At 46.4% G+C, this 71,706-nt stretch overlaps 2 protein-coding genes across 4 annotated transcripts; one reads left to right on the forward strand and one right to left on the reverse strand.

Annotated features, from left to right (window-relative positions):
* Positions 1-3,092: 3,092 nt before the first annotated feature.
* On the reverse strand, positions 3,093-45,270 carry pold3 (DNA polymerase delta 3, accessory subunit). Of its 2 annotated transcripts, none has more exons than XM_033022162.1 (12): positions 45,110-45,270; positions 43,152-43,207; positions 41,617-41,719; positions 39,900-39,939; positions 36,574-36,706; positions 33,546-33,819; positions 22,717-22,780; positions 19,164-19,422; positions 17,325-17,434; positions 9,777-9,922; positions 6,929-7,004; positions 3,093-4,439 (listed from the first exon to the last, which is right to left on the reverse strand). In XM_033022162.1, the coding sequence occupies exons 1-12, from the start codon at positions 45,179-45,181 to the stop codon at positions 4,234-4,236; spliced, it is 1,539 nt and encodes a 512-aa protein (XP_032878053.1). In that variant the 5' UTR covers positions 45,182-45,270; the 3' UTR covers positions 3,093-4,233. The 2 variants fall into 2 exon arrangements, with proteins under 2 accessions (XP_032878053.1, XP_032878052.1); XM_033022161.1 differs by having other exon boundaries at positions 6,929-7,007; positions 45,110-45,267.
* A 2-nt stretch (positions 45,271-45,272) lies between these two features.
* lipt2 (lipoyl(octanoyl) transferase 2) lies at positions 45,273-59,350 on the forward strand. 2 transcript variants are annotated; one of them, XM_033022164.1, is made up of 4 exons: positions 45,273-45,470; positions 48,971-49,245; positions 55,930-56,466; positions 58,973-59,350. In XM_033022164.1, the coding sequence occupies exons 3-4, from the start codon at positions 56,004-56,006 to the stop codon at positions 59,185-59,187; spliced, it is 678 nt and encodes a 225-aa protein (XP_032878055.1). In that variant the 5' UTR covers positions 45,273-45,470; positions 48,971-49,245; positions 55,930-56,003; the 3' UTR covers positions 59,188-59,350. The 2 variants fall into 2 exon arrangements, with proteins under 2 accessions (XP_032878055.1, XP_032878054.1); XM_033022163.1 differs by lacking the exon at positions 48,971-49,245.
* The last annotated feature ends 12,356 nt before the right edge of the window (positions 59,351-71,706 follow it).

Genomic DNA, 71,706 nt, shown 5'->3' on the forward strand with positions numbered 1-71,706 from the left:
AACTGGGCCACAGTTTAAGAATAAGGGATAAGCCATTTAGAACGGAGATGAGGAATCGCTTTTTCTCACAGAGAGTTGTGAGTCTGTGGAATTCTCTGCCTCAGAGGGCGGTGGAGGCCTGTTCTCTGGATACTTTCAGGAGAGAGCTAGATAGGGCTCTTAAAGATAGCGGAGTCGGGATATGGGGAGAAGGCAGGAACGGGGTACTGATTGGGGATGATCAGCCATGATCACAGTGAATGGTGATGTTGGCTCGAAGGGCTGAATGGCCTACTCCTGCACCTATTGTCTATTGTGTCTACAGAGCACAGGGGAGTTTTGTTAAATTGACAAAAAGCCAATGAACTACCCTGAAACTACAACACATTGACATCGAGGGAAAGATGGGGTGATGATTGAGAGCAGGGATTAAGTGGAGGCCCAGCATATACCTCTCTCTCTCTCTCTCTCTCTCTCGACAGATGTGTACCTTGAATGGCAAAGTATGGAACAAAACTACACAAGGTCTTTAAGACACTCACACAAGTTTCCGTGCCATATCCTCAGATATCTTCTCCTAAGCCTCTTTTTGGGAGACACGAGAAATTGCAGAAGCTGGAATCTCAAGGAAAAAAAAACAAAGTGCTGGAGGAACTCAGCAGGTCAGGCAGCATCTGTGGAGGCAATCTGTGGGCAGATGATATTGCAGGTTGTGACGCTTCTTTAATGTTCCTGCATGGTAGGCAAGATTGTGTGTTGGTCCAGAGAGAACTGACTTCATGAAAGGCCTGTGCCTTGTGGTGTGCCTCATGGTTTGGTACTGGGCTCATTCCTGTTTGTGGTATATAGCAATGGGGGATAATATACGACATGATTAGCAAATAGAAACATAAAAACATAGAAAATAGGTGCAGGAGGAGGCCATTCGAGCCAGCATCACCATTCGAGCCAGCATCACCATTCAATATGATCATGGCTTTCCTACTTTCCCCCCCATATCCCTTGATTCTGTTAGCCCTAAGAGCTAAATCTAACTCTCTCTTGAAACCATCCAGTGAATTGGCCTCCACTGCCTTCTGTGGCAGAGAATTCCAGACAAATGTCGCTAGAGTAGGTGGTATCGTAAATAATAAAGATAGTTATCAAAAATTACCACAGGATATAGACAATAGGTGCAGGAGTAGGTCATTCGGCTCTTCAGCGCCATTCAATATGTTCATGGCTGATCATCCCCAATCAGTACCCCGTTCCTGCCTTCTCACCATATCCCCTGACTCCGCTATCTTTAAGAGCCCTATCTAACTCTCTCTTAAAAGCATCCAGTGAACCGGCCTCCACCGCCCTCTGAGGCAGAGAATTCCAGACTCCCAACTCTCTGTGAGAAAAAGTGTTTCCTCGTCTCCATTCTAAATGGCTTACCCTGAGTGGGGGCACCGTCGAGTATGGCTGCCCAGCCTACAGCTGTCCGTCCTTTCACCCTTTAAAAAAAATGTTAGTATGTTAAAAAGTGTTGTTTTGGAGGTTTTCTAGTCTTTTTATGTTGGGGGGGAAAACTTTTTTATCAGTCCCTACCTGGTCGGAGATGCGGTTTTCCTCCGAGCCGCATCTTTCTAGCCCCTTCCTTGCGGCCTACCATCGGGACTGGAGCGGCATTTCCTGCCGGGACTGGCCAGAACTTCAGCTTCGGCGGCGGCGCAGCGCTGAAGTACCAGCGCGGAGCGGGCGATGCCTTACCGAGGGTCGCCGTGTGGTAAGCTCCGGAGTGCTGTGGCCGCCGACTCCAACGTCGCGGAGCTGTGGTCGCGGAGTGTCCAGCTGCGGGGCGGCGCTGAGTTTAAACACTGCGGAGCCTGGGATCTCTCGCCGAGATCGCCAGTGTCGGAGCTCCGACCAGCGCGGTTTGTGGACTTCGGGAGCCGCGGTCTCGGGTAGGAAGCGGCCGTTCCAGACACTCCAGGCCACGGAGAGTGTTCTCCCGACGCCGGAGCTCCATCATCCGGCGAGAGGGCCTGTAACATCGGGCCGCCGTCGTGGCGACTGCGGAGGCCTCAATAGGCCCGACCATGGGTGAACAAGGGGAAGAGGACTGGACTTTGCTGCCTTCCCTCATAGTGGGAACCATTGTGAGGGGATGTTTTTATGTTTGGTGTTGAATTCTTCTTTAATGTTGTGTCTTATTTTTATTGGTGTACTGCAAATGGCAACTCAAATTTCACTTCACCAATTGGTGTACGTGACAATAAATGTCCTTTGTCCTTACTCCTTATTCTTAAACTGTGGCCCCTGGTTCTGGACTCCCCAACATCGGGAACATGTTTCCTGCCTCTAGCGTATCATGACCAGTGGGGCAAATAAGTGCAAGGTGTTGCATTTTGGGAAGTGAAACTAGGGCAGGACGTTCACAGTGAATGGCAGGGCCCTGGGTAGTGTCGTGGAGCAGAGGGATCTAGGAGTACAGGTGCATGGTTCCATGAAAGTGGTGTCACAGGACGATGGGGTGCCAGAGAAGGTTATAAGTACATTGGCCTTCATCAGTCAAAGTATTGAGTATAAAAGTCGGGACATTATGTTACAGTTGTACAAGACGTTGGCGAGGCCGCATTTGGAGTATTGTGTTCATTTTTGGTCACTGCTGTAGGAAGGATGTTATTAAGCTGGAAAGGATGCAGTGAAGATTTACGAGGATGCTGCCAGGACTCCAAGGCCTGAGGTATAGGGAGAGGTTGGCGGTTTAAGTTTAGTTTAGTTTAGAGATACAGTACGGAAACAGGGCCTTCAGCCCACACCGACCTGCGATCCACGCATATTAACACTATCCTAAACACACTAGGAACAATTTACACTTATACCAATCCAATTAACCTACTAACCTGCACGTCTTTGGAGCGTGGGTGGAAACCGAAGATCTCAGAAAAAACGTACACAGTCACGGGGAGAACGTGCAAACTCCGTACCAACAAGCACCCGTAGTCAGGATCGATCCCGCGTCTCTGGCGCTGCAAGGCAGCAAATCTACCGCTGGGCAACCCCTATTCATCTCTAGATCTGTCTATCGGTGAATTAATCTCCAGAAAGAGATGCGTTATAAAAAACCACACTCACGAGATAATTTATTTATTTTCCTAAAAAAAACTTTATTCACAGCATTCAGCAAATGGCTGATGGAAGTATGAGGACTTTTCATCAGCAGAATATCCCACACCACCACCCTGCACAGGTGTCAGAGGTCTGCACAGGTGTCAGAGGTCTGCACAAAGTCCATAGTTCGCGTCACTCATAGATGATCAGAACACCACAAAACCTTAATCACCCACAGACAACCTTCCCTCCAAAGTGCGCAAATAATGAGACACAGACTGCAGATGCTGCATTAAGCATCATTGAATGAATTACATTGATTTACAACAACAAAAAGACACAAAGTGCTGGAGTAACTCAGCTGGCCAGGCAGCATCTGTGGAGAACATGGATAGGTGACGTTTCACAGAGTGCTGGAGTAACTCAGCGGGTCAGGCAGCATCTGTGGAGAACATGGATAGGTGACGTTTCACAGAGTGCTGGAGTAACTCAGCGGGCCAGGTAGCATCTGTGGAGAACATGGATAGGTGATGATTTCAAGTCACTACCCATCACCAGAGGTGGGTTCAATCTTAAAACGTCACCTATCCATGCTGAGTTACTCCAGCACTCTGTGACTTTTTTTTGTAAACTAGCATCTGCCGTTTCTTGTTTCGAAGCTTATCCATTCGACTGACATGCACTTTCCTTGTCAAAAAAGATTCCCTTCGAATCTAAAAAGTAAACACAGAAATTGACCTGGCCAGCGAGAGGGCTGAAGTTTGCCATCTGCTGGCTATCACTTGTATACAGACAGGCATGTGTTGAAAACATGTGTTACCAACAACTGCCGCAATGAAGTTTGAAGATAGTCTCATGGATAGGCTTACCAAAAGTTCACTGAAAACCAGAGGGGAAGAAAGTACTGACAGAAATGCAAGGCAGCACGATGAACAATGTTTAAACATGCACAAGAGAACCTACTCCGACTGCGGGCCACGTTACAGTCAAGGTTTTTGAAGTGCCCCTCTTGTCCAAGTTGCCCTTTCTCAACACACAATGCGCCCAGATTCACATCTCCTAGAGTAGAGCTTCTGCTGTTATGTTTGGAAGCGTGACGATGGCTCGGTTAGCTTTCCGAGCTCCGGTTCGTGGTGCCACCGTTCACCATGAAGCCGGCTGCCAGGAGTGTTGGCGCTAGATTGCCTTCTTGAAGAATCCCATGATGGATGCCTGCTTGCCAGCTCGGACGGAGCCCGGTGACTTCTTCTCCTTCTGCCCCTTCCGTTCCTCTTTCACCCCCCCCGTGCTCTTGGCCTGGGCTGGCTTCTGCACTTGTGGTTTGGCGGCCAACTCGCCCTCGCTGTCGGTGCACGACTCGTTCTGGTAAACCTTCTCCGTCACTGTAGAGGGCAAGAAGAGATGCGTAATCTTTACTTTAGACTGTACTTCAGAGAAACAGCGCGGAAACAGGCCCTTCGGCCCACCGAATCCACGCCAACCAGCGATAACCCCGTACACTGGCACTATCCTACACAATTTACACGTAACAATGAACAATGAAACCTTTGGAAAGTGGGAGGAAACTGGAGAACCCAGAGAAAACCCACGCGGTCACAGGGAGAACGTATAAACTACATACAGACAGCACCCATAGACAATAGACAATAGGTGCAGGAGTAGGCCATTCGGCCCTTCGAGCCAGCACCGCCATTCAATGTGATCATGGCTGATCATCCCCAATCAGTACCCCGTTCCTGCCTTCTCCCCATATCCCGACTCCGTTAACTTTAAGAGCCCTATCTAGCTCTCTCTTGAAAGTATTCAGAGAACCGGCCTCCACCGCCCTCTGAGGCGGAGAATTCCACAGACTCACAACTCTCTGTGAGAAAAAGTGTTTCCTCCTTTCCGTTCTAAATGGCTTACCCCTTATTCTTAAACTGTGGCCCCTGGTTCTAGCCTCCCCCAACATCGGGAACATTTTTCCTGCCTCTAGCTGGTCCAAACCCTTGATAATCATATGTGTTTCTATAAGATCCCCTCTCATCCTTCTAAACTCCAGAGTATACAAGCCCAGGCGCTCCATTCTCTCAGCATATGACAGTCCCGCCATACCGGGAAGTAACCTTGTAAACCTACGCTGCACTCCCTCAATAGCAAGAATGTCCTTCCTCAAATTAGGGGACCAAAACTGCACACAATACTCCAGGTGTGGTCTCACTAGGATCCTATACACCTGCAGAAGGACCTCTGTTTATATACTCAACTCCCCTTGTTATAAAGGCCAATATGCCCTTCGGCCCATCGAATCCGTGCCAACCAGCAATAACCCCGTACACTAGCACTATCCTACACAATTTACAGGTAACAATTAACTTACAAACCTGTACATCTTTGGAAAGTGGGAGGAAACCGGAGAACCCGGAGAAAACCCACACAGTCACAGGGAGAATGTACAAACTACATGTACAATGTACAAACTACATACAGACAGCACCCACAGTTGGGATCGAACCCCGGTCTCTGGCACTGTAAAGCAGCAACTCTACCGCTGCGCTACCCAACATAAGATCAGTCTGAAGAAGGATCTCGACCTGAAACGTCACACATTTCTCCGCCCCAAAGATGCTGCCTCACCCGCTGAGTTTCTCCAGCTTTTTGTCTACCCCAACATAAGATATATTCTTATTATAGGGTTCACATTATGCATTGCAGTGTGACTGGCTGATCTTATAGAGATGTATTAAATGATGAGGGCAAATTAAGGGTTTGGACACGCTAGAGATGGGAAACATGTTCCCGATGTTGGGGGAGTCCAGAACCAGGAGCCAGTTTAAGAATAAGGGGTCAGCCATTTAGAACGGAGATGAGGAAACACTTTTTCACACAGAGAGTTGTCAGTCTGTGGAATTCTCTGCCTCAGAGAGCGGTGGAGGCCGGTTCTCTGGATACTTTCAAGAGAGAGCTAGATAGAGCTCTTAAAGATAGCAGAGTCAGGGGATATGAGGAGAAGGCAGGAATGGGGTACTGATTGTGGATGATCAGCCATGATCACATTGAATGGCGGTGATGGCTCGAGGGGCCGAATGGCCTAGTCCTGCACCTATTGTCTATTGAATAGATAGGGTAAATGCATAGACTTTTACCCATAGTAGGGGAATCAAGAACCAGAGGGCATGGGTTGAAGGTGAGAGGGGCAAGATTTAATAGCAATCCGAGGGGCAACATTTTCCACACAGAGGGTGGTGGGTGTATGGAACGAGCTGCCGGAGGAGGTAGTTGGGGCAGGGACTATAACAGCATTTAAAAGTCATTTGGATAGATCCATGCATAAGGAAAGTTAAGTGGGATAAGGGCCAAATGCGGGAAAGTGGGACTATCTTTTACAGAGGCCAATTAACCTTCAAAGCTGCACGTCTTTGGGATGTGGGAGGAAATCGGAACACCCGGAGGAAACCCACGCACAGGGAGAACATGCAATCTCCACACACAGTCAGCACCCGAGGTTAGGATCGAACCTGTGAGTCTGTGGAATTCTCTGACTCGGAGGGCGGTGGAGGCCGGTTCTCTGGATACTTTCGAGAGAGAGCTAGATAGGGCTCTTAAAGATAGCGGAGTCCGAGGATATGGGGAGAAGGCAGGAACGGGGTACAGATTGGGGATGATCAGCCACGATCACATTGAATTTGCGGTGCAGGCTCGAGGGGCCGAATGGCCTACTTCAGCACCTATTGTCTATGGAACCCGAGCCTCTGGCGCTGTGAGGCAGCAGGTCCAACAGCTGTGCCACCAAGTGCCTGACCCGCCAAGTTCCTCCAGCACTTTGCGCTTTGGTGAAGATTCCAATCTCGGCCGTTCCTCGTGTCTCCGCGCGCTGCGAGTTGAATCTTACCAAATTCACCCTCCTCATTCAGAAAGGTCTTGTTTTTGAGAACCCGGCGCTGCTTTCTGCTCTTCACTCCTCCTGCCTTCTAGGAGAGGTCAAAGAAAGGTGACAAAGCGAATCAGTGAACACTCCTGGCTCAAGCTCCCGTCAGGTGAAGAACAGGAAGGTAGGCAAAAATGCTGGAGAAACTCAGCAGGTGAGGCAGCATCTATGGAGTGAAGGAATAGGGTCGAGACCTGAAACGTCACCTATTCCTTCGCTCCATAGATGCTGCCTCACTCGCTGTGTTTCTGCAGCATTTATGTCTACCTTCGATTTTTCCAGCATCTGCAGTTCCTTCTTAAACAGTTGAAGAACAGCTTCAGTTTAAAACATCGAAAAATAGGTGCAGGAGTGGCCGTTCGGCCCTCCGAGCCAGCACCGCCATTCAATACGATCATGGCTGATCATCCAAAATCAGTAACGGGGGTTCCTGCTTTTCACAGACAGCCATAAGTCGACTTTGTCCAGGAAGGAACTGCAGATGCTGGTTTAAACCCAAGATAGACACACAGTGCTGGAGTAACTCAGCGGTTCAGGCTGCACCTCTGGAGAAACGAATAGGGTTTCAGTTCTAGACCCTTCTTCAGTGTCTGACGAGGGGTCTCGACCATTAATGTCGCCTATTACTTTTCTCCAGAGATGCAACCTGACCTGCTGAGTTACATCAGCTTTTTGTGTCTACATACGATTTTGTCCGCAAGCCGTAAAATACGCACACCAAAAAAAAACTTGATATGGTAACCATACCTCCAGTAACGTAATGAATTTAGAACCATTTAGACAGGAACGTGGATAGGAGAGTTTTCATTGACTCTATGAATCGCATCAAAAGCATGAGGGATATGGGCCAAATGCAAGCAGGTGGGACTAATGTAGATGGGGCATGTTGACCAGTGTGGGCAAGTTGGGCCGAAGGGCCTTTTTTCACACTGTATGACTCTATGAATGGCATCAAAAGCATGCGACGGATAAAAAAGAGAACAATTAGAAAAAGTGGACTAGGGAAACTAGTCAGAGTTGTACAACACGGAAGCAGGCCCTTTGGCCCACCTGGTCCATGCCAACCAAGTTGGCTTACTGGGCTAGTCCCATTTGGTTTAGGTTTATCATTGTCACCTGTACAGAGGTTCAGTGAAACGTTTTATTCTGCATGCGACCCAAACAGATCAGATCATTCTATACAGAAATACAACCAACTCAATCTCAAGTACAACAGGTAGAGCAAAGGGGAAGATACAGAGTGCAGAATATAGTTCTCAGCATTGTAGTGCATCAGTTCCAGAGACAAAGTCCAATGTCCGCAATGGGGTAGAGGTGAATCGGACAGGACCCTGGCTTATGGAAGGACCGTTCAGCAGCCTGATAACAGAGGGAGAGAAGCTTGCACTTGGCCCATATCCCTGTAAACAGGGGTGGGCAACCTTGTTCTGCATAGGGGCCAGGACGCATGTCTGTGAGGGGATGGCGGGCCACATCTATCACTTGTACACATGGATCCCGCCCCCAACCCGTGTTCACAGAAGGTGCGCAGCCGTGCCGGCGGCTTTGCACAGGATGCGGTACAGCCAGAGCTCGGCGCTCCGCTGTGCTTGGCGGGCCGTATTATTATGGGGAAAGAAAATCTGCCTACGGCCCGGGGTCCATAGGTTGGCGACCCCTGCTGCAAACCATCCACGTATATATCTGTTCAAATGTCTTATGAAAGTCGTAGTTGTATCCACTTCTACAACTTCCTCTGGCAGCTCATTTCAGATACGGACTACCCTCTGAGTGAATAGGTTGCCCCCCAGCTCCCTCTTAACTCTCTCCCCTCTCACTTTAAGCCTGCGCCCTCTAGTTTTAGAATCCTCCACAATGGGAAAAATATTGTGAGCGTTTACTTTATGCATGGCCTTCATGATTGATCATAAGTTCATGTCATAAGAGCAGAATTGGAACATTTGGCCCATCGAATCAACTCATGGCTGATCTATCTTTCCCTCTAAAACCCCATGCTCCTGCCTTCTCCCCATATCCCTCGACACCCTTACTGATCAAAAATTTGTCAATCACCTGTTAGACACTTTGCAACTAACCCGAGGGATGCTGCCTGACCTGCTGAGTTACTCCAGCAATCTGTGAAACGTCACCTATCCATCTTCTCCACAGATGCTGACTGACCCGCTGAGTTACCCCAGCACTCTGTGAAACGTCACCTATCCACGTTCTCCACAGATGCTGCCTGACCCGCTGAGTTACTCCAGCACTCTGTGAAACGTCACCTATCCACGTTCTCCACAGATGCTGCCTGACCCGCTGAGTTACTCCAGCACTTTGTGTCGATCTTAGGAATCTGTCAATCTCCGCTTAAAAATACTCAATAACTTGGACTTCATCTAGTTAAATAAATTCTCTCTCTCTCTCTCTCTTCCTCTCGCTCCTACAAGGTTAGTTCTGTTTGCGTTTATTTGCTTCAGTTTTGAACAAGCAGTTTGATTTCAGTTTTTTTTTTGCATTGTCAATAAACTTGCGAAAAAAAGTAAGTTATTTTTTGATTAAACCAGTTATCAGAAAAATATATTATGTTTGCCTTATGAACTTTCATTTTATGAAAGAGAAGGAAAGAGATTAATAAATATATATAATAATTTTTATGTTGGGGTTCCCCAGGACATGAAAATTATTTCAAGGGTCCCGCAAGGGTCAAAAGGTTGAGAAACGTTGTCTCAATCTCTCCTGCTACTGGAAACTTCTTCTCTGCAGGCCTGATCAAGCTGAATAATAGAGATGAAGTCTGCAAGGGGGAGGCAGAGGGGGAGCCCATTACCATTACCTCAGTGTCCTCTGCACTCTGCCAACGGCCTGGCTTAGCCGCCACCTCGGAGAAGCTTGGTGGTGATGCTTCCTCCTCACCGACTGGGGCTTCACCCTTTGGCGACGGCGTTTTCACATCAAAGGCTCCAGGAGAGTCCGCCACCACTACAGCACAAGCACAACACACCGAGTGACTTGATGGGTAATCATTTACTACTTAACACAAGTATTTAACGTTGAGACAAACGTTAATCCAAGTGGAGGCGTGGGTTCGAATCCCACATCTGACACCATGTTGGTTTGGAGTCCTTGTAATAATAAAGACCTCACACCGTGTCAGGTTATACACTGTTTATTTAGAATAAACAACTACAAGCTCTCACTCGAGAGTTCACTTCAGACTGCGGAGTGCAGTAAACCGCGACGCTAATAAGCGTAACTACAAAAGCATGACATAACATGAGCCACTAATCTACTCGTTACGCTACTAAACTCAAAGGACATCAATGGTTGCTGGGAAAAGGCAGGCGAATGGAGCTGAGAGGTGCAGATAGATCTGCCATGACTAAATGGCAGAGTAGGGTCGACAGTATCGAATGGCCTAATAATATGTCTCATTCCTATGTCTTATGAACCCATATGAGTCAAGGAAAGAGCGTTCATGTCGCGGCCCTGTTTCCACCAATCTTTCAACCACCATGTACAAGAAGCGCAAGACAGACACCATTGTATGCTGTAGATTTGGGAGCAACAACAGCAGGAGCTTAGCAAGAGATACGACTGATTGGCTCTAGCCCGAGTGGGAGGAGAGAAGTGAGTCAGAGGGGTGAAAACAGTTGAAAAGTAGAAGCCAAGCACAGGCAGACTTTACTCAGAACTGCTGTAGATTTGGGAGCAACAGCAGCAGGAGATTAGCAAGAGATACGACTGATTGGCTCTAGCCCGAGTGGGAGGAGAGAAGTGAGTCAGTGCCGGGAAAAGTTGAAAACTGAGGAATTTGTAAACTGAGGTTTGTAAATTGGTAAATCAGGCAATTTATCAGTCAATTTAAGCAAGACGGCTCTTAGCGAGCGGCAGTGAGTGAGCGGCCTTGTGAGGGAAGTGTGAGTCTTTAGCTCGAGAGTCTTCGGCGAGGAGACCACGTAATACGCTTGAGAGGTAGAGACGAAAGAAGGAGATGTCAGGCAAGCTGATTCAGTGCGATGCTTGCAGTATGTGGGAGGTTAAGGACACCGCTGGTGCCTCTGGCTGCTACAAATGCGAGAAGTGCATCCAGGTAGAGCTCCTGAAGGACCGTGTTGGGGAACTGGAGAAGCAAGTGGATGACCTCCGGTTCGTCCGAGAAACTGAGTCGTTCCTCGACAAGTCCTACAGTACGATTGTTACACCTAAGGTACTGGAAGAGAGAAGGTGGGAGACAGTGAGAAAGGGAGGGAAGCATGGAATGCCAACGTCCCCGGGTGTTGTACCTCTTGTGAACAGGTTCACCCACTTAGAAGCTGTCGGGACAGAAGACGTGTTTACACTGAGCGGCGGACTGGCTTGCGAATGCGAATAGGGCTGTTGAGCCAAACCAAAAAGGCCTAAGGCAGGCAACGCCATTGTAGTGGGAGACTCCATTATGAGAGGTACGGACAGGGGTTTCTGCGGCAACAGACGGGATGCGAGGATGGTGTGCTGCCTTCCTGGTGCCAGGATCCAGGATGTCACGGACAGAGTGCAGAAAATCCTCAAGGGCGAAGGTGAACATCCAGAAGTGGTAGTGCATGTCGGCACAAACCATGTCGGAAAGAAGGGGACGAATATTCTGCAGCGTGACTTTAGAGAGCTCGGAAAAATGCTGAAAAGCAGGACCTCCAGGGTTGTTATCTCCGGTTTGCTTCCAGTTCCTCGTGCTGGCGAGAGCAGGAACAGGGAGATACGGGACCTGAACGTGTGGCTGAGGAACTGGTGCACGGGGCAGGGATTTAGATTCTTAGATCACTGGGATCTGTTTTGGGGTAAGGGGGAACTGTACAAAAGGGACGGATTGCATCTTAACAGGTGTGGGACCAGCATTCTGGCAGGCAGGTTTGCCATTGCTACACGGGTGGTTTTAAACTGAATATGGGGGGTGGGGTGTCGAATGGGATAGTGGAGAATGGAGTTAAAGGGAAAGAGTTTCTTAAATGTGTGAGCGTAGAGACAGAGGGGTGTAAAATGAGGGTAGAAGCAATAGGTAGCAAGGTGAAAAGTAAAAGTGGCAGGCCGGCAAATCCAGGGCAAAAATCAAAAAGGGCCACTTTTTAGCATAATAGTATAAGGGGTAAGAGTGTTGTAAAAACAAGCCTGAAGGCTTTGTGTCTCAATGCAAGGAGCATTCGTAATAAGGTGGATGAGTTGAATGTGCAGATAGCTATTAACGACTATGATATAGTTGGGATCACGGAGACATGGCTCCAGGGTGACCAAGGCTGGGAGCTCAACATCCAGGGATATTCAATATTCAGGAGGGATAGACAGAAAGGGAAAGGAGGTGGGGTAGCGTTGCTGGTTAGAGAGCAGATTAATGCAATAGAAAGGAAGGACATTAGCTTTGAGGATGTGGAATCGATATGGGTAGAGCTGCGAAACACTAAGGGGCAGAAAACACTAGTGGGAGTTGTGTACAGGCCACCTAACAGTAGTAGTGGAGTTGGGGATGGCATCAAACAGGAAATTAGAAATGCGTGCAACAAAGGTAAAACAGTTATAATGGGTGACTTCAATCTACATATAGATTGGGTGAATCAAATTGGCAAGGGTGCTGAGGAAGAGGATTTCTTGGAATGTATGCGGGATAGTTTTCTAAACCAACATGTAGAGGAACCAACGAGAGAGCAGGCTATTCTAGACTGGGTATTGAGTAATGAGGAAGGGTTAGTTAGCAGTCTTGTTGTGCGTGGCCCCTTGGGCAAGAGTGACCATAATATGGTTGAGTTCTTCATTAGGATGGAGAGTGACATCGTTAATTCAGAAACAAGGGTCCTGAACTTAAAGAAAGGTAACTTTGAGGGTATGAGACGTGAATTGGCCAAGATAGACTGGCGATTGATTCTTAATGGGTTGACGGTGGATATGCAATGGAAGGCATTTAAAGACTGCATGGATGAACTACAACAATTGTTCATCCCAGTTTGGCAAAAAAATAAATCAGGGAAGGTAGTGCATCCGTGGATAACAAGGGAAATCAGGGATAGTATCAAAACAAAAGATGAAGCGTACAAATTAGCCAGAAAAAGCAGCCTACCAGAGGACTGGGAGAAATTCAGAGACCAGCAGAGGAGGACAAAGGGCTTAATTAGGAAAGGGAAAATAGATTATGAAAGAAAACTGGCAGGGAACATAAAAACTGACTGCAAAAGCTTTTATAGATATGTGAAGAGAAAAAGATTAGTTAAAACAAATGTAGGTCCCTTGCAGTCAGAAACGGGTGAATTGATCATGGGGAACAAGGACATGGCAGACCAATTGAATAACTACTTTGGTTCTGTCTTCACTAAGGAAGACATAAATAATCTGCCGGAAATAGCAGGGGACCGGGGGTCAAATGAGATGGAGGAACTGAGTGAAATCCAGGTTAGCCGGGAAGTGGTGTTAGGTAAATTGAATGGATTAAAGGCCGATAAATCCCCAGGGCCAGATAGGCTGCATCCTAGAGTACTTAAGGAAGTAGCCCCAGAAATAGTGGATGCATTAGTGATAATTTTTCAAAACTCTTTAGATTCTGGAGTAGTTCCTGAGGATTGGAGGGTAGCTAATGTAACACCACTTTTTAAAAAGGGAGGGAGAGAGAAAACGGGGAATTACAGACCAGTTAGTCTAACGTCGGTAGTGGGGAAACTGCTAGAATCAGTTATTAAAGATGGGATAGCAGCACATTTCGAAAGTGGTGAAATCATTGGACAAAGTCAGCATGGATTTATGAAGGGTAAATCATGTCTGACGAATCTTATAGAATTTTTCGAGGATGTAACTAGTAGAGTGGATAAGGGAGAACCAGTGGATGTGTTATATCTGGACTTTCAGAAGGCTTTCGACAAGGTCCCACATAAGAGATTAGTATACAAACTTAAAGCACACGGTATTGGGGGTTCAGTATTGATGTGGATAGAGAACTGGCTGGCAGACAGGAAGCAAAGTGTAGGAGTAAACGGGTCCTTTTCACAATGGCAGGCAGTGACTAGTGGGGTACCACAAGGCTCAGTTCTGGGACCCCAGCTATTTACGATATATATTAATGATTTGGACGAGGGAATTGAATGCAACATCTCCAAGTTTGCGGATGACACGAAGCTGGGGAGCAGTGTTAGCTGTGAGGAGGATGCTAGGAGGCTGCAAGGTGACTTGGATAGGCTGGGTGAGTGGGCAAATGCATGGCAGATGCAGTATAATGTGGATAAATGTGAGGTTATCCACTTTGGTGGCAAAAACAGGAAAGTAGATTATGATCTGAATGATGGCCGATTAGGAAAGGGGGAGATGCAACGAGACCTGGGTGTCATGGTACACCAGTCATTAAAAGTAGGCATGCGGGTGCAGCAGGCAGTGAAGAAGGCGAATGGTATGTTAGCATTCATAGCAAAAGGATTTGAGTATAGGAGCAGGGAAGTTCTACTGCAGTTGTACAGGGTCTTGGTGAGACCACACCTGGAGTATTGCGTACAGTTTTGGTCTCCAAATCTGAGGAAGGACATTATTGCCATAGAGGGAGTGCAGAGAAGGTTCACCAGACTGATTCCTCGGATGTCAGGACTTTCATATGAAGAAAGACTGGATAGACTCGGTTTGTACTCGCTAGAATTTAGAAGATTGAGGGGGGATCTTATAGAAACGTACAAAATTCTTAAGGGGTTGGACAGGCTAGATGCAGGAAGATTGTTCCTGATGTTGGGGAAGTCCAGAACAAGGGGTCACAGTTTAAGGATAAAGGGGAAATCTTTTAGGACCGAGATGAGGAAAACGTTTTTCACACAGAGAGTGGTGAATCCGTGGAATTCTCTCCCGCAGAAGGTAGTTGAGGCCAGTTCATTGGCTATATTTAAGAGGGAGTTAGATGTGGCCCTTGTGGCTAAAGGGATCAGGGGGTATGGAGAGAAGGCAGGTACAGGATACTGAGTTGGATGATCAGCCATGATCATATTGAATGGCGGTGCAGGCTCGAAGGGCCGAATGGCCTACTCCTGCACCTATTTTCTATGTTTCTATGTTTCTATGCAGATGCCGAGAAGTGTGTTCAGCTCTGGCTGAACAACTTCTAATCTTATGAGTGGACTAGACAAAAAGAAGGTGAACTCATAGAGTCATAGAGTGATGGTAGACACAAAAAGCTGGAGTAACTCAGCGGGACAGGCAACATCTCTGGAGTGAAGGAATGGGTGTCGTTTCAGGTAGAGACCCTTCTTCAGTCTGATGTCAGGGGAGTGGACGGGACAGGGATAGAATGTAGTCGGAGACAGTAAGACCAGTGGGAGAACTGGGAAGAGGGAGGGGATGGAGAGAGAGGGAAAGCAAGGGCTATTTGAAGTCAATGTTCATACCGCTGGGGTGTAAGCTGCCCGAGCGAAATATGAGATGGTGTTCCTCCAATTTGCGCTGGGCCTCACTCTGACAATGGAGGAGGCCCAGGACAGAAAGGTCAGTGTGGGAATGGAAGGGAGAGTTAAAGTGCTAAGTTAGAGAAGTTCTAAGCTCCAAGTTAGAGTGACAGTGCGGAATCAGGCCCTTAAGCTGAACTTGCCCACACCGACCAACATGTCCCAGCTACACTAGTCCCACCTGCCCGAGTTTGGTCCCTATCCCTCCAAACCTGATCTATCCATGTACCTGTCTAACTGTTTCCTAAATGTTGGGATAGTCCCTGCCTCAACTACCTCCTCTGGCAGCTTGTTCCATACACCCACCACCCTTTGTGTGAAAAAAGTTGACCCTCAGATTCCTATTCAATCTTTTTCCCTTCACCTTAAACCCTCGACCAGATAAGGTCCTGGACTGATAAAGTCCAGATAAGGTCTACCTGGTCCTATCAATAAGATAGATAGGAGTCTCACCCTGGTCATTCCTCCTTCCCCATGCTCATGTCGGGCAGAAGGTACGGATGCTTGAGCGTGTGCACCACCAGACACAGGAACAGCCTCTTACCCTCTCTTATATCAGGCTTCTGAACTGGTAAGCTCGGCAACATTGAAATACAGCATGGAAACAGCCTTTCGGCCCACCAAGTCCACGGTGACCACTGATCACCCGTTCACACTGGTTCTATGTTATCCCACTTTCGCATCCACTCCCTACACACAAGGGGGCAATTTACAGAGGGCCAAGTCACCTACGAACCTGCACGTTTTTTGGATGTGGGAGGAAACCGGAGCGCCTGGAGGGAACCCACGCGCTCACCGGGAGAATGCACAAACTCCATGTCGACAGTACCCAAGATCAGGATCGTACCGAGAACTCGCCCAGTATGCTAACTTGGTCAGCACCGACAGGGTAGGCCAAAGGGCATGTTTCTGGATTCCTCACATTTATCCACATTAAACTGCATCTGCCATGCATATGCCCACTCACCCAACCTGTCCAAGTCACCCAGCATCCTCATAGCATCCTCCTCACAGTTCACACTGCCACCCAGCTTTATGTCATCTGCAAATTTGCTAATATTACTTTTAATCCCGTCATCTACATTTTAGATTCTAAATTATTGATGTATATTGTAAATAGCTGTGGTCCCAGCACCGAGCCTTGCGGTACCCCACTATTCACTGCCTCCCATTCTGAAAGGGACCCGTTAATCCCTACTCTTAGTTTCCTGTCTGCCAACCAGTTCTTTATCCTTGGTAGTATCCTACCCCTAATATCATGTGCTATAATTTTGCCCACTAATCTCCTATGTGGGTCCTTATCAAAGGCTTTCTGAAAGTACAGGTACACGCCATCCACTGGCTCTCAAGATTCAAGAGTGTCCATTTTCCTACTTACAGCCTCAAAAAAATCCAGAAGATTAGTCAAGCATGATTTCCCCTTCGTAAATCCATGCTGACTCGGACCAATCCTGTTACTGCTATCCAAATGTGCCGCTATTTAATCTTTTATAATTGACTCCATCATTTTCCCCACCACTGATGTCAGGCTGACTGGTCTATAATTCCCTGTTCTCTCTCTCTCCTTTCTTAAAAGTGGGATAACATTAGCTACCCTTCAATCCACAGGAACTGATCCAGAATCTATAGAATCATGCGTCCATGATTTCTAGAGCTACTTCCTTAAGTACCCTGGGATGCAGACCATCAGGCCCTGCGGATTTATCAGCCTTCAGTCCCATCAGTCTACCCAACACCATTTCCTTCCCAATTATTAATTTCCTTCAGTTCCTCCATCACCCTAGGTCCTCTGTCCTCAAGTACATCTGGGAGATTGTTTTTGTGTCCTCCTTAGTGAAGAAGGATCCAAAGTACCTGTTCAACTCGTCTGCCATTTCCTTGGTGCCCATAATAAATTCACCTGTTTCTGTCTTCAAAGGACCCACATTTGTCACAGCAGGGTCTGATCCTACCGTCCTCGTCGCTGCTGTCCGACTGAGCCTGTCTGATCCGCCGTCGCCGCTTGGTGCAAGGTCCCTCCCCGTCGCTCGGCTGCGCTACGCCACGCTTCGTCTTCTTGTTGCTGTCGGCATGAAACGCACATTTTGGACGAGGGCTTGGAAATAAATTCCAAAACATTTCGGAGTTGTACGATTCTATCGGGGGGGGGGGGGGGGGGGGGACCTGGCGGTGAGAACGCTGGAGAGGGTCCAGAGGAGGTTTACGAGAATGATCCCAAGAATGAGTGGGTTAACATATGATGAGCGTTTGTCAGCACTGGGCCTGTACTCGTTTAGAAGAATGAGGGGGAGCCCTCATTGAAACGCACAGAATAGTGAAAGGCCTGGATAGAGTGGATGTGGAGAGGATGTTGCCACTAGTGGGAGAGTATAGAACCAGAGGCCACACAGTCAGAATAAAAGGACGTTCCTTTAGAAAGGAGATGATATTTCTTCAGAGGGTGGTGAATCTGTGAAATTCATTGCCACAGACAGCTGTGAAGGCCAAGTCAATGGATATTTGTAAGGCAGAGATTGATTAGTATGGGTGCCAGGGGTGATGGGGAGAAGGCAGGAGAATGGGTTTGAGGGAAAGATAGAAACATGGAAAATCGGTGCAGGAGTAGGCCATTCGACCCTTCAAGCCAGCACCGCCATTCAATATGATCATGGCTGATCATCCAAAATCAGTACCCCGTTTTTGCTTTGATCAGTCTGAAGAAGGGTCTCGACCCGAAACGTCACATATTCCTTCTCTCCAGAGATGCTGCCTCACCCGCTGAGTTACTCCAGCATTTTGTGTCTCCACCCGTTCCTGCTTTCTCCCCATATCACTTGATTCCTTTAGCCCCAAGAGCTATATCTAACTCTCTTGAATACATCAAGCTCAGCTATGATTGAATGGCGGAGCAGGCTTCATGGGCCAAATGGCCTAATTCTGCTTCTATCACTGATGAACTGACGGGGGGGGGAAGGGTCTGCTGCCAAGGGCTGCGGCAGGCAATAGATACCCTTGTACCTTTGTCGGCACTAACACGTGGCGACACTTGTGTACTGTCCAGGTTGTAAGCAAAACTAAACACCTCACTGTACCTCGGTACCCATGGTACGTGACAATCAGTCATTCATCTCTCATCCCACTGATCATAGCTCTCTTTCAATTTAGTCATTTTAATTTTGGTTATTCCTTGCTCCTCTCCAGACATATGAGAGTTGGCCTTGGCATCATTATCTAAACCAGTGGTTCTTAACCTGGGGCTCGGGACCCCCATGGGGGGGGGGTTGTTTGGGGCTTTACTGGGGGACATGAAGGGGCCATAAATAACATATCCATTTGTTGAGCCCATGTTTAGGAATCTAACAAAGGTACATACCACATACAGTATTTTGTTCGCGTATGTATGCCAAAAAAGGATGAACCACTGATCTAAACTTCATGATAGTGATCACTCTAACCCAACTTTGGATCTGAAGAAGGGTCTCGACCCGAAACATTGCCTTTTCCCTTTGCTCCATAGATGCTATCTCACCCGCTGAATTTCTCCAGCATTTTTGTCTACCTTCAATTTTCCAGCATTTCCTTCTTAAATAACTCTAACCCAACTGTTCCCTCGCTTACATTTGCCTCCGTTCAATTCCCTAATTTCTGAAGATAAGACACAAAATGCTGGAGTAACTCAGCGGGACAGGCAGCATCTCTGGAGAGAAGGAATGGGCGACGTTTCATGTCGAGACCCTTCCTTCCTTTGAGATTGGGCCTTTAACCCATGAATGGGCTGGGGGAAAGTTGACTCACGTTGGACTGACACCAACCTCTGTTCGTCGCCTTGCTGCCGATTATCCCGTGTTTTCTTTGCCTTCTTTGCCGTGTACTTCTCCTTCGGAGGCTTGGCTGGCACTTTCTGTGCTGCGGCGTCACCGGTCAGGGCCATTTCTTCGTCGCTCACTCCCTGCGCAGCTGGAACGTGGCTCTCTCCACCCTCAGGGGTATCTGCTTTCTCTGCAAACGCCGGGGCCGGTTTGCCGGGAGGAACCTCTTCCTTTGCGGCCTTAGACGGTGGCGATTCTTTCTCTGTGGGGTTTCAGGTACATATTAGACAATAGACAATAGGTGCAGGAGTATGCCATTTTGATGAAGCTGAATTTTAGTTAAAAATATAAGAAGATATTAAATTGGCTTCCATAACATTGTCTCCCAAGTGAGGAAGTGACAGAGAAAGAAACAGCTAGTCACATCTTTGAAGTAAGATGCCATAAACCAAATGGCCAATGTTTATGAGGGACCAAATGACAGCGAGGAAGCAGCGAAAGAGCTAGGGTGATCTCTGTGAAGATAAAATGGCATTATCCAAATGGCCAATGTTTATGAAGGACGAGAGAGAAACCAGGGAAGGAGAAAGATAAAATGTCGTAAACCAAATGGCCAATGTTATCTTGTAACATGTAAACAAAAGGCCTTTGATGTGATGCATGTGGCCATGACTAATGTCTGTGAAATGTGCTAGGGGGACAAAAAACCCTATTTAAGGCAATGTAATTCTGTTGTGCAGAGAAGTGGACGGAGGACGGTCAAGTGTCTGTATTGGTCACTTGGCTGGAATTCTCGCTCCCTTCCATCGGCCGATGTTAAGTAAAGTTTTGAACGGGTCTACCAAACAGTTGTGTGGTGTCTGTTTATTAAGAAGCAAACCTGGTTTAGTAGTTATAAAAGTAGCTTTTTCAATTTGGCCCATCGAGCCAGCATTCAATGTGACCATGGCTGATCATCCCCAATCAGTTCGCCATTCCTGCCTTCTCCCCATATCCCGACTGCTATTTTTCTATATAACCGCAATATTAACTACAGTGCTAGTAAATATCACACTGTTTATAGGACATTGAACAGTACAGCACAGGAACATGTTGAAAATTTTCGGCCACCTGCTGCAAACTGTGACGGGTGCCGACAAGTTGCCGAAAAAAATCGCGTAAGTGGGACAGGCCTTGAACGTGACATTTGCTAATCTGTACTGGTGTGACATTTGGCTGTGTTTACTGTTCTGTGGTTTCCGGAGATGAATGGTCTGTGAGTGTTGTAAAACAATTTGGGAAGAAGGAAAATTCTGAAGGTGCTTGCTATGGTTAACAGAACATCAAAAGGAAAGTCTGTATAGAAGGAGCAGATGAATCTTTGGTCATTGAACAATCTCCCAGAATGCTCCCAGAGGTCACTGTATTTGGCGGTCTTCAATAAAGTCTTGATCATCTTATCCGAACTTTGTGTTGTGTTTTAAAGTTTTCTTTCTAGACCACATGCAAAATGGAGTAACAATAGACAATAGATGCAGGAGTAAGCCATTCGACCCTTCGAACCAGCACCGCCATTCAATGTGATCATGGCTGATCATCCCCAATCAGTAACCCGTTCTTGCCATCTCCCCATATCCCCTGACTCCGCTATCTTTAAGAGCCCTATCTAGCTCTCTCTTGAAAGTATCCGGAGAACCGGCCTACACCACCCTCTAAGGCAGAGAATTCCACAGACTCACAATTCTCTGTGTGAAAAAGTGTTTCCTCGTCTCCGTTCTAAATGGCTTACTCCTTATTCTTCAACTGTGGCACCTGGTTCTGGACTCCCCCAACATCAGGAACATGTTTCCTGCCTCTACCGTGTCTAAACCCTTAATAACCTTATATGTTTCAATAAGATACCCTCTCATCCTTCTAAACGCCAGAGTATAAAAGCCCAGCCGCTCCATTCTCTCAGCATATGACAGTCCCGCCCTCCCGGGAATTAACCTTGTAAACCTACGCTGCGCTCCCTCAATAGCAAGAATGTCCTTCCTCAAATTAGGGGACCAAAACTGCACACAATACTCCAGGTGTGGTCTCACTAGGGCCCTGTACAACTGCAGAAGGACCTCTTTGCTCCTCTACTCAACTCCTCTTGTTATGAACTCCTCTTGTCTTTCTTCACTGCCTGCTGTACCTGCATGCTTACTCTCATAGACTGATGAACAAGGACCCCCAGATCTCATTGCACTTCCCCTTTTCCCAACTTGATACCATTCAGATAATAATCTGCCTTCCTGTTTTTGTCACCAAAGTGGATAACCTCACATTTATCCACACTAAACTGCTTCTGCCACGCATCTGCCCGCTCACCCAACCTGTCCAAGTCACCCTGCATTCTCTTAGCATCCTCCTCACAGTTCACACTGCCACCCAGCTATGTGACATGAACAGCACCTCACATTCTGCCTAGGATGCTTACAACCAACAGTATGAATGTTGAATTCTCCAAATTCAGGTAAGTACTACCCAGCAAAAACTGACACCCTTCCCTCCCCCTTGTCGACCCGCTCTTCCCTGTGCCTCACCTAGATGTGCAACCATATCTCCCTTGCCCCATCGTCATTTATCCATCATCTATACTTGTCTTACACTTTGTCTTTACATCTCTGGCCTTTGTCCAAACCTCTGGCTATCAACCCCCCCCCCCCCCTCCCCCCTCAACTGTATCCACCTATCATTTTAGACACAAGCTGCTGGAGTAACTCAGCGGGACAGGCAGCATCTGTGGAGAGGACTGGGCGACGTTTCAGACCTTCTTCAAACCTCGACCTGAAACGTCACCCATACGTCCCCTCCAGAGATGCTGCCTGTGGTGAAGTTTTGGATCGGGACCCTTCTTCAGATTGATTGTTGTTATTCTCTCTGCAGATGCTGCCTGACTCACTGAGTTCTTCCGGCACTTTGTGCTTTGCACAAGAGTTCAGCATCTGCACTTCATTGTGTCTCCATTCTCAGAGTGTCAGCAACCAGTCAGAAACACACTGGGTTGATGGGCCAAATGCCTACTTGTGCTCCTATCACTTAGAATGGAGATGAGGAAACACTTTGTCACACAGAGAGTTGTGAGTCTGCGGAATTCTGTGCCTCCGAGGGCGGTGGAAGCCGGTTCTCTGGATAATCTCTAGTTAGATAGAGCTCTTAAAGATAGCGGAGTCCGGGGATATGGGGAGAAGGCAGGAATGGGGTACTGATTGTGGATGATCAGCCATGATCACATTGAATGGCGGCGCTGGCTCAAAGAGTTGAATGGCCTACTCCTGCACCCATTGTCTATAGTCAATTAACTTAAAAACCTGTACGTCTTTGGTGTGAGGGAGGAAACCGAAGATCTCGGAGAAATCCCAGGCAGGTCACTGGGAGAAGGTACAAACTCCGCACAGACAGCACCTGTAGTCAGGATTGAACCCAGCAAGTGCTGTAAGCAGCAACTCTACCACTGCGCCACTTGTTGGAAGAGGCCAAGAGGTTTAGGGAGGAGTTTCCAGCGCTGAGGACGAGACAGCAGCAGAAGCAGCTGCCAACGATTACTTACTGGCACCTACTTTCTGGAAAAAGTTGCTGAGCCCCTTGCTTGCCGCCTTGCTTCCCGAAGGAGCCTGAAAAAGAAAGACAGGAGGGACGCACCCTGCAATGAGATACTCGTTTTCCTCAAACTAAATAGCATTTTCTTTATCAGAAAAACAACACTCTGCAAGTTTAGTTTAGAGATACAGTGCGGAAACAGGCCCTTTGGGCCGCCGACCAGCGATCCCCGCATATTAACGCTATCCTACACACACGAGGGACAATTTTTACATTTACCAAGCCAATTAACATACATACCTGCATGGTTTTGGAGTGTGGCAGGAAAACGAAGATCTTGGAGAAAACCCACGCAGGTCACGGGGAGAACGCACATGCTCTGTACAGATAGCGCCCGCAGTCGGGATCGAACCCGGGTCTCCGGCGCTGTATTCGCCGTAAGGCAACAACTCTACCGCTGCGCCACCGTGCCGCCCTTTCTCTTGACTAGATGTTTAATTTAGTATAGTTTAGTTATACAGAGCGGAAACAGGTCCTTCAGCCCACTGAGTCCGGACAGATCAGTGATCATCGCACACTAACACAAGCCTACACACACTAGGGACAATTTACACTTATACCAAGTATACAAACCCAAGCCAATCAACCTATAAACCGGTTTATGCGACCTGCTGGACAAGATGGTAAAATCTGGGACACTAGATGCTCCTCAGCCAATATTGTCTGAGAAACGGCAACTCCAACACAAGAGGCTACAGAGAGCGGTGGACTCAGCCCAGTCCATCGTGGGCACTGCTTGGTTTGCAATAACCAACCTGATCTCCCTGTGGCTCAGCACTTCAACACCCCCTCCCATTCCGAATCCGACCTTTCTGTCCTGGGCCTCCTCCATGGCCAAAGTGAGGACCACTGTAAATTTGAGGAGCAGCACCTCAAATTTTGCTTGGGCAGTTTGCACCCCAGCAGTATGAACATTGACTTCTCTAATTTCAGGTAGTCCTTGCATTCTCCTCCACGTCTCAGCTCTCCCTCAGCCCACTGGCTCTACCTCTTCCTTTCTTCTTCCCGCCCCCTCCACCCTCACATCAGTCTGAAGAAGGGTTTCGACCCGAAACGTTGCCTATTTCCTTCGCTCCATAGATGCTGCCTCATCCGCTGAGTTTCTCCAGCATTTTTGTCTACCTTCGATTTTCCAGCATCTGCAGTTCCTTCTGAAACATTTGCCCATGCATTCTTTCTGCATTGCCCGAGTCTTCCTGCCTGTGATGCTGCTGCAATGCCATACTTGTGTAGATGACAATAAACTTGACCCAGTCAGCCATCAGCCACATACAAGCGGCCCACTCTCTGTTCAGGACCACTCTTTTCAGCTCGAGATTTGGCTGTGGGGCAGTCACCCTTTACCTGCCAGGCTTTGTCCTGCCCCTCTTCTCACCTTGCCTTCTTCCCTCCGTCATAATCAGTCTGAAGAAGGGTCCTGACCCAAAACGTCACCTATCCATGTTCTCCACAGATGCTGCCTGACCCATTGAGTTACTCTAGCACTCTGTGAAATGTCACCTATCCATGTTCTCCACAGATGCTGCCTGACCTGCTGAGTTACTCCAGCACTCTGTGAAACGGCACCTATCCATGTTCTCCACAGATGCTGCCTGACCTGCTGAGTTGCTCCAGCATTCTGTGAAACGTCTCCTATCCATGTTCTCCACAGATGCTGCCTGACCTGCTGAGTTACTCCAGCATTCTGTGAAATGTCTCCTATCCATGTTCTCCACAGATGCTGCCTGACCTGCTGAGTTACTCCAGCACTCTGTGTCATTCTTTTGAGCTGCTGTGCAGAAGTAGAGTTGCTGCCTCACAGCGCCAGAGACCTGGATTCAATCCTGACTGCGGGTGCTGTCTGTACGGAGTTCGTACTTTTTCCCAGTGGCCATGTTGTTTTTCTCCAGGTGCTCTGTTTTCCTCCCACATTCCAAAGACCTACAGATTTGTAGGTAAATTGGCTTCAGTAAAAACTGTAAATTGTCCCTCGTGTGTGTAGCAGGTTAGTGCGAGTGTACAGGTGATTGCAGGTCGGTGCGGACTTGGTGGGCCGAAGGGCCTGTTTCCACACTGCATCTCTAAACTAATAAAGTGTTTAATGATCATATGCACAAAAACGGAACAATTTAAATTCCTACTTTCAGCAGCTTTGTAGGTCTAAACAGTCCTCAATAGATAACATAATGACGAAACAAACAAAAAAGTTCAATAAATAAAATTGAAACAATATTAGTGTTAAGCGAAAGAAAAACAGCCAACAGCTCCTCCGCCTGCATTCCATACCCCAACCCCGTCGCGAACCACTGAATGCTTAGAAACACAGACAATGGTCTCCTTTCATTGAATTTCTTCAACAACAGAATGGTTGAACACAAAATCAAAACCAACGCTAGGGTCGGGTGAGCGGGCGTAGGGAAGGGTAGTGGGATATATCTCCGCTTTTTTTTCCACTTCTTCGTTAGTTCAGGGGTTTTTTTTCTTTCCTTTTCGTATTTTTCTTCTTCCTTTCCATTCTTTCCTTTTTTCTTTTTTCCGATTCACTTATTAGTTTATAAAATGTTAAAACTGAAGCTGGACGAAAATTGTATAATTGTTATGTCGATTACTTTCCCCTTGTACAATTCCTTCTAATAAAATAAATATCTATTAAAGAAAAGGAACATAGACAATAGGTGCAGGAGTAGGCCATTCGGCCCTTCGAACCAGCACGCCATTCAATATGATCATGGCTAATCATCCACAATAAGTACCTCGTTCCTGCTTTATCCCCATATCCCTTGATTCCCTTAACCCTACCTAACTTTCTCTTGAAAACACCCAGTGAATTGGCCTCCACTGCCTACTGTGGCAGAGAATTCCAGATTCACAACTCTCTGGGTGAAAAAGTTTTTCCTCATCTAAGTCCTAAATGGCCGACCCCTTATTCTTAAACAGAGACTTCCGATGGCGCCATGCAGCTGTGAGAGGCACAGCATTCAGCTCAGCTCCCAACGAATGCGTTAAATCGCTAAAAAAGCCTTTTAGGAAGACGGGACCGATCTAAAAATACTTACCGGAGATGCCTGACGTCGCGTAAGTGGTGTCATCAGAAATCGCCGCTAAATAATGGGGAATAACGGGACTTTTAAATGAGAAAGAGGAATCTTCCCCAAAGACTCACTGCAAGACCTCTTACAAGACTCTGTGTTAAAGAGCTGGGAAAAACTCTGCAAGCAACATCAGAAAGCTCTGAAGAAGAAACTGAAGCTCAAAGATCAGCTGCTGAAATGGCTACAAAGGAAAAACAAATGGAACAATCTATAAGAGCTTTGGTAATGAAAGACTTTGCTGAGATGCTACATGAGGAGACTTCTGCACTGGATACAAGTCTGACTAAAAATATGAAGCTCGGGAATCGTGAAGTATTGATGAAGTAGAGACCGACTTAAAAGCAGAAATCGGACGGGTTGAAAATGAGTGCAATGAAAAGTTGGACTCTGGTCTTTTTACCTCTTAAGCATACAGCACAGCTATGAAAGAAATGGAAACTGCGATGAAGGAAATGTCTGAAGAGATGAAGGAAATGTCTGAAGAGATGAAGAGAATGAGGAAAGACCAAGACCGTGTCTCAGGGCAACTGGCTAAAATGACCGACAAATGCCTTGATTTGGAAGCCCGGTCAAGACGGCAGAACTTAAGGATAGTTGGAGTGAGAGAGGGAAAGGAGACTGGAATGGATCCCCGGGAGTTCACTACCAACTTACTTAAACAAGTATTCAAGCTGCCTGACAAACCGAAAATAGATGTTGCACATCGGGTTCAAAGAGCTCACTCGAGGCCAAGAGCCCCCCCAAGACAGATCATAGTGAAATTTCATGACATCGCTGCTCTGGAAGACATTATGAAAAAAATTCCATTCGCAACAAATTTGTTGTTTGAAGATGAAATTGTTCGATTTTTTAGAGATTACCCAGCTGAAGTGGCTAAGAAACGGGACCCGTTTACAAATACAAGACTGATTCTGAAAGGAATTCCAAACCTAAGATATGGGATAATTTACCCAGCAAAAATGAGGGTCACTTACAAGAATTTGGAACGTGTTTTTACTGATCCAGAAGAAGCATATAGATACGCACAAGAGCTAACAAAGGATATTAACGGATAAGTAAAACAGCACGGCTATCAGGAGATTGTTCTGTTATATATATTATGAGAGGGGAAGCTGAGAAAATATGACTTTTTAAATAAATGTAACTATAAATGCTCTCGTTAAGATGGCGGAATACTACACGTGGTGAAATCTAGACATTTTATCAACTCTGGAATGAGTTGACAAACTTTTTTTCGAATGAAAGACTTAAAAACAAAGGGGAGTCGTGGAACATGGAAAAATTCAATTAAATGGAGTTGAAAGAAATAATTTACTAATAAAAAGATATTCATAATCATACACTAACACATAAATAACTGAACTAACCTAGCTACACTAATCTAAAATGAATTAGTATAACCGAATAATTATTCACTTCTCCGGGGGGGGGGGGTTATCTTAAATCATTAATGAATGTGTAGATCTATGACGGCGAGTTAAATATATTGATATATGATATTATCATACTAATAAACTAAAACCCACGTAACCGATTCGGGAAGGTAAATTCCCAGCTATGCTTAAGACAACCTAAGAATGAAAATAGCTGGAAGGGAAACGATTTAAATAACTGGCAAGCAGCCAAGAGTGTAATTTTGGTTAACCCCTTCCAACCAGCAGGTTCTTATTTTAAGATATTGGGTTTTGATTGCGAAGTTAAATATAGTAATTGTTAGTCTATAGTAAATACATGTTTATTTGAAGATTTAAGTAGATCCACATGTTTGATGTTTCTCTATATATCATCCGGTTTCGAACTGGCCCTTCTTCCTTTTTATAATATCTGTTTAAGGGAGCGGAGCTTAATGTAATTTAATATCGCCAGAAGTTTTCAAGAACGTCTCTACCACCAATTGGTGGTTTTCCTTTTGCAGTATCTTTTTTTCTAGATACTGTAATATCACAATTTTTATTTTTATGTCACTTTACACTTTTTCATTTCTCTCTAAGGTCACTTTAACAAGGGATATGCCAACAGAGTTTAGTAGCCGCGAGTACCCACCCAACACCTAGAAGCCTGAGGTATTGTGTTGTGCCATATGACATAAAGGTACCAATTCATAATGCAAGACGATACGCAAAAGAAAATTGGAGGAATTGCGTTTTGTATCTGGAACATAAGGGGCCAGTCAAAAGGGGTAAGATTCTTGCCCAATTAAAATCACTTAATGCCGATATAATTTTCTTACAGGAAACACACTTGAAACTCCAAGCTCAGACCAGGCTGAAGGCAAATTGGATCGGCCAAACATATCACTCCTCCTATCTCTCTAAATCTAGAGGCACGGCAATTATAATTCGCAAAGGCATACCATTTAAACTAAAGAATACAATAGTAGACAAAGAGGGGAGGTATGTTATAGTTACGGGAGAGATATACTCTACTTCACTTACTATGGTAAATATTTATGCGCCTAATTTTGATAACCAGCAATTTTAAAATAAAATCCTGAATATAATCTCCGAGTTTAATTATCAAAATGTGATAATTGGGGGAGACTTCAATTGCGTCCTGGATCAATACCTGGATAAATCTGCACAACAAAAGAGATTTAACATAAAATCAAAATCCAGTGAACTCTTAAATACATACATAAAAAATACAAATATAACAGATGTATGGAGGATTGCAAACCCAGCTAAAAGGGAATATTCCTTTTACTCAATGGTACATAAAACCTACTCACGCATTGATTATTTCCTAGTGGACACGAAATTAATTCCCTTCACAACTAATCCTAAATATCATAATAGTATCATCTCTGATCACTCCCCGATAACCTTCTTTCTAAAACTAGAAGGAATGCCCAATAAAAAATTGTTTTGGAGGTTCAATCCCCAAATTTTAAACAACCTGCAGGGTTGTACATACCTAAAACAACAGATGGAACTTTTCTTTGAGACTAACGACATCCCAGGCATCTCACCCTCTTTATTATGGGAATCTTTTAAGGCATTTATCAGAGGCTCTATAATTTCATACCAAGCTTTTCAAAATAAAAAGAATAAGACCGAACAATTGCAACTAGAAGAACAAATCAGACAATTGGATTTAGACAACGCGAAAGAGCCAACCATAGACAAACACAACAAGATAACAATGCTGAAATTTAAACTAAACAGAATCTTATCTGTAAGAGTTATCAGATTATTTCAAATCACAAAACAGGAACATTTCGAATTCGGCGGTAAGCCACATAAACTTTTTGCACGTCAGCTGAAAAAACTGTAAAAGGATCATACGATTCCAAAAATTAAATCAGATAAAGGTGAATCATTAATGTTTCCTAAAGATATTAATAAAAGATTTGCTCAATTCTATCAAAATTTATATACATCCAAAACATCAACAGATAGCATTAAAGTCATACATTTTACATTTATTAAAGAAATCGAAGAGGCAATAAATTCACTGAACAACGGTAAATCACCGATTCAGTAATGAATTTTATAAAAGATTTTATGAGATAATCTCACCACGTTTACACAAGCTTTATAAATATGCTTTTAAAGAACAGACACTACCAGAAACATTAGCGGAATCAACTATCACACTTATACCTAAAAAAGATAAAGACCTAGAAGACCCTGGTTCATACAGAGCTATTGCATTGTTAAATACAGATCAGAAAATACTAGCGAAAACTCTAGCAAGAAGATTAAGCAAATACATTAGTAAATTAATAAATGCGGATCAAATGGGGTTTATACCCAAGAGACACTCATTCAGTAATCTGAGACGTCTTTTCAACATAATGCATTCACATTAAATTGAAGAAGATTTATCAATTATTTCATTGGATGCAGAAAAAGCATTCGACCAAGTAGAATGGGAATACCTCTTCAAAGTATTGCAAAAATTTCAAATGGGAGAGAATTTTATCTCATGAGTAAAATTACTATATGACAAGCCGACTGCTAGAATATTGACCAATAACATACTGTCTCCGAAATTTCAACTATCCAGGGGCAATAGACAGGGTTGTGCATTATCACCCCTGCTATTTACTCTTGTGATAAAGCCCTTAGCAGAAAGTATAAGAATGCATCCGAAGTTTCATGGTTATAATACTAAACACTCTAATAATAAAATATCATTATATGCAGATGACGTACTATTATACATTACAAAATCGCAAATTAGCATACCAAACATATTAAATTTAATAGAGAAATTTGGTTCCTTCTCAGGATATAGAATAAACTAGAACAAAAGCGAAATCATGACAATAAAACCTCAAGAGCCGACACACCTTTTAAAATTCCCCTTTAGAATTGCTACAGAAAAATTTAAATATTTGGGTATCCAAATTACCAGAAAATACAACTCTTTATTTAATGCAAACTACATGCCTTTACTTACTAAACTACAAGCCTTGACTCAATTTTGGAAAACACTTCCGATGTCTTTAATAGGCAGAATAAATGTCATAAAAATGATTTTTCTCCCACAAATTCAGTACTTAATTCAATCAATACCAATATCTATATTACTAAAATTCTGATCTTGACCGCTTATGGCCCACTGTGCTGCGATTTCCGACAAAACGGCGCCACCTACGGCCGTCATTTTTGGCCACCTCGCTCAGAGCCCCCCTCCGCCTTACAGATGCGGAGGATTTTTCCCATCGATGACAAATCAGAGAGATATTAATGTTTTTTAAAAATTCACCATTCTCTCTGCTGCCCCTGCTGGAGGGAGGGGGAGGGACTATAAAACCAGGAAGTGGTATGCCTCACTCAGTCTCTGCAAGATGGATGAAGCCAAGGGTAACGTCTCTCTGAGCTCTGAATAACACTGAACAAATGTCTACACAACTGTGAGTCCCCTTAATGTGGTTTGAAAATGAAAATATGGTTTGTTTGAAGTAAAAAGGCACTGCCTGCAAATGGTTGTTTGGGTGCTTTGGCTTGAAGTTGAAAGGCACTACTTACTGCAAATGGTGGCTTGGGTGATTTGGCTTGAAGTTGAAAGGCACTTATTACTGCAAATGGTGGCTTGGGTGCTTTGGCTTGGAAGTTGAAAGGCACTACTTACTGCAAATGGCGGCTTGGGTGCTTTGGCTTGAAGTTAAAAGGCACTACTGCAAATGCACTTACTTCCTGTTTGCACTGTATATTGATTTTGGATAAAATGCTACCACTTACGGCTGTGATTTTTGGCCATCTTACTCAGTCCCCCCTCCGCTGAGCAGGTGCAGATAATTCTTCCCATCAATAAAAAATAAAAGTGTTATTAATGTTTAAAAAATGTTGAGAATCTCTCTCCTGTCAATCAAGCCACACCTTTTCCAGTGGGAGGGGGAGGGGTTATAAAACCCAGAAGTGTGGGTGTGGCTCAGTCTCTGCATGATGGGGGAGGGAAAGATCACTACTCTGTCTGAGCTGTGAATCAACTGAACACACTAAATGTCTACTGAACTGTGAGTTTGGTGTTTTGTGTGGTTTTATGGTGGTTTCACCCTGCATGAAATGGTATGAAGCTGCATTTGAATTTGGTGGCCTTGCTCCCTGCTTGAAGTGGAATGAAACTGCACTTGAATTTGGCGGCCTTGCATCCTGCTTGAAGTGGTATGAAAGTGCACTGAATTTGGTGGCCTTGCACCCTGCTGAAAGTGGTAGGAAACTGCACTTGAATTCAGTGGCCTTGCAACCTGCTCATAGTGGTAAGAAACTGTACTTGAATTTGGTGGCCTTGCACCCTGCTTGAAATGGTAGGAACATGGATTTGAATTTGGTGGCCTTGCACCCTGCTTGAAATGGAATTTCAAGGAATAGTCATGAGTCAACTGCCAGCCCACCAGCCGTGAGTGAGCTGCCAGCAGATCATATCCGTGAGGGACTGAGCTGCCACCCCAAGAACCCATACCAGCACTCCAGAAAGCCCCCCCCACTGGCCACCAATATTGGAATTGGTGGAGAGGTGGAATATTGCGTCGGGGGACCAGCCCTCCCGTGTGAACATGGGACCCAACGGGTTCCACTTAGTCTAGTACCTACCTAAAACCCTTTTCAAAAAACTCGACTCCCACATCACAAATTTTATTTGGGACTATAAATCCCATAGAATCCATAGACAACACTTATGTAAATCCAAGGAATTTGGTGGACTGACACTCCCCAATTTCTTGTATTATTACTGGGCAGTGAATATTAAAAATGTAATTTACTGGTTGGACAATTTAGCCCAACAGGTAGACTGGATAGTAATGGAGAGAGAGGATTGTTCGCCTTTTAACATAGGAGCGATCCTTCTCTCCCCAATAAAATTGAAGAATACAATATACAAGAAAAACCCGACTATCCGTAGTACAATATGAATTTGGCGACAAGTAAAATTTACTCTTAAATTAAGAAACCTATCTCTTCTCTCTCCTATAGCTAATAATCCGTCATTTAAAAAATCTATTATCGATAAAACGTTTACTCACTGGGAAAGACTAGGAATTAAAACGTTTGGAGATATGTATGAAATGGGAAACCTTTTATCATTTCAAAAATTACAACTCAAATACAATTTGAAAGGTAATCAATATTTTAGATACCTTCAAATTCGAGATTATTTGAAAAAACAGACACAAGAATACCAAACTCTGACGTCAGATATATTAGATGAAGGCATGAACAGAAAGGCTGAATTAAATAACTTAATATCATACTTGTATAATATCATTCTAAATAAAGAGACACCATCATCAGATGCAATTAGAAGAGAGTGGGAACAGGAACTAACTATAAAAATCCCTAATCTGTCCAATCCCTTGAGAATATTATGTTTCCATAAGATCCTCTCTCATCCTATGAATTCCAGTGAATATCAGCCTATTCGATCCATTCTTCCACCTCTGGGGCTCTGCCTCGATGTTGGGGCTGCTATATACCTCATTGGTGACCCGCGGACTTTACTGGCTTTACCTTGCAGTAATTGTTATTCCCTTATAGGGCCCTAGTCAGACCACACCTGGAGTATTGTGTGCAGTTTTGGTCCCCTAATTTGAGGAAGGACATTCTTGCTATTGAGGTAGTGCAGCGTAGGTTCACAAGGTTAATTCCCGGGATGGCGAGACTGTCATGTGCTGAGAGAATGGAGCGGCTGGGCTTGTATACTCTGGAGTTTAGAAGGATGAGAGGGCATCTTATTGAAACGTATAAGATTATTAAGGGTTTGGACACGATAGAGGCAGAAAACATGTTCCCGATGTTGGGGGAGTCTAGAACCAGGGGCCACAGTTTAAGAATAAGGGGTAAGCCATTGAGAACGGAGACGAGGAAACACTTTTTCACACAGAGTTGTGAGTCTGTGGAATTCTCTGCCTTAGAGGGCAGTGGTGACCAGTTCTCTGGATACTTTCAAGAGAGCTAGATAGGGCTCTTAAAGATAGCGGAGTCAGGGGATATTGGGAGAAGGCAGGAACGGGGTACTGATTGGAGATGATCAGCCATGATCACATTGAATGCCGTTGCTGGCTCGAAGGGCCGAATGGCCTACTCCTGCACCTATTGTCTATTATCATGTATCTATACACTGTAAATGGCTCGATTGTAATCATGTATTGTCTTTCCGCTGATTGGACACCATGCAACAAAAGCTTTTCACTGTACCACGGCACACGTGACAATAAACTGAGCTGAGCGGAGTGTGGAGCTTGACGCTCTGCAATACTCACAGGGCTCTCCCTATCTTTCACGACCACGGGCTCAGCTCTCTCTTCTTTGGTGCTGGCTTTGGCGGAAGGTCTGGCCGCGAACATGCCCATGATTCCCTTGAGCTGCGGGGCGGCGGGTTTAGCTGGGGCTGCCGGTGCGCTGCCGTTTGCCACGGGTTTGCCGGCGCCCGGTGGCTCATCAGCATCCGGCGGGGTCGGCTGCACCGACTTGTGCGCACGGGACATCTCCTCCGCTGACCGGGGAACCGCATCCGCACACCGGATGGCACTGTACCTGTGGCCAGAATGAAGCAGAGTCTCATGACAATCTGTGTGAACACACACACACACACACACACACACACACATAATTTGAGGAAGGACATTCTTGCTATTGAAGGAGTGCAGCGTAGGTTTACAAGGTTAATTCCTGGGATGGCGGGACTGTCATACACTGCGAGAATGGAGCAGCTGGGCTTGTACACTCTGGAGTTTAGAAGGATGAGAGGATATCTCATTTACACATATAAGATTATTAAGGGCTTGGACACGCTAGAGGCAGGAAACATGTTCCAGATGTTGGGGGAGTCCAGAACCAGGGACCACAGTTTAAGAATAAGGAGTAAGCCATTTAGAACGGAGACGAGGAAACTCTTTTTCTCACAGAGTGGTGAGTCTGTGGAATTCTCTGCCTCACAGGGTGGTGGAGGCAGGTTCTCTGGATGCTTTCAAGAGAGAGCTAGATAGGGCTCTTAAAAATAACGGAGTCAAGGGATATGGGGAGAAGGCAGGCACGGGGTACTGATTGGGGATGATCAGCCATGATCACATTGAATGGCGGTGCTGGCTCGAAGGGCCGAAAGGCCTACTCCTGCACCCATTGTCTATTGTCGATTGATATTCACCTCCAGAAAAAGAGTAGGAAATATTGGCCGGGGGTCCTAGAGGCCGGATAGGCCCCCGGTGGGGTCCAGGGGGCTGCATTTTTACTAAATTGAAAGTAATTCCTAAGCTTGCTGCTGGTAGTTTACATAACAGCTTAGAATTTTTCTAACACATGACCAGTAAAATAACCCCCAACAAGATAACATTTTCATGAAATAATTGACTTCATACAGCTAAAAAAATCTTTACAAAATATGTCACCTGAATTTCTAAATGAGCCATTTGTAGAGAAGCCAAAAGATGACAAAAGTAAAACCTACACATCACCTTAGAAAGGTACCATCTCACAGCATAATTATGCATGATGCTGCAAGGCACAGTTAACTGTCAATACACTGATACAACGCTAAGAAAGTAGAAAACTAAAAACCTCTGCCAATAAAAATGAAAACAAAAATTCCCAACACAAACGAAAAATCACCAGAAAGGGGAGGGGGTAGCCGCTACCCGGGAGGTAGGACCCCGCATCTCTCTAACCCCTACTATCATCGCCGGTACCATTCCCTGTCCAGTTGCCGCTCCATATGGGAAACACAAAACACTGCCCAATCTCAGCAGCAGCCAAAGAGCGTCGTTGTGTTCCCTCCGCCCAGAGGTCATAGTCTCAAAATTAAAGGGCGCTCTTTTAGAAAGGGAGGAGGAACTTCTTTAGTCAGAGGGTGGTGAATCTGTGGAATTCATTGCCACAGAAGGCTGTGGAGGCCAAGTCAGTGGATATATTTAAGGCAGAGATAGACAAATTCTTGATTAGAACGGGTGTCAAGGGTTATGGGGAGAAATCTCTGGAGGCTTTCAAGAGGGAGCTAGATAGGGCTGATAAAGATAGCGGAGTCAGGGGATATGGGGAGAAGGCAGGAACGGGTATTAGGAGGCAGAGAGGCGATTGAATGGCGGAGTAGACGCGATGTGCTGAATGGCCTAATTCTACAATAACTTGTGAACGCGCACGCACACACACAGATACACACACGCCTTACACGCACATGCGCTCGCATACATACACACACACAAATATAGACACAGAACTGGATTAGATCATGAGAGGAATAGACCGGGTAGGCGCACAGTGTCTCTTGCCCAGAGTAGGGGAATCGAGAACCGGAGGACATAGGTTTAAGGTGAAGGGGAAAGATTTAATAAGAATCTGAGGGGTAACTGTTTTACACAAAGGGTGGTGGGTGGATGGAACAAGCTGCTAGAGGAGGTAGTTGAGGCAGGGATTATCGCAATGTTTAAGAAACATTTAGACAGGTACATGGATGGGATAGGTTTAGAGGGATATGGACCAAATGCAGGCTAGTGGGACTAGTGTAGATGGGGTATGTTAGTCGGTGTGGGTAAGTTGGGCCGAAGAGCCTGTTTCCACACTGACTCCATGGTCAGTGGTGACAGTTTGCTGTAGTACCAACAACAACCAATTTTTATGTAGAAATAAGATGCTGGTTTACGAGATAAAGACATAATTTACTGGAGTAACTCAGAGGTTCAGACAGCATCTCAGGACATAATGGATAGGTGACGTTTCCATATCCCTCCTAACCTTCGCTATCTCTGTGCCTGTCCAAATGCCGTTTAATGTTCTTCTAGTACCTGCCTCAACTACTTCCTCTGGCAGCTCATTCCATATGCCTACCTTCAGGGAAAACAAAGCTAATGGCAGTAGTGAGATTCGATCCCAGTTACAATACAATTCAATTTATTGTCATTTGGACCCCTTGAGGTCCAAACGAAATGCCGTTTCTGCAGCCATACATTACAAACAAATAGACCCAAGACACAACATAATTTACATAAACATCCATCACATTGCTGTGATGGAAGGCCAAAAAAACTTCTCTCTCCTTGAGGCTGGGACTATTGCAACGTTTAAGAAACATTTAGACAGGTACATGGATGGGACAGGTTTGGAGGGATATGGACCAAATGCAGGCAGGTAGGACTAGTGTAGATGGGACATGTTGGCGAATTGGGCTGAAGGGCTTGTTTCCATGCTGTATCATTCTATAACTGGGAGAAGGTCACAGCTGGTCTGAGGGCGAGACAAGTGCTCCAGGCATCTCAAGAGCTTCCACACGCACCACCATAGCCGCACGTAAGCACTTACTTGCTGCTGTTCTGCAGGTTCTCCTTGACTGCTTCGTAATCAGTGTTGAAAAGCGGACTGCTGTCTTTCAGCATTGCTTTCTGAATACTGTACACGTGCACACTGGCGGTCACCAGCAGTTTCAGCTTCACTGCTGTGAACACACAAATATTCAGAGGCACAACTCTCCAACTGTTAAGTGTGTACAAAGGAACCGCAGAAACTGGCTTACACCAGAGATAGACACAAAGTGCTGGATTAACTCAGCGGGTCAGGCATCATCTTAGTTGGCATCATCACAGCTCGGAAACAGGCCCTTCGGCCCACTGAGTCCGCACCGGCCAGCGATCCCTGCACACAAACACTATTCTAAACTTGCTAGGGACAATTTACATTTATACCAAGCCAATTAACCTACAAATCTGTACATGTTGATTAGTACAGGAATCAGAGGTTATGGGGAGAAGGCAGAAGAAATGGGGTTAGGAGGGAGAGATAGATCAGCCATGATTGAATGGCGGAGTAGACTTGATGGGCCGAATGGCCTAATTCTACTCCTATTCCTTATGACCTTATGTTTGGAGTGTGGGAGGAAACCGAAGATCTCACAGAAAACCCACACAGGTCACAGGGAGAACGTATAAACGCCATGTTCAAGAAGGAACTGCAGATGCTGGAAAATCGAAGGTAGACAAAAATGCTGGAGAAACTCAGCGAGTGCGGCAGCATTTATGGAGCGAAGGAAATAGGCAACGTTTCGGGTCGGGAAGAAAGGTTTCAGCCCTAAACGTTGCCTATTTCCTTCGCTCCATAGATGCTGCCGCACCCGCTGAATTTCTCCAGCATTTTTGTCTACGTATCAACACCATACAGACAACACCCGTGGTCAGGATCGAACCTGGGTCTCTGCACCTGTAAGGCAGCAACTACCCGCTGTACCACCCGATTTGAGTCTGAAGCAGGGTCCCGACCCGAAACGTCACCCATTATTTTTCTCCAGAGATGCTGCCTGACCCGCTGAGTTACTCCAGCACTCTGTGTCTATTGTCTCCAGCTCCAGTATCTTGTCAGATTTATCTTGCACTAAATGTTTTTCTTCACTAAATGTTATTCCCTTTATCCTGTGTATGTACATTGTGGGCGACTCTATTGTTTAGTTTAGAGATGCAGTACAGAACGCCACAGGAGATCCTTCTTCCCTGCGGCTATCAAATCGTACAACTCTTCCCCCTTCTGTCGTGGGGTAGACTGACTTGCCCCCCTCAGAAAAATCTTTGCACATCCCCAATCCTTTCCACTCGTCACTTTAATTTCATGTTTTCATGTATTTTGTGTTTTATGACTGTTGGCAGATCGTAGCATATTGTATCGTAATCAATTATTGTCTTTCCACTGACTGGATAGCAAGCACCAAAAAGCTTATCACTGTACCTCGAGTCACCTGATGATAAACAAAACTAAGTAGTGAAATAACTAAACTAAGATTAAATAGTTGGGATCCACAAGAGACCATAACAGTAGTACAGCAGATAGAGCCGCTGCCTCACAGCGCCAGAGACCCAGGTTTGAATCTGACCTCAAGTGCTGTCTGTGCAGAGTTTGCACGTTTCTCCGGTTTCTTCCCACATCACAAGGACGTGCAGGTTGGTAGGTTAATCGGCCTTTGTAAAAACTGCCAAGTAGTGAAATAAACGTAGTGAAAATAGTGTGTTGGGTGAATTATGAAGATAGTGGAATAACATTGAACTCGTTTAAAGCAGTGATTGATGGTAGGCGTGAACTTGGTGGGCTGAAGGGCCTGTTTCCACGCTGTATTGCTAAACTAAATCTAAACGGGAATATGGAAATTTACAGAGTTCCTTCCTACACAATTCTCAGAGCAGCGTGGCTGGATGGGATGGGCTATATAAGGCCAGGGACAGAGTTGTAAACAAATGAGAATTTTAAAACCATCCATTGTGTAGGCATGTTATAAGTGCTAGGAGTAAAATTAGGCCATTCGGCCCATCTAGTCTACTCCACCATTCAATCTTGGTTGATCTAACTCTCCCTCTCAACCCCATTCTCCTTCCTTCTCCCCATAACCTCTGACACCCGTACTAGTCAAGAATCTATCTATCTCTGCCTTAAAAATATCCACTGACGGCCTCCACAGCCTTCTGTGGCAATGAATTCCACAGATTCACCACCTGCTGACGAAATAAATTTCTCCTCATCTCCTTCCTAAAAGAACGTCCTTTAATTCTGAGGTTATGACCTCTAGTCCTCGACTCTCCCACTAGTGGAAACATCCTCTCCACATCCACTCTATCCAAGTCTTTCACTTTTCTATATGTTTCATTGAGGTCCCCCCTCATTCTTCTAAACTCCAGTGAGTACAGGCCCAGTGCCGACAAACGCTCAACATAGGTTAACCAACTAATTCCTGGGATCATTATTGTAAACCTCCTCTGGACCCTCTCCAGAGCCAGCACATCCTTCCTCAGATTTGGGGCCCAAAATTGCTTACTTGTTCACTCACCGACTTCACAGAACAACCCAGTTTCTCCAGTCGGTGTACAGAGCTGGAATTAGACCAGAGGTGCAGGTGTAGGCCATTCGGCCCTTCGAGCCAGCACCTCCATTCAATGTGGTCATGGCTGATCATCCCCAATCAGTACCCCGTTCCTGCCTCTCCCCATATCCCCTGACTCTGTTATCTTTAAAAGCCCTATCTAGCTCTCTCTTGAATTGTTCATTGCAGTACAAGAGTTTCCAGTTGTGCAGAAAACAAAACTTCTTCCTGACCACGGGTGCGGTCTGTATGGAGTTTTTGTACATTCTCCCCATGGGTTTTCTCCGGGTGCTTCAGTTCCCTCCCACACTCCAAAGACGTATGAGTTTGTAGGTTACACAAAATGCTGGAGTAACTCAGCGGGTGAGGCAGCATCTATGGAGAGAAGGAATGGGTGATGTTTCGGGTCGAGACCCTTTTTTAGACCCTTCGAGACCCTCCTTCCTCTGAAGAAGGCTTTCGACCCGATACGTCACCCATTCCTTCTCTCCATAGATGCTGCCTCACCCGCCGAGTTACTCCAGCATTTTGGGTCTACCTTCGATTTTACCAGCATTTGCAGTTCTTTCTTACACAGGCTTGTAGGATAATGTTAGTGGATGGGGATCACTGGTCGGCACCCGAAGGGCCTGTTTCAGCGGTATATCTCTAAACTAAACTAAAATAACGGCACTATGTGCAGGCAGATGCCACACAACTCTTTCCTCCCCTCCCATTCTGGGATACACGCAGACAGACATGGGGGATATACAGACAGACAGGACTATCGTCCCACTACACTGTGTGTTCTTACCTTCCAATTGATCTTCCCTCACCACTGCTACCTTGTGACACTGAAACAAAATAATGCTGATTTAGTACAAAGTCACTCATTCACTTTCATTTCCTCTCCCCGTCACCCTCTCACAGACAGCAGTCGCCCCACCATTGGCGATGATGCAGGTCATTTATTTCTTTGGAGACAGAAATAACTACTGGTTTGCAACAAAAAAAAGACAAAGTGTTGGCGTAACTCAGCGGGTCAGGCAGCATCTGTGGAGAACATGGATAGGTGATGTTTCACAGAGTGCTGGAGTAACTCAGCAGGTCAGGCAGCATCTGTGGAGAACATGGATAGGTGACGTTTCACAGAGTGCTGGAGTAACTCAGCAGGTCAGGCAGCATCTGTGGAGAACATGGATAGGTGACGTTTCACAGAGTGCTGGAGTAACTCAGCGGGTCAGGCAGCATCTGTGGAGAACATGGATAGGTGACGTTTCACAGAGTGCTGGAGTAACTCAGCGGGTCACAGGCAGCATCTCTAGAGGATATGTCGAGGTGATGTTTTGGGTCGGAATCCTTCTTCAGACTAATTGTGATGGTGGAGAACGGGGTGGGGGAGCGGAATGAGAGGTGGGGACAGGATAGAGCCTAACAAGTGATAGGTGGATACAGGTGAGAGACAATAGACAATAGATGCAGGAGTAGGCCATTCGGCCCTTCGAGCCAGCATGGAGGATATAGGCTCGTCCCCCACAACACTCCGCCTCTTCACCCTCCTCTGACTTCACAATTCACACCTCTTCTATCATAATTTCAATACTTGATCAAATGGGAGACATAGTACAACTTGACTGGATAAACCTTGACAAACAAGGTTTTCTCCCACACTATCACAGCACATGTGATAAGAATGAACACGAAGAGGGACCTAATTGAAACTTACCAAATAATGAAAGGCCTGGATAGAGTGGATGTGGAGAGGATGTTTCCGCTAGTGGGAGAGTCTGGGGCCAGAGGCCATAGTCTCAGAATAAAATGACGTACCTTTAGAAAGATGAGGGGGAATTTCATTAGTCATTGAGTGGTGAATCTGCGGAATTTATTGCGCAGACGGCTGTGGAGGCCAAGTCAATGGATATTTTTAAGGCGGAGATTGCCAGATTCTTAATTAGTATGGGTGTCAGGGGTTATGGGGAGAAGGCAGGAGAATGGGATTGAGAGGAAGAGATAGATCAGCCATGATTGAATGGTGGAATAGACTTGATGGGCCACATGGTTAGTTTAGTTTATAGTCACGTGTACCGAGGTACAGTGAAAAGCTTTTGTTGCGTGCTATCCAGTCAGCAGAAAGACAACACATGATTACAATCGAGCCATATACAGTGTAAAGTGTACATTTACAGTGTAAAGTGGTACAGTGATAAGGGAATAACATTTAGTGCAAGGAAAAGCCAGCAAAGTCCGATCAAGGATAGTCCGAGGGTCACCGAGGTTAGTAGTTCAGCACTGCTCTCTGGATGTGGTAGGATGGTTCAGTTGCCTGATAACAGCTGGGAAGACACTGTCCTTGAATCTGGAGGTGTGCGTTTTCACACATGTACCTCTTGCCTGATGGGAGAGGGGAGAAGAGGAAATGGCCAGGGTGCAACTTGTACTTGATTATGCTGCTGGCCTTGCCGAGGCAGAGCAACGTATAATTGGAGTCGGCTAATTCTGCTCCATGAACTTATGAATAAACCAATACACACCGAGTTTCCATCTTCTTGCGATTTCCCAGAGACGAGATAGGTCACATGGAGCTGGGCCCCAGAATTTTCTTTCCTCTTTCGCTCCACATAGTGATAGAGCAACCTGGCAGAGATATACAAGAAGGAACGGCTCAGTTAGTGGCTTCAGGTAGAGTCAGAGTCACACAACACTGGAACAGGACTATCGGCCCAACTCACCCACACCGACATAGATGTCCCTTCTATACTAGTTTAGTTTACTTTAGATACAGCGTGGAAAAAGGCCCTTAAGCCCACCGATCCCGCACCGACCAGTGATCCCCGCACATTAACACTAGTCTGGGGTCAAGGAAAGAGCAGTTACGTCACGGCCCTGTTTCCACAAATCTTTCCACCACCACACACAAGCACAAGACAGACACCATTGTATGAAGATGCCAAGAAGTGTGTTCAGCTCTGGCTGAACAACTTCTAATCTTGTGTGTGGACTCGATAAGAAAAAGAACACTATCCTACACACACTAGGGACAATTTTACATTTATACCATTAACCTATAAATCTGTACGTCTTTGGAGTGTGGGGGGGGGAAACTGAAGATCTCGGAGAAAAACCAGGGGGTCACAGGGAGAACGTACAAACTCCATACAGACAGCACCCTTAGTCGGGATCGAACCGGGGTCTATGGCGCGACAAGCGCTTCAAGGCAGAACTCTACAGCTGCACCACCGTGCCGCTCAGTCCCATCAGCCTCTATCTCTAAACTTTCCTATCCACGTACTTGTCCAAATTTCTTTAAATATTGTTATAGATCCGAAAATAAGACGAGTTTCTCCGTGAGAGATGCATAACATCACGAGCAACTGCTTTGCCCGTTACAATTAGCCTAATAGGTCCCAGCAAAATAGAACTGCAGATGCTGGAATGCACAGACTTCATTCTCCATCCTCAAAACAAGTAGAACACAATATGCTGGAGAAACTCAGCGGGTCAGGCAGCGTCTGTGGAGGACATAGATACAAAATGTTTTGGTTCGGAACCCTTCTTCGGACTGCTAGAAAGGTCCCGACTCTAAACCTCGCCTGTCCATAAACTTCACAAATGTCAGACACAAAATGCTGGAGTAACTCAGCAGGACAGGCAGCATCTCTGGGGAGAAAGAATGGGTGACATTTCTAGTCGAGATCCTTCTTCAGACGGAAGACTTCTCTAGTCTGAAAAAGGCTCTTGACCTGAAACGATAGACATTTTATGTCTATCTTCGGTGTAAACCAGCATCTGTAGTTTACAGGCAGCATCTGTGGAGGTAGTTCCTTCCTCCACAGATACTGCCTGGCCCGTTAAATTCCTCCAGAACTTATAATGTTCTACGCAAAATTCCAGCATCTACAGATCCTTGTGTCTCCATCAAATGAGTACATGCTGTGTGAGCGATTCTCGTTTGACAACAGTTGTCTCCTCACTCTCGGGTATTCTAGATGACCGCCCGGTAGCTGGCATCAATTTAAAATGGAGAATGAGGTAACAAGGTAGTGCAGATTGCAGCTCGGGCACTTACTGTTTCGCCTGGTTGACGTGAATGCCAAAGGAATGGCTCAGCATCTTGTAGGTGACCTGCAGAACAAAATCCAAATATCTCAGGGTGCTGATTCTGTCAAAAATGGGGAAGGAAGCGGGGGAATTTACAGCGATAGGAAGAGAGCAAAGATTTTAATTCTCACCCCCTCACGTGTTTTCACCTAATCCTCATCAGGTTAGTTTAGTTTAGAGGTACAGCGCGGAAACAGGCCCTTTGGCCCACCGAGTCCACGCTGACCAGCGATCCTCGCACATTAACACTATCCTACACACACCAGGGACAATTCACCTTTTTACCAAGCCAATTAACCTACAAACCTGCACGACTTCGGAGTGAGGGAGGAAACGGGAGATCGCGGAGAAGACCCGCACAGGTCATGGGGAGAACGTACAAACTCCATACAGACAGCGCCCGTAGTCAGGGTCGCACCCGGGTTTCTGGCACTGTGAGGCAGTAGCTCTACCCGCTGCGGCACCGTGCAGCCCAAAGTTCAGTTTAATTCCCACCCTCCCCACAGTTTAAGTCCCAGTAAGGTTTGTCTGCTACTCTCTCCCCTCTTCTCCATCCCCAGGCCTATCCCCTTGCTCTCTCCTCTCTCTGTCCCCTCCCACACACATATTCCACCCCTTCTGCACAAGATCTATCCTCCCTCCCACAGTCCCAGATTTCACCCCTTCCCGTTATAATCCTCCCACTCTCTACCCCCACATTACCTAACCCAAACCTAATCCTCCCACTGCCCCTGATTTAAACCCCAACTACCCCAGATCGAATCACCCCCTCAGATTTATTACCACCACTCTCCTCCCAAATGTATTCCCTCTACAACCCTCTCTGCCCCAGATCTATCACCCTCCCCCCAGCCCAGATCTACCCCATCCTCCAAATTTACCCCTCCACTCCCAAATCTACCCCTTCTACCCCAGATTCCTCCCCTCCCCAAGATGTACCCTCCAAACCCACTCGCACCTTCTTTACTCCAGAGTTAATTCCTTCTACCCGAGATTAATCTCTGCCCCCTCCTCCCTGCTCTGGATCCATCCGTCCCCTCCTCTCTGTCCCACTCTCCTTCACCCCTCTCCCCCCCTCCCTGCTTTGTCCCCTTTCCCCGCCACTAATGCAGTTCTCGCCCATCACCAGCTCCTCTCCCCATTGCCCCCACTTCTCCCATTCCTCTCCCCTCCCCATTACCTCTCTTTCTGTCTCTCTCTCCCATGTTGTCCCCGCTCACAATGTGGTTCTCACCCAGCTCCTCTCCCGATTGTCCCCTCTCCTCACACCACTCCTCCCTCCCCCTCTCCCAATGGAGTTCTCCCCATTGTCCCCTCTCCTGCTCTGCTCCACTTCTCCTCTTACCCCTCACCCCGCTCCTCCATCCCCTCTCCCCCCACACTCCCCCCCCCCCCCCACAATGAGGTTGTCGTCCTCCACAAACTACTCCACATTCTCCACCAGCAGCTCCAGCTCCCCCCCATCTCCTCTCCCCTCCTCCTCCTCCTCCTCTCCCGGTGTTCTCGTCCACCATCAGCTCCTCTACTCCCATCTCTTGTCTCCTGTCCCTCTCCCCCTTTCCCCTCTCTCTCCCACCACCTCTTTCCCCTCACTCCACCCCTCCATCTCATCCCCCTCATGCTCCTCCCTCACTCTCCTCCATCACTCCCCGCCATCCTCACTCCCCTCCTCTCTCACTCCCCCTCCTCACTCCCCCTCTTCTCCTCCCTCACCTCATCCTCCCTCTACCCCTCGCTCCCTCTCCTCCTCCCCCTCACTCTCCTGCTCCTTCACCCCCTTTCCTCCCCCCTCCCTCCCCTCTCCCTCCCTTTCCTCCTCCTCCCTCATTCCCTCTACTCCTCCCTCCCTTTCCTCCTCCTCCCTCATTCCCTCTCCTCCCCCCTCCCTCTCCTCCTCCTCCCCCCCCTCCCTCAGCCCCCGCTCACAATGCGGTTCTCGTCCTCCACCAGCTCCTCCACATTCTCCACCAGCAGCTCCAGCTCCTCCATGGCGACCATGGCGCCAACCCGGGGTCACAGGTCACGGAGCTGCCCGTTACCCCGGCAACGCGGCCTAGCCGGGCCGGCTCCCCGTCCGCCCACATTCCTCACCGACATCCACCCCGACTTTACTGCCGGGCCGGCTCCCCGTCCGCCCACATTCCTCACCGACATCCACCCCGACTTTACTGCCGCGCCCAACGGTGGAAATGTTTTTAAAAAATAAGCGCGTTTTAAACCGTAAAGGCGAGGGTGAGGTTAAAGATCACAAAGATGGCGGCGCCCAGGCTCTGATGTCTTGTTGAAGGTGAGGAGTCGACAATTATTACATTTTTACTACAATTTAGGGGGGGGAGGGGGCTAGTTTATGATATCGTATCGAAATATAGTCGCTTAAACTTATGTTGTGCAAACTATTGAGATTGTGCCATGCCATCCTTCGGGTATTAAATAACGAGAGGAAAAGAAAAATCACATTGACACCCTTGACAATGTTCAGAGGCGTGCAGCCCGGTTTGTTAATAACGACTACTCGACAGTCAAGTGTAGCAATTTTGAGATTTTAAAAATCAAGTCTGCAATTTATCCCATCAGATAAAGCATAAAAAGAAGTTTAATTTGACACCTAATTCATTTTCATATCTCAAGTATTTAAAACGTTATGGCCATTTTCATACTCGGAAATTAGCATCTTGTTCCCTATTGATTTTCTATGGACATAACAAAAAAGCTGTGATCGAGGACAGTCAAAAGCCCATAACCTTCTTAAAAATTAAGAGAACTGAATGAAATTTTCAGTTATCATAGATTGAAGCATTCTGAAACAAATATAAAATAATCTTACTTGGATGACCTGAAATTAAAGCATATAATTAGTTAGTTACCCAATTGTAGCTAATTTCAAACTTCAATTACTAGATCTAAACATCTATCCATTTCTTAATAAATGATTAAAATTTTTAAATAGCCTAAGTGTCCAAATAATATTCACAAATAATTCACTATAAAACATGATTTTTAAATCTCATTTACATTAATTTATAGGCCAAATGGAAGGAATTTAGTGTTCAATTGCTGTAAATTAAAGTCCATTTAAATCAGCTTTCCAGTGGGATCCTGTGAACGCGCTGGTTTAGAACGTTCACATTGCGGTAGATTTGTGCCCTCAAATGCCCAGAAAAATACTGCGGGATATAATGGGGCGCAAATTAGCTACTCGCAACATTAAACTTAGTATAAAGGGATCTTAAGAAGCCCTTTTTAATGTAAAAATAAACAGCCTACCTCCTGTTGTCCCCTGTATGAGATCCGGCCGGTTGCCGGCGGTCGCGGGTTTAGAGGTTAATTTTTAAACTACTATAACAATTAGATAAAGCCCTTAAAAGTAATAATAGCTAAAGCGACGGAATCTTCCAGCGATTTTTCGTTAATAATTAACTAGGCTGAACATCCTCGATTTGAACAGCCTAGGGAAAATCGCGTTTTAAACCCGTCCCCCTCTAAACGGCGCCAAAATCGCGCACACCCGCAGCGACAGATTTTCAGCGACGCTTCAGGTACGCTTTGCAACATACCTATCAAGTGTTTCCGATACGTTAAATCACCCTGACTGGGAGTCGTTGGAGTCAAGACACACCAAAGCCCGCTTATGTAGAGAGCATACTGACTGGTTGCATCATGGCTTGGTTCGGCAACTTGAACGTCCAGGAGCGGAAAAGAATGCAGAAAGTTGTGACCACTGCCCAGTCCATCATCGGCTCTGACACCCCCACCATCGATGGGATCTATCGCAGTCGCTGCCTCAAAGAGGTTTCCAACATCATCAAAGACCCACACTATCCTGACCACACACTCATCTCTCCGTTGCCATCGGGAAGAAGGTTCAGGAACAGCCACTTCCCCACAGCCATCAGGCTATTAAACACAACATCACATAAACTCTGAACAATAACAGTATTATTACGATTGTACTTTATCTGTTTATTTATTGTGTATCTATGGTCTATGGTCTATAGACACACTGGACTTTATCTCCCGTTCTGTATAATGTTTACATATTCTGTTGTGCTGCAGCAAGTAAGAATGTTATTGTTCTATCTGGGACACATGACAATAAAACTCCCATGACTCTTATGTACTGTCTACACAAGGAGACTCTTGGCATCATCCCTAGTAACAGCTCATCTCATTCAATACAATACCCAGAAATCTACAAGACAGTCCTCAGGTCACTTTATTTATACTAGAATTAGAGCAAACAGAAATAGCTATCTTCAGTCACTATATCCATGGATTATCCCAGAGTGGAACATCCTTCCCAACACCACCAGATGTGCACCAACCATGTCACTCTTCAAGTCACAGCTCGACAACTTGGATATGGATCAATAGACAATAGGTGCAGGAATAGGCCATTCGGCCCTTCGAGCCAGCACCCCCATTTAATGTGATCATGGGTGATCATCTCCAATCAGTACCCCGTACTTGCCTTCTCCCCATGACTCTGTTATCCCCTGACTCACCAAACTTGCCCACATAAGAATCTAAAGAACCCTTTTGTAACCAGTGCCCATGCGAGCGTAACCTGCACAAGATAGCCCAGCTGTTGGCGGTTGTGCAGTAGCAAGCAGCAGCAATAGATGCACAGAGTCTCTTGCCCAGAGTAGGGGGAATCGAGATCCAGAGGACAGGGGTTTATGGTGAGGGGGGAGATTTAATGGGAACCCTGAGAGGTGACTTTGCACACAGAGGGTGGTGGGTGTATGGAACGAGCTGCCAGAGGAGGTAGTTGAGGCTGGCACTATCGCAACGTTTAAGAAACATTTAGACATGTACATGGATAGGACAAGTTTAGAGGGATGTGGGTCAAACGCAGGCCAGTGGGACTAGTGTAGATGGGGTATGTTGGCCGGTGTGGGCAAGTTGGGCCGAAGGATCTGTTTCCACACTGACTCTATGCTCAGTGATGACAGTTTGCTGTAGTACCAACAACAACAAATTTTTATGTAGAAATAAGATGCTGGTTTACAAGATAAAGACATAATTTGCTGGAGTAACTCAGAGGGTCAGACAGCATCTCAGGACATCATGAATAGGTGACATTTCCATATTCCTCTTAACCTTCACTATCACTGTGCATGTCCAAATGCTGTTTAATGTTCTTCTAGTACCTGCCTCAACTACTTACTCTGGCAGCTCATTCCATATGCCTACCTTCAGGGAAAACAAAGCTAATGGCAGTAGTGAGATTCAATTCCATGCCCCAAAAATGCCTGGAAGCTTCATCGAGTGCCTTGGACTGCTCAACCATACAACCAAGTGAATGCAGAGAGTTGTGGACATAACCTAGTCCATCGCACACAGACTCCATCTACACTTCACGATGACTTGGAAAAACAGCTAGCAAAATCAAAGACCTGTCGTGCCCCAACCAGTCCTTCTTCTCCCCACTTCTATCGGTTAGAAGCTTTAAACCACTGTACTCAGGAACAGCTTCTTCTCCTCTGTTACCAGGTCCTTCCATAAACTAGGGTACTGATTCACCTCTAATCTATTGCAGACGTTTGGCTTTGTCTCTGGAGCTGATGCCAAAATACTGAGAATTATATTCTGCACTCTGTATCTTCCCCTTTGCTCTACCTATTGGACTTGAGTTTGACTTGACTGCATATTTGATCTGACTGGATAGCATGCAAAATAAAGCTTTTCACCGTACCTCGGTACATGTGACAAACATGAACCTAAACCTAGATGCAATCAGAAAGGATTTGACCAAATCTCATTTGATTCTTCACCTCTTTTTCCCAGACTCTTGGAATGACTGAACTCCTTCACTTTGTAAACCTCCTTGGTGTGATGGTCTTTCTGCTCACCGTTCTCTATCACTGGGTCGACATTACACACTCAAGATCTACAACCCTTACTCAGAATTTCTATGATGCCAGGCCAAAGAGAGCTTTCACAGTCAGTGCCGAAGGAAGGTGTACACACGAAAGTCCAAATCAGAGTGTGAACAAGAGTCTTGATCAGTGATTTGTGAATTTTGCTTGAAATGTCCACTTGCACCTTAAAATCCAGAGCCCGTAAGTAAAAAAGGAATCTGCAGCAAAACAACTCATCTTCATCTTCCCATCTCCTCCCCTTTCGGCTTTCTGCAGAGACCGTTCCTTCCGTAACTCCCTGGTCAATTCGTCCCTTCCTACCCAAACCACCCCCTGCCCTGGTACTTTACCTTGCAACCGCAGGATATGCTACACTTGTCGCATTACATCTCCCCTCGACGCCATCCAAGGACCCAAGCAGTCTTTCCAGGTGACGCAGAGGTTCACCTGCACCTCCTCCAACCTCATCTATTGCATCCACTGTTCCAGGTGTCAACTGCTCTACATCGGTGAGACCAAGTGCAGGCTCGGCGATCGCTTCGCCCAACACCTCCGCTCAGTTCTCAATAACCAACCTGATCTCCCGGTGGCTCAGCACTTCAACTCCCCATTCCAAATCCGACCTTTTTGTCCTGGGTCTCCTCCATGGCCAGAATGAGTCCCACCGCAAATTGGAGGAGCAGCACCTCATATTTCGCTTGAGTACTTTACACCCCAGCGGTATGAACATTGACTTCTCCAATTTCAGATAGTCCCTCCTTTCCCTCCCCTTCCCAGCTCTCCCACAGCCCACTGTCTCCGTCTCTTCCTTTCTTTTTCCCGCCCCTCCACCTACATCATTCTGAAGAAGGGTCTAGACACAAAACGTCGCCTATTCCTTCACTCCATAGATGCTGCCTCACCCGCTGAGTTTCTCGAGCATTTTTGTCTACCATCGACTTTTCCAGCATCTGCAGTTCTTTCTTAAACAAGGTGAAAGGGGCAAAGTTTAAAGGAGGTATGCAGGACAAGTTTTTTTTTACAAGGGGGATGCAGATACGATAGGGATGTTTAAATGGCCTTTAAATATGCAGGAAATAGAGAGATATGGATTATGTAAAGGCAGATAAGAGTATTGGCATCATGTTGGACATAGACATTGTGGGCCAAACAACCTGTTCCTGTACTCTACTGTTCTATGTTTATGTTAAACAGGAGATGTGTTGGAGAGCTGTACTTTGAAGCACCAATGTAGAAAGTTTTGCATGGTGACGAGGGGGTTCTGTACTTTCACAGCAGCCATCCTTGCAAAGATCCTGTTTCTGCAGCCTGTCGCAGTTGCTAACATTGCTCCTTGGCCCCCCAAAAAAGTAAAACTGCCATCATTCATATATTAGCTTTAAAGAAGGGTCTCGACCCGAAACTTCACCTATTCCTTCGCTCCATAGATGCTGCCTCACCCTCTGAGTTTCTCCAGCATTTTTGTCTACCTTCGATTTTTCCAGCATCTGCAGTTCTTTCTTAAACATCTAGAATATGGTGTCTCAGTCTGGCCACCCTATCTATATTACTAAAAGTCTGATCTTGACCGCTTTTGGCCCACTGTGCTGCCATTTCCGAGAGAACGCCTCCACCTACGGCCGTCATTTTTGGCTACCTCGCTCAGAGCCCACGTCTGCCTTCCTGGACCGGAGGATTTTTCCCATCGATGAAACATCAGAGAGATATTAATGATTTTTTTTAAATCACCATTCTCTCTGCTGCCCCTGCTGGATGGAGGGGGAGGGACTATAAAACCAGGAAGTGGTGTGCCTCACTCAGTCTCTGCAAGATGGAGGTCACGTCTCTCTGAGCTCTGAATAACACTGAACACATGTCTACTCAACTGTGAGTGACCTTAATGTGGTTTGAAGAAAAAACGCACTGCCTGCAAATGGTTGTTTGGGGGGTTTGGGTTGAAGTAAAAAGTTGAAGTCTCCCCTCCTCTCTCTTCCCACCTCTCCCCCCTCTCTCTCCCCCCCTCTTTCTCCCTCTCTCTCTCCCCTCTTTTTCTCCTCCCCTCCCCCACCCTCCCTCCCCTAAACCCCCCTCCCCTCCACACCCCCTACCCCCTTCCCTCCACCCTCCCCCTCCCTGCTCCCCACCTCTCCCCTCCCCTCACCCCACCCCCTCTCAGCACCCCCTCTCTCTCCCCCTCACTCAGCACCCCCTCTCTCTCCTCCCTCTCTTCCCCCCCCTCTCTCCTCCCCCCCCCCCCCCTCTCTCCCCTCTTTCTCTCCCCCTCTCTCCTCCCCTCCCTCTCTCCCCTCCTCCCCCACCTTTCCCCCCTCACCCACCCTCCCTCTTCTCCTCCCCTCCACCCCCTCTCCCTCTTGCCCCTCTCGGTCTCTGCCTCTCTATCTGTCTCTGCCTCTTCTCTCTCAGCCCTCACTCTCTACCCCCGCCCCCCCTCTCTAGATGTGACTGCAAGTTGGGGGCTATGCATCAGTAGATAGGGTGCTTATGGGGTAAAAGGTGCAAATGAATAATATTAATATAATATCAAGGGGAGTAATTAGCGTGTGTGGGGGGGGGGGGATAGTTAGTGTGTGTGACGCTGCATGCCGCCCCCCCCCCCCCCACATCCGCACGTTGGGGGAACAGACCCAACGGGTCTGCAATTGGCCTAGTCTAAAATAAAATACAGATGAGGCATCCTGGTTGGCATGGATGAATTGGGCCGATGGTTGTTTCTGTGCTGTCTGACTCTACACATATCAAAGCAAGATGAGAAGGAGCTCAGAGTTTCCTTCAACTTGGCAGAGGCAGTGATGTCATTTATTATTGACACATGTACCAAGATACAGTGAAAAGCTTGTCCGCATGCTATCCAGTCACATCATAGCACACATGGTACAATCAAGCCATCCACACAAGTACAACATACAGTGCATTGAGAAAAAAACCAGAGTGCAAAATAGAGTGCTACTGTTACAGAGAAACTGCAGATCAAAAAATACCCAGGGGCTGACATGAGGTAGGTTGGAAGATCGGGATTACACCCCTAGCTTCCGAGTGGACCGTTCAGTAGTTTGATAACAGTGGGGAAGAAGTTGTTCCTGAATCTGGTGGTAAATGTTGTCAAGCTTTTGTATCTTCAAAGCTGGGAGAGGGGAGAAGAGGGAATGACCAAGGAAAAAATGATCAAAGTAACATTTGCAAATTTGCGGATGACACAAAGCTGGGTGGCAGTGTGAACTGTGATGAGGATGCTATGAGAATGCAGGGTGATTTGGACAGGCTGGGTGAGTGGGCAGATGCATGGCAGATGTAGTTTAATGTGGATAAATGTGAGGTTATTCACTTTGGTAGCAAAATCAGGAAGGCAGATTATTATCTGAATGGTGTCAAGTTGGGAAAAGGGGAAGTACAACGGGATCTGGGAGCCCTTGTGCATCAGTCAATGAAAGTAAGCATGCAGGTACAGCAGGCAGTGAAGGAAGAGAATGACATGTTGGCCTTCATAACAATGAGTATAGGAGTTGAGTATAGGAGCAAAGAGGTCCTTCTGCAGTTGGACCATACCTGGAGCATTGTGTGCAGTTTTGGTCACCTAATTTGAGGAAGGACATTCTTGCTATTGAGGCAGTGCAGCATAGGTTTACAAGGTTAATTCCCGGGATGGCGGGACTGTCATATGCTGTGAGAATGGAGCGGCTGGGCTTGTATACTCTGGAGTTTAGAAGGATGAGAGGCAATCTCATTGAAACATATAAGATTATTAACATTTGGACACGCGAGAGGCAGGACAAATGTTCCCGATGTTGGTGGGAGTCCAGAACCAGGGGCCACAGTTTAAGAATAAGGGGTACGCCATTTAGAACGGAGACGAGGAAACACTTTTTCACACAAAGAGTTGTGAATCTGTGGAATTCTCTGCCTCAGAGGCCGGTGGAGGCCAGTTCTCTGGATACTTTCAGGAGAGAGCTAGATAGAGCTGGTAGGAACGGGGTACTGATTGGGGATGATCAGCCATGATCACATTGAATGGCGGTGCTGGCTTGAAGGGCCGAATGGCCTACTCCTGCACATATTGTCTATATAATTTTGGCTGCTTTCCCAAGGCAGCATTAAAAATGTAGGTGGAGTCATTCGTGGGGAAGCTGGTGTGCCTGATGGACTGGGCTACATCCACTGCTCTCTCCATTTTCTTGTAGTCTTGTGCAGAAATATTACCTGACTAAACTGTGACGCAACTCGTTAGGATGCTTTTGATGGTGCCTCTGTGAAATTTGTAACAGTCGTTGGCGAAATGACAAACATACTTAATCTCCTGAGGAGGTAAGATGATTATTAGTCCCATTAGTAAATGTTAAGTAATAATAATAATGGATGGGATTTATATAGCGCCTTTCTAATACTCAAGGCGCATTACATCGCATTATTCATTCACTCCTCAGTCACACTCGGTGGTGGTAAGCTACTTCTGTAGCCACAGCTGCCCTGGGGCAGACTGACGGAAGCGTGGCTGCCAATCTGCGCCTACGGCCCCTCCGACCACCACCAATCATTCACACACATTCACACACAGGCAAAGGTGGGTGAAGTGTCTTGCCCAAGGACACAACGACAGTATGCACTCCAAGCGGGATTCGAACCGGCTACCTTCCGGTTGCCAGCCGAACACTTAGCCCATTGTGCCATCTGTCGTCCCTAAGTAGAGTGGGCTGGCACTTTTGAGCTTTGAAGATGAGAGATGATCTCATTGGAACAAACAACATTTTTGTGGGAAGATGCTAGGACGATGTTTTCCTCAGACCAGATATCAGCTACTCAGAGTCACAGTCATACGGTGTGGAAACAGGCTATTCCGCTCAACTTGCCCACACCGGCCAACATGTCCCAGCTGAACACCTCTGCTCAATCCACCTAAATCTACCTGATCTCCCGGTTGCTGAACACTTTAACTCCCCCTCCCATTCCCACACTGACGTTTCTGTCCTGGACCTCCTTCATTGTCAGAGTGGGGCCCAGCAAAATTTGGAGGGACAACACTTCATATTTTGCTTGGCGGGCTTACACCCCAGCGGTATGAGCATTGACTTCTCTAACTTCAAGTGACCCTTGCTCTCTCTCTCTCTCTATCCTTCCCGCTTCCCAGTTCTCCAACCAGTCTTACTGTCTCCGTCTACATTTTATCTCTGTTTACCTTCGCCCAGCCAACAATGATTTATTGTAAATGTTCCTTGATCTCCATTCCCTTTATCCTGTTTTCACACCTTGCACTTCCTTATCTATGTATCTCCCTCTCCCCTGACATCAGTCTGAAAATGGGTCTTGACCCGAAACGTCACCCATTCCTTCTCTCCAGAGTTGCTGCCAGTCCCGCTGAGTTACTCCAGCATTTTGTGTCTATCTTTGGTTTAAACCAGCATCTACAGTTGCTTCATACATATGTCCCAGCTACACTAGTCCCAACAGTCCATATCGCTCCAAACCTGTCCTATCCATGTACCTGTGGAACTGTTTAAATGTTGGGATAATCCTTACCTCAACTACCTCCTCTGGCAGCTTGCTCTATAGACCCTTGGTGTGGAAAAAGTTCCCCACAGATTCCTATTAAATCTCTTTCACTTCACCATAAACCTATGTCCTCTGGTCCTCGATTCACCTATGGGCAAGAGACTCTGTGTATCCACCTCTCCTCTCATGATTTTATACACCTCTATAAGATCACCCCTCATCCTCGTGTGCTCCAAGGAATACTTAACTACTTAACTTCTCCATATAGCTCAGACCCTCTAGTCCTGGCAACATCATCCACAATGTTAAGTCCGCAGGCTCCCGCGCACGGTTGGAGCTCCCAAAGTCGATCCCCAGCAAAGGGACGGCCAACTCCTCAATGTTAGGCTGCAGCGCGGACGTAATACAGAAAAAATTGCATCTCCTTCGAGGAAAGACATTAAAAAGTTTCCCCCAACACCCCCCACCCACATAATGCAAAACTAAAGATACACTAAAACATACAATTAACAACAGACTATGAACAACAAAGAAAGAAAAGGACGAGATAGACTCTTGTCGAGGCTGCTATTGCACGGAGAGTGGTGAGTCTGTGGAATTCTCTGCCTCAGAGGGTGGTGGAGGCAGGCTCTCTGGATGCTTTCAAGAGAGAGCTAGATAGGGCTCTTTAAAATAGCGGAGTCAGGGGATATGGGGAGAAGGCAGGAACGGGGTACTGATTGGGGATGATCAGCCATGATCACATTGAAGGTCGGTGCTGGCTCGAAGGGCCAAATGGCCTACTCCTGCACCTATTGTCTATTCTTAAACTGTGGCCCCTGGTTCTGGCCCCGCCCCAACATCGGGAATATATTTCCTGCCTCTAGCGTGTCCAAACTCTTAATAATTTTATATGTTTCAATAAGAGACCCTCTCATCCTTCTAAACTCCAGCGTATACAAGCCCAGACGCTCCATTCTCTCAGCATATGACAGTCCCGCCATCCTGGGAATTTACTTTGTAATCCCACGCAGCACTCCCGTGCGCGCGCACACACGCACACACGCACACACGCACACACACACACACACACACACACACACACACCTCCCTCAAAACTAAACTACATTTACTGATAAACTAAACTAAGATTACAAATCTGGGATCCACAAAAGACCAGAACAGTGGTTCAGCAGATAGCGCTGCCGCCGCACAGCGCCAGAGGCCTGGGTTTGATCCTGACCTCGGTTGTTGTCTGTGTGGAGAGGTCAGGATCAAACCCAGGCCTTTGGTGCTGTGAGGCAAAGGCTTGGGTTTGAACAACAAAAATAGTGTTTCAGTGTACCTCGTTGCATGTGACAATAAACTAAACTAACTACATTTCTGTAAACTTATTGTTCTTATTTTTCATTCCATCAACGCCAGGCTGGTTGTAAAATACTTGGGAAATCCTGACAAATCCTTCTGAACGTTGAGACGTGGAGCCTGAAGCTGGTGCCATGACCCCTTTGAAGCCGGTGGTTGAAGTGGTGAACCTGGGGAGGATTTCTTACGGGAACGCACTGCAAGCTCAGCGGAGGTACATCCGGCGCCACATCGACTGCCTGTCGCAGCCGCCGGCCGCTGAACCGGCGGTGAACGCGCTGCTCCTGTGTGAGCATCCTCCTGTCTACACTGTCGGCATAAGGACGGCGCAGTACCCGGTGGAGGAAGAGGAGAGGCTGAACGGGCTGGGGGCCGAGTTCCACCGGGCGGACCGAGGAGGGCTGATCACCTTCCACGGCCCCGGGCAGCTGGTGTGCTACCCCATCCTCAACCTGGCCCACTTCAGGAAGAGCGTGCGCTGGTATGTGGCGGAGCTGGAGACCACCACCATCCGGCTCTGCCGCAAGTTCGGGATTCAAGCAGACACCTCGCCAGACACTGGCGTCTGGGTGGCAAGCAACAAAATCTGTGCCATCGGTGAGTGCCACTTCAGTTCAGTCTCGTTTAGTTTATTATCACATGTACCGAGGTACAGTAAAAAAAAATTAAGATAGACACAAAATGCTGGAGTAACTCAGCGGGACACGCTAGAGGCAGGAAACATGTTCCCGATGTTGGGGGAGTCCAGAACCAGTGGCCACAGTTTAAGAATAAGGGGTAAGCCATTTAGAATGGAGATGAGGAAACACTTTTTCACACAGAGAGTGAAATTCTCTGCCTCAGGCGGTGGAGATACTTTCAAGAGAGAGCTCGATAGGGCTCTTAAAGATAGTGGAGTCAGGGGATGTGGGGAGAAGGCAGGAATGGGGTACTGATTGAGGATGATCAGCCATGATCACATTGAATGGCGGTGCTGGCTTGAAGGGCCGTTTGGCCTACTCTTGCACCCAATGTCTATTGTCTAGTGTTGGGACCCTTCTTCAGACTTTATCGTTATATGTCCTGAAATGGAACAATTAAATTCTTATGCCCCTGTCCCACTTAGGAAACCTGAACGGAAACCTCTGGTGACCTTGCGCCCCACCCAATGTTTCCGTGAGGTTCCCGGAGGTTTTGGTCACTCTCCCTAATGGTCGAAAGTGGTTTCCGCGTAGTCGAGGCTTCTTCTATGTTCCTGCGATTATTTCAACAAAATCAAAACCTGCCTCGACTAAAAATAGGTGGCCGTTTGCTCGAAGCCCGTGGGGTGGGATTGCTATTTACTTACATGCAGTCAAAGGCAATCTCCTTCGCTGACCAACCATTTTGATTGGCTCATTGGAGTTTTCAGCTATAGGATCTTTGGTTTTCACGACCTAGAAGATCCGCAGGAAGGTAAAATGCCCACTAACTTTATTAAACTTCTTAAAACTGTCTCCACTCCTTCTCCGCCCCCCCTTCTCTCCCCTCTTCTCTCCCCCCCTTCTCTCCCTTTCTCCCCCATTCTCCCCCCCTTCTCTCCCCCCCTTAATAATAATAATAATGGATGGGATTTATATAGCGCCTTTCTAATACTCAAGGCGCTTTACATCGCATTATTCATTCACTCCTCAGTCACACTCGGTGGTGGTAAGCTACTTCTGTAGCCACAGCTGCCCTGGGGCAGACTGACGGAAGTGTGGCTGCCAATCTGCGCCTACGGCCCCTCCGACCACCACCAATCACTCACACACATTCACACACATTCACACACAGGCAAAGGTGGGTGAAGTGTCTTGCCCAAGGACACAACGACAGTATGCACTCCAAGCGGGATTCGAACCAGCTACCTTCCGGTTGCCAGCCGAACACTTAGCCCATTGTGCCATCTGTCGTCCCTTCTTTCCCCCCTTCTCTCCCCCCCTTCTCTCCCCCCCTTCTCTCCCCCCCTTCTCTCCCCCCCTCTCTCCCCCCTTCTCTCCCCCCTTCTCTCCCCCCCTTCTCTCCCCCCCTTCTCTCCCCCCTTCTCTCCCCCCCTTCTCTCCCCCCTTCTCGCCCCCCTTCTCTCCCCCCCTTCTCTCCCCCCCCTTCTCTCCCCCCCCTTCTCTCCCCCCTTCTCTCTCCCCCCTTCTCTCCCCCCTTCTCTCTCCCCCTCTTCTCTCTCCCCCCTACTCTCCCCCCCTTCTCTCTCCCCCCTTCTCTCTCCCCCCTTCTCTCTCTCCCCTTCTTTCCCCTTCTCTTCCTCCCCCTCGCGCTCTCTAAAGGACTTAACGTGCTCTGTGGCAGCCGTTTACCTACCTCTTCATTGCGCAGGCAGTGCTCCTCCGCTGGCCCCCACCTTCGCAATGTGTTTGTGTGTGTGTGTGTGCGGTCAGTAGCAATGATCCTGTAGGATCTTTGGTCAGTAGATGCAGCTCACGCTTCGGTTGAGGCTTTCCAGGCGAGTGACCAAAACCTCTGGCACCTCATGGAAACCTTGGGTGGGGCGCAAGGTCACCAGAGGTTTCCGTTCAGGTTCCCTACGTGGGACAGGGGCATTACTTGCGGCAGTGCGACATATATGTAATTATAGCACTCTACAAAATCTATAATAAACAACAGCTTATCCATAAAAAAGTTCAGTATATAAAATAAACGGACAAATAACCAAACAATAATAATGCAGTCATCTATAATGTCGAAAGGTCTATGTAGTTTGGAGCTTATTTGGAGGTCGTTTAATAGCCTATTTGTTGTAGGGAAGAAGCTGTCCCTGAAGATAAACACAAAATGCTGGAGTAACTCAGCGACATACAGTAGGCAGCATCTCTGGAGAGAAGGAATGGTGACGTTTCTAACGTTTCTAACGTCACCCATTCCTTCTCCTCAGAGATGCTGCCTGTCCCACTGAGTTATTTCAGCATTTCCATTTAAACCAGCATCTGCAGTTCTTTCCTACACATTTAAGCTGCTCCGCAACCTGGATGTTACAGTGTTCAGGCTCTTATACCTTCAGTGAACATTGTTCCAGCTGTTTTAATTGCTACATTGCCCACTCCACTGCCATTCCACCCCTTATTGTGTCTGTCTGTCTGTGTCTCTACAGGAATCCACTGCGGCAGATACATCACCTCTCACGGGTTAGCGCTGAACTGCAACACTGATCTGCACTGGTTCTCTCACATCACGCCCTGTGGCCTCAAGGGCAAAGGGGTGACGTCCCTGACTCAAGTACTGGGCAGAGAAGTGACTATCTCCGAGGCCGTGGAACCCTTTCTTGAAACATTCGCCGCACAGTTCAACTGTACGCTGAGGTGTTAGGAACTCTCCATCCCCACAGATCACCCAGCCAACTGAAGAGGTTTTCAGATGTCGGATGTTTGCAAGGCAATTATGTGAGCAATTTTGAGCCCCATATCTGAGGAAGGATGTGATGGCGCTGGAGAGGGTCCAGAGGAGGTTGACAAGAATGGTCCCAGGAATGAGCGGGTTAACATATGATGTGCGTTTGACGGCGCTGTAGTTTATTAAGAGTTTGGACACGATAGAGGCAGGAAACATGTTCCCGATGTTGGGGGAGTCCAGAATCAGGGGCCACCGTTTAAGAATAAGGGGTAAGCCATTTAGAACCGAGATGAGGAAAAACTTTTTCTCACGGAGAGTTGAGAGTCTGTGGAATTCTCTGCCTCAGAGTGCGGTGGAGGCCGGTTCTCTGGATACTTTCAAGAGAGAGCTTGAAAAGGCCTCTTAAAGATATTGGATTCATGGGATATGGGGAAAAGGCAGGAACGAGGTACTGATTGGGGATGATCAGCCATGATCAAACGGCCAAATGGCCTACTCCTGCACCTATTGTCTATATAGAAGAATAGGGGGGGGGGGGACTACGCCGTGTTGCAGAGACAAAGCGACAATACCATAAGGAGAGAGAGAAGGGGGCTCAGCAACTACCAACCATCGCCAGTCTCCACAACCCACGTTGCACCAAGGTGTGTGGATCGCGGATCAGCCTCTACAGATATCTGCAGACCCACAAGTGGACGACCCTATGGAGAGAACAGTCATACTCATTTCGAGCGACCGACGATGATCACACAAGAGAGACAATTTAAACTGTTATGCCAAGCCAATGAATGTATATAATGTAAATAAATGAGCTGGACGTCAATGTTGATTGGTTAAGTTTAGTTTTGAGATACAGTGCGGAGACAGGCCCTCCCGACCACCAAATCCGCACCGAGGAAGATACGGCAGAGGCTGGTTTACACTGAAGATAGACACAAAAGCTGGAGTAACTCAGCAGGGCAGGCAGCATGTCTGGAGAAAAGGAATAGGTGATGTTTTGGGTCTAGACCCTTCTTTAGACTGAGAGTCAGGGAAAGGGAAACAAGAGGTATGGGAAGGTACAGAACTAATCAGAGGCGGAAACGATGGGACCAGGAAAGGTGGAGCCCACAATGGTCTAATGCTGGTTATGGATGAGATACGAACAGGGAAACTAGCAGAACAACAAAATGGGGGAGGAACAGAGAAAGGGAAAGCAAGGGTTACTTGAGGTTATTGAAGTCAATGTTCATACTGCTGGGTAATCTGCCCAAGCAAAATATGAGGTGCTGTTCTTCCAATTCGGTTGTTTGTAACTATAAAACACCAGTATGTACCTAGTTATCCAGTTAGTAGCTCAGTCTAGCTAGCTACCTAGCTGTCCAGTATGTAGATCTCTCTAGCTAGCTACCTAGCTATCCAGTATGTAGCTCAGACTTGCTATCTACCTAGCTATCCAGTATGTAGCCATCTAGCTAGCTACCTAGTTATACAGTATGCAGCCATCTAGCTGGCTCAATTGTGATCATGTTTTGTCTTTCTGCTAATTGGTTAGCACGTAACTAAAGCTTTTCACTGTACCTCGGTGAGAACAAATTAATGGGGTAAAGAATCATATGAGATGATTTGTGGTGTAACAACACACCAGTTGATATTGAAAAGCTTCAGTTGTTGTTGCCCATATTGTATTGTTCCTTAACAGGTCCTCTCCCCTAAATCTACATTTACAGCCTTCCCTACTGCACCATTTTAAGGTGCCCTCCCTAATTCACCATTTAGTGCCCTCTCCTAATTCACCATTTAAAGGTGTCCTCCCCTAATACACCATTTAAAGGTGTCCTCCCCTAATTCGCCGTTTAAAGGGCCTTCCCCTAATTCACCATTTAAAGGTGTCCTCCCCTAATTCGCCGTTTAAAGGGCCTTCCCACAGGTGCTCTGCCCTAAATCCCCCTATTTCTAGGCACCCCTCTTTGTAACCATCTAGCCTAGCTATCCAGTATGTAGCCTCAGTCTAGCTAGCTACCTAGTTATCCAGTATGTTGCTTAGTCCAGCTATCTATCTAGCTATCTATCTAGAAGAAGGTGCTGTAAGGCAGCAACTATATCGCAGCACCATTATGCTGCTGAAAAAGACCTTTTCAGATCTGAAGGGACCGGACCTGAAATGTGATGAGTCTAAAGAAGGATCCCAACCCAAAACGTGACTTTATCCACATTATCCAGGAATGTTGCCTGATCCGCTGAGTTACTCCAGCAATTTTTGTGTTTCTCCTAAGCAACATCTGCGCTAGGTGCACTGGAAACAATCTTGCAGGTAGTGGCTTTGTTTACCAACTCCATTCTATGGCCATGGTCGAATGTTGTACTTTAGAGGCTAGTTACATGGCACAGGGAACATCTGAAGCCTCCCAGGCACGATAATGGACATGGAGCTGATCACTTCACAACACCAGCATCACATCTAATGTGTAGGAAGGAACTGCAAATGCTGGTTTACACCAAAGAAAGACACAAAATGTTGGAGTAACTCAGTGAGACAGGCAGCATCTCTGGAGAGAAGGAATGGGAGACTTTGGGTCAATACCTTCAGGCTGAGAGTCAGAGGAGAGGGAAGCTGGAGATATGGGAGGATAAGGTGTGAACATTTATTTTTAGTATTTATTTCAAGAGGGCTTGTATACAAAAACAGGAAATGTAATGCTGAGGCTCTTTCAGGCGCTGGCCTGGCTGCATTTGGAATATTGTGAGCAAATTTGGGCACCATCTCAGAGGAAGGATGTGCTGGCTCTGGAGAGGGTCTAGAGGAGGTTTACAAGTGAATTTTTGTCACTTTTCGCGTCTTAATTTTCGCGTGCAGAATCTTTGTCACTTTTCGCATCCTGAAATTTTGTCGATTTTTGCATACGGAATTTTTGTCGCTTTTCACGTCTTGAATTTCCGTCACTTTTCGCGTCCTGAATTTGCGTCGCTTTTCCTGTCCTGAATTGTCGTCCTTTTCGCGTCCTGAAATTTAGTCAATTTTTGCGTCCAGAAATATCGTCGCTTTACGCGTCTTGAATTTTAGTTGCTTTTCGTGTCCTGAATGTTCATCACTTTTCGCGTCTTAATTTTCGTCGCTTTTCGCGTCCAGAATTTTTGTCGATTTTCGCGTCTTGAATGTTCGTCACTTTTCGCGACCAGAATTTTTGTCGCCTAAAGTGTCCTGAATTTTCGTCCCCTTTCACATCCTAAATTTTTGTCGTTTTTCACGTCCTGAAATTTCATCGCGTTTCGCGTCTTGAAACTTCGTCACTGTTCCGTCCAGAATTTTCGTCGCCTTTAGCGTCCAGAATTTTTGTCCCCTTTCGCATCCTAAATTTGTGTCGCTTTTCGCGTCCTGAATGTTCGTCGATTTTCGCGTCCTGAATGTTCGTCGATTTTCGCGTCCTGAAATTTCGTCGATTTTTGCATCCGGAATTATCGTTGCTTTACGGGTTTTGAATTTTCGTCACTTTTAGCATCCTGAATGTTCGTCACTTTCGCGTCCTGAAATTTCATCGTCTTTCGCATATTGAAGCTTCGTCGCTTTTCGCATCCACAATTTTCGTCGCGTTTCGCATCCTGAATTATCGTCCCCTTTCACATCCTAAATGTGTGTCGCTTTTCGCGTCCTGAATGTTCGCGATTTTTGCGTCCGGAATTGTCGTCGATTCGCATCCTGAATTTTTGTCCCTTTTCGCATCCTGAATTTGCGTCACTTTTCGCGTATTGAATTATCGTCACTTTTCGCACCCTGAATTTTTGTCGCTTTTCGCGTACTGAATTTTCGTCACTTTTCGCGTCTTAATTTTCGTCGCATTGCGCTTCCTTACATTTTGTCGATTTTTGCATCCGGAATTTTTGTCGCTTTTCACGTCTTGAATTTCCGTCACTTTTCGCGTCATGAATTTGCGTCGCTTCCTGAATTGTCGTCCTTTTCGCGTCCTGAAATGTAGTCAATTTTTGCGCCCGGAAATATCGTCGCTTTACTCGTCTTGAATTTTAGTTGCTTTTCGTGTCCTGAATGTTCATCACTTTTCGCGTCTTAATTTTCGTCGCTTTTCGCGTCCAGAATTTTTGTCGATTTTCGCGTCATGAAATTTCGTCGATTTTTGCATCCGGAATTATCGTTGCTTTACGGATTTTGAATTTTCGTCACTTTTAGCGTCCTGAATGTTCGTCACTTTCGCGTCCTGAAATTTCATCGTCTTTTGCATATTGAATCTTCGTCGCTTTTCGCGTCCACAATTTTCGTCGCGTTTAGCATCCTGAATTTTCGTCCCCTTTCACATCCTAAATTAGTGTTGCTTTTCGCGTCCTGAATGTTCGGCCATTTTTGCGTACGGAATTGTCGCCGCTTTTCCCATCCTGGATTTTAGTCCCTTTTCGCATCCTGAATTTGCGTCACTTTTCGCTTTTGAATTATTGTCACGTTTCGAGTCTTGAATTTTCGTTGTTTTTGCGTCCTGAAATTTCATTCATTTTCGCGTCCTGAATTTCCATTGCTTTTCACGTCCTGAAATTTAGTCGATTTTTGTGTCCTAAATCTTCGTCGCTTTTCGCGTCCTGAATTTTCGTCACTTATCGCTTCCTGAATTTTCTGTCCCTTTTTGCGTCTGAATCTTCGTTGCTTTTCGCGTCCAGAATTTTTGTTGCTTTTACTGTCCTGAATTTTCTGTCCCTTATTGCGTCTGAATTTTCGTCGCTTTTGCGTCCTGAATTTTAGTCCCTTTTCGCGTCCTGAATTGGCGTCACATTTCGCGTCCTGAATTTTCGTCGCTTTTCGCATCCTGAATTTTCGTCGCTTTTCGCGTCTTGAATGTTCATCCTTTTCGGTCCTGAAATTTCGCCCTTTTCGCGTCCTGAATTTTAGTCCCTTTTTGCGTCTGAATTTTCGTCGCGTTTCGTGTCTTGAAACTTCGTCGCTTTTCCCATCCAGAATATTTGTCGGCTTTCGCGTCCTGGAATTTCGTCGATTTCTTTGTCCGGAAATATCGTTGCTTTTCGCGTCCTAAATTTCCGTCGCTTTTCATGTCGTGGATTTTCGTCGCTTTTCGCATCCTCAAGTTTCGTTGCTCTTTGCATCTTGAATTGTCGTCGCTTTTCGTGTCCTGAATTTTTTGTCCAATTTCGCGTCCTAAATTTTCGTCTTTTTGAGGCAGAAAATTCCACAGACTCACAACTCCCTGTGTGAAAAAGTGTTTCCTCGTCTCTGTTCTTAATGGCTTACCCCAAATTCTTAAACTGTGGTCCCTGGTTCTGGACTCCCCCAACATCGGGAGCATGTTTCCTGCCTCTAGCATGTCCAAACCCTTAATAATATTTTATGTTTCAATAAGATACCCTCTCATCCTTTTAAACTCCAGAGTATACAAGCCCAGCCGTTCCATTCTCTCAGCATATGACAGTCCCGCCATCCCGGGAATTAACCTTGTAAACCTATACTGCATTCCCTCAATAGCAAGAATGTCCTTCCTCAAATTCAGACTGATGAAACGTCACCTTTCCATGTTCTCCAGAGATGCTGCATGACCCGCTGAGTTATTCCAGCACTTTATAGCGTTGTTACAAAACCTACCATCAGCGGCGCTCCAGATCTGCCATTGCCTGTGCGTGCGATTTTGGAGGCTGGGGGGGACGATTCCGGAGGCTGTGGGGGAGGGGGGAGGGATTAAAATTCAGGTTTGTATTGGTTGTCGGAGAGGTGTTTGCTTGGAGTTGATAAAGAAATTTCGATCTGCACTTCCGATCCCATTTATTTAAAAACAAGTTTCTGGATGATTGCATCGCTGGATTGAAGTTAAATGCGACTTCTAACGCCTTCAACATCACGGATCAAAATCAACATCAAGGACTTCCACATCAGGACAAAACAAAAGTTATATTGTTTATTTAATATCTTACCTTGCTTTTTGGTGTGGTTTCATTTTAATCTGAAGATGCAAAATATGTTATTTAGGCCCCGATATCGGCCTTGTCTTGCCTGCCAATATCGCGGGGCTTATCATGGCAGCGGCCACATTCCGATCTATCACAATCCACTCTCAAGATAACCAAATTCATTATTTTTTTCCACAATTCTGTCATAAGAACATCTAACATCTATATTTTGTGTTATTGTCTATTAAAAAAAATTGGCTATTTAAAAAATTATTTTTAACCTTTTAAGAATGGGATAGATGTTTAGATCTAGTAATTGATATTAGATGACACGTATGAATATGATTTTTTTTGTTGGGTATTTACTATTTGTTTTAACGTTACAATAATATTTAAGTTCTGATCTTGAGAATATCACATTTTTGAATTTTCAAGGCAGTCTTGGTGTTTCTTACTATTTCTGTCACAACGGTCAATTTTGTAATTATCTACAATTAGGTAACTAACTATTTATATGCTTTAATTTCAGGTCATCCAAGTAAGATGTGCCATATTTGTTTCAAAATGCTTCAATCTATAATAACTGACAATTTCATTCAGTTCTCTTATTTTTTAAGAAAGTTATGGGCTTTTATGTCAATTGACTGTCCTCAATCACAGCTTTTGTGTTAAGTTAATGGAAAATCACTAGGGAACAAGATGCTAATTTCCGAGTATGAAAATGACCATATCTTTTTTAATACTGAAGATATGAAAGTGAATTAGGTATCAAATTAAAGTTCTTTTTATGCTTTATCTGATGGGATAAATTACAGGCTTGATTTTTTAAATCTCAAAATGTTATTACATTCCTACACTTTATGTCTTTCTTTTGCAAACCAGTTGCAGCAGTTCCTTGTGTATCCATGTTCTAACAACTCATGTTGCCAGGTGACAAATAGGCAGATGCCAGAGGGTGGCAGTGTTTGCAGTAAATAAATTGATGGTGAATATTCTCATCTATGATTGCCTTGGCTGAGATGAGAACTGGTCAAGTTTAGTTTACTACTAGACTAAGTGGGACCCGTTGGGTCCCAGCATCACATGGGAGGGCTGGTCCCCCAAAGCAATATTCTACCTCTCCACCAATTCCAATATTGGTAGCCAGTGGGGGGGGGCTTTCTGGAGTGCTAGTATGGGTGTTGTGGGCTGAAGGGACTGGTTTCCAGAGGGCTAGTATGGACATTGTGGGCCGAATGGATTCTTGGGCTGGTGGCTCAGTCACTCAAGCCTGTTGTGCTGGCAGCTCACTCACTCACGGCTGGTGGGCTGGCAGTTGACTCACGGCTATTCCTTGAAATTCCATTTCAAGCAGGGTGCAAGGCCACCAAATTCAAGTGGTTTCATACCATTTCCAGCAGGGTGCAAGGCCACTAAAGACGGCGAGTCAAACAAGCTGTCCACAGTCATTACCGGGTCGCCGTGCGGTAAGCTCCGGAGCGCTTTGGTCGCCGACTTCCAACATCGCGGAGCTGTGGCTGCGGGCGTTCGGCCGCGGGCGGCGCTGGATTTGGAGTGCCGCAGAGCCAGGGATCGAGTTCGCCGTGGTCGGAGCTCCAGCCGGCGCGGCCGGAGGACTACGAGTGCCGCGGTCTCCGGTCTCCGGGGAGGGGACAGCCGCTCCAGACTTTTCCAAGGCGCTGAGGAATGTTTCACCAGACGCCAATGTTTCATCTTTACGGCAAGAGGGCCCTGAAAATCATCGGACTGGCTGCACGGCCACAGATGGGCCCTGACCTCAGGTGTTTCACAGAGGAAGAGGACTTAATTTTCTGGTGCCTTTCCCCCACAGTGGAAATGTTTTGATTCTGCTGTGGGGGGATGTTTGTATTGAACTCTGTAATATGTTGTGTCCATTTTTATTCTTTTTTTTTAAACCTTTTTCTATGGTTTGCAATGGAACTTATTATTTAAATTATGTGAAGCACTTTGGGGTCAATGCAAGTTGACTTAAAATGTGCTATATAAATAAAGTTTACTTACTTACTTACTGATACAGGATAAGGGGAATCAGTTTAGTGCAAGGTAAAGTCCAGTAACGTCTGATTAAAGGTAGTCTGAGGGTCTCCAATGAGGTAGATGGGAGGTCAGGATCGCTCTCTAGTTGGTGAGAGGATGGTTCAGCTGCGTGAAAACAGCTGGGAAGACACTGGCCCTGAATCTGAAGGTTTTCAAACTTCTGTACCACTTGCCGAGTGGGAGAGGGGCAAAGGAGGATTGATTGGGGTGAGACTGGTCCTTGATTATGCCGAGGCAGCATGAAGTGTAGATGGCATCAACGGAAGGGAGTTTGGTTTGTGTGATGGTCTGGGCTGCGTCCACAACTCTGGGGGGATGAGCCTTGATGGAGAGCAGGTTGACAAGTCAAGTCAAGTCAACTTTATTTGTCACATACACATCATGCAAGATGTACAGTGAAATGAAAGTGGCAATGCCTGCTGGATTGTGCAAAAACTACAGAACAGAACAGAACCAGTATTTACATTTTATTTTAAAGACACAACAGTAAATTAGTCCCTGGTGAGATTAGAGTTTACACTCCTGATGGCCTGTGGGAAGAAACTCCGTCTCACCCTCTCTGTTTTCACAGCGTGACAGCGGAGGCGTTTGCCTGACCGTAGCAGCTGGAACAGTCCGTTGCTGGGGTGGTAGGGGTGCTTCATTATCTTGCTGGCTCTAGATCTGCACCTGCTGGTGTATAGGTCCTGCAGGGGGGGGGGGTGAGTGTAGTTCCCATGGTGCGTTCGGCACTACTCTCTGCAGAGTCTCCCTGTCCTGGGCAGAGCTGTTCCCAAACCAGATCGAGATGTTAAAGGACAAGATGCTTTCTACAGCCCCAGAGTAGAAGGATTGAAGGATCCTCAGAGAGACAGAGGAGCCTTTGCCTGTGGGTGTGGAATGTAAATCCCATCCTCTTGTCTAGTTCTGCAGCGTCATACAGCACTACTTCTGCCCACTGTATCAGGCCGACAATTAGCTCCTCAGCCGTTCAGGCAGCATCTGGGGAGAACATGGATAGAGGTTGTTTCGGGGCAAGCCCCTTCTTCAGACTGATGATGGGGGGGGGAGAAGAAAGTTGGAAGAGGGGAAAGGCAAGATAAAGGCAGGTCATCATCGGCGGTCACTCGAGACGACTTTGACCGTTCTCTCCTCTCCATAGGGCCGTCTACTTGTGGGTCTGCAAATGTCTGTAGAGGCCGATCCGCGATCCACACACCTTGGTGCAACGTGGGCAGTGGAGACTGGCGGTGGTTGGTAGTCGTCGAGCCCACTTCCCTCCTTACGGTGCTGTCGCTTTGTCTCTGTGACACGGCGTAGTTCCATTTCGTAACGTGCAGCTCCTTCCTGCACGGATTTCCTCCAGGAGCCCCTGTCCAGTGCAATGTTCTCCCAGTTGCTCGCTGTGATGTGGAATCTCTTCAGACTGTTCTTGATGTTGTCCTTGAAGCGTTTCTTTGGCCCGCCGGGGGCACGCCAACCTTCCTTCAATTGAGAGTACAGGATGTGTTTAGGGAGACGCGTGTTGGAAATGCGGATGACATGGCCTGTCCATCAAAGTTGGTGCTGCATTAATGTGGTGGTGATGCTGGTCATGTTGGCTTCCTCCAAAACGCTGATGTTGGTGCGTTTGTCCTGATGGCTGACCTTAGTGGAGCTTCACAACGGCTGGGAATGCGGATGAAGGCTGCAGCAGAAAAGGGTCTCTGGTCGTCTTGGACTCCATGCCACTGGATCCTGACCCAGATCTGTCGAGGACTGTGTGGTGGCTGTCTGTGCACCAGTCTCCCCACGTTAAACAAAGTCACGCACTGGCGTCCTCCAACCCTGGAGCCACCCATGGCCAGCCGGGGGCCGAAAGAAGAAGGTGCGTTTGTCCTCTCAGCTGATCCTCAGAATCTTTCGTAAGGATCTTTGATGGTATTGTTCCAGGGCTCTCAGGTGCCTGCTGTAGGTGGTACATGAATCGGCTCCATACAACAGGGTGGAGAGGTCAACGGCTCTGTAGACCAGCAGTTTTATTTGAGTCTAAGTCTCGGTCTTCAAAGACTCTTATCCTGAGGTAATTAAGAAGACATAGGCAAGAGGGCATTGAGAAGGGAGAGGAACCATCAGGACTATGTTGAATACTTTGTTGAATATGTTGTAACTTTATCAGCACCCGACATGTGGCGTCCCTTTGCATACTTGTGTATTGTATGCAAAACAAAGAATTTAACTGTACCAAGTACATGTGACAATGAGGTGTCAATTAATAAATATTATTTCTAAAAGATAGATGCAAAAAACCTGGAGTAACTCTGCGGGTCTGGAGAAAAGGAATAGGTGATATATCGGTTCAAGACAATATATATATCGTTTAGATGGCAATGAAGAGAGATAAAGAACAAATACATATACATAGATACATAGACAATGGGTGCAGGAGTAGAGGCCAATCTGCCCTTCAAGCCAGCACCGCCATTCAATGTGATCATGGCCGATCATCGACAATCAGTACCCCGTTCCTGCCTTCTCCCCATATCCCTTGATTCCGCTAGCCCAAAGAGCTCTATCTAACTCTCTTTTGAATGCATCCAATGAACCGGCCTCCACTGCCTTCTGAGGCAGAGAATTCCACAAATTCATAACCCTCTGAGTGAAAACGTTTTTCCTCATCTCAGTTCTAAATGGTCTACTCCTTATTCTTAAACTGTGATCCCTGGTTCTGGACTCCCCCAACATCGGGAACATGTTTCCTGCATCTAGCATGTCCAATCCCTTAATAATTTTATATGTTTCTATAAGGTCCCCTCTCATCCTAAATTTCAGTGAATACAAGCCCAGTCTCTCCATTCTTTCATCATATGACAGTCTTGCCATCCCAGGAATTAACCTCATGAACCTACGCTGCACTCTCTCTATAACAAGAATGTCCTTTCTCAAATTAGGCACCAAAACTGCACACAATACTCCCCAGGGCCCTGTACAACGACAGAAGAACCTTGTTGCTCCTATACTCAACTCCTCTCGTTATGAAGGCCAATATGCCATTAGATTTCTTCACTGCCTGCTGTACCTGCATGTTTAAGGGGTTCGGCCCGAAACGTTGCCTATTTCCTTCGCTCCATAGATGCTGCTGCACCCGCTGAGTTTCTCCAGCATTTTTGTCTGCCTTCGATTTTCCATCATCTGCAGTTCATTCTTAAACACCATGTTTACTTTCAGTGGCTGGTGTACAAGGACACCCAGGTCTCATTGCACTTCCCTTTTTCCTAATCTGACACCATTGAGATAATAATCTGCCTCCTTGTTCTTGCCGCCAAAATGGATAACCTCACATTTATTTACATTATGCTGCATCTGCCTTGCCTCTGCCCACTCACTCAACCTGTCCAGGTCACCCTGCAACCTCCTAGCATCCTCTTCGCAGTTCACATTGCCAATCAACTTTATGTCATCTGCAAATTTGCTAGTGTTACTTTAATTGTATTTGCAGTCCCAGCACCGAGCCTTGATGCACTCCACTCGCCACTTCCTGCAATTCTGACACGGACCCGTTTATTCCTACTCTATGTTTCCTGTCTGCAACCAATTCTCGATCCATGTCAATACCCTACCCCCAATACCATGTGTTCTAATTTTGCCCATTAATCTCCTATGTGGGACCTTATCAAAGGCTTTCTGGAAGTCCAGATACACTATATTCCACTGGCTCTCCTTCATCCATTTTACTTGTCACATCCTCAAAAAATTCCAGAAGACTAATCAAGCACGATTTCCCCTTCATAAATCCATGCTGACGGACCAATCCTTTTACTGCCATCCGAATACGCCGTTATTACTTCTTTAATAATTGACTCCAGCAGCTTCCCCACCACCGATGTCAGGCTGACTGGTCTATAATTCCCCATTTTCTCTCTTGCTCCTCTCTTGAAAAGTGGAATAACGTTAGCTACCCTCCAATCCACAGGAACTGATCCAGAATCTATAGAACATTGGAAAATGATTACCAATGCGTCCACGATTTCTAGAGCCACTTCCTTGAGTACCCCGGGATGCAGACCATCAGGCCCTGGGGACCCAATTTTCTATCCATGTCAATTCACTACCCCCAATACCATATGCTGTAATTTTGCCCACTATTCTGTGGGACCATATCAAAGGCTTTCTGATTGTCCAGATACACTACATCCACTGGCTCGCCTTTGTTCATTTTACTTGTTATATGGTTATATGGTTAAATGAATGAAAGATATGCATAAAAACAATGATCAAGGAAAGGGTCTGTTTCTATTCCCTTTCCCCAGACTGTCTGAAGAAGGGTCTCAACTCCGAAACATCACCTATTCCTTTTTCTCCAAAGATGCTGAGTTACTCCAGCATTTTGTGTCCATCTTCGGTGTAAACCTGCATCCGCAGTTCTTCATGTGTAAGAAGGAACTGTTCCTTATGTCTAACTATGTTAGACCTGAGGAGCCTAAAGAAGGTCCATCTGTCTCCTCAGATTCTGGTGAACTCCTACCGCTGCGCCACCGAGAGCATCCTTACTAACTGTATCACAGTATGGTACACTGCCTGTGCCACGCGATAGTGAGAGTA

This window comes from Amblyraja radiata, chromosome 6 (genome assembly GCF_010909765.2).
Source record: "Amblyraja radiata isolate CabotCenter1 chromosome 6, sAmbRad1.1.pri, whole genome shotgun sequence".
NCBI lineage: Eukaryota > Metazoa > Chordata > Chondrichthyes > Rajiformes > Rajidae > Amblyraja > Amblyraja radiata.

What these genes read in the sequence shown, in the direction of transcription:
- pold3 (XM_033022161.1), bottom strand. Translation starts at nt 45,181, where the DNA reads ATGGTCGCCATGGAGGAGCTGGAGCTGCTGGTGGAGAATGTGGAGGAG. An exon ending in TGGAGGACGAGAACCGCATT is followed by an intron (nt 43,208 to 45,109) that starts GTGAGCGGGGGC and finishes TTTGTTCTGCAG; the next exon opens with GTCACCTACAAGATGCTGAG. An exon ending in AGAGTGCAGAGGACACTGAG is followed by an intron (nt 7,008 to 9,776) that starts GTAATGGTAATG and finishes GACCTCTCCTAG; the next exon opens with AAGGCAGGAGGAGTGAAGAG.
- lipt2 (XM_033022164.1), top strand. Translation starts at nt 56,004, where the DNA reads ATGACCCCTTTGAAGCCGGTGGTTGAAGTGGTGAACCTGGGGAGGATT. An exon ending in CAACAAAATCTGTGCCATCG is followed by an intron (nt 56,467 to 58,972) that starts GTGAGTGCCACT and finishes GTGTCTCTACAG; the next exon opens with GAATCCACTGCGGCAGATAC.